This window comes from Dermacentor silvarum, unplaced genomic scaffold (assembly GCF_013339745.2).
Source record: "Dermacentor silvarum isolate Dsil-2018 unplaced genomic scaffold, BIME_Dsil_1.4 Seq14572, whole genome shotgun sequence".
NCBI lineage: Eukaryota > Metazoa > Arthropoda > Arachnida > Ixodida > Ixodidae > Dermacentor > Dermacentor silvarum.
Window position 1 is genome coordinate 1 of NW_023605749.1, and position 59,999 is coordinate 59,999.

Sequence of the window (59,999 nt, forward strand, 5' to 3'; positions counted from 1 at the left end):
CGCGGCGGAGCGGAGGCACAACAGTCGAAGAGGACTTGGCCGGCACATGCGGTGGCTGACAAATGGTACCAAGGAGAGTTGGCGGGCGACTTCCTCCCGCATGAATGCCTTCACTTCCGCAAGCAGTGCGGTCTGGTCAAAGGTGGTAGCCAGACCAGCGATGTGTTCGTCGCGTGAAGACCGACGAGTCAACGAGCGCTGCGTAGCTCCTCGTAACTTTGGCATAACGTAACGATCTCCGTGACGGAGTGCGGATTCTTAGCGAGCAGCATGTCGAAAGCGGCGTCCTCGATTCCTTTCATAACGTTTCTGATTCTGTCCGATTCCGACATCGTCGCGTCCACGCGCTTACACAAGTCCAGGATATCCTCGATGTAGCTAGTGAAGGACTCGCCGGGCTGTTGGGCTCATTCTCGCAAGCGGGCTTCTGCTCGCACCTTGCGCGCAGCAGGACGACCAAAACGGCTACTAAGAAGGTCCTGAGCGGACCATGTCGGAACTTCCGTCTCGTGGTTGTTGTACCAGAGGCTTTCCCCGCCGGCGAGGTAAAAGAGCACGTTGCTGAGTTTCGCGGCATCATCCCATTTATTGATGACGCTTACTCGCTCGTACGTGAACAGCCAGTCCTCCACGTCGGTGTCGTCGGTGCCACTGAAAACAGGAGGATCCTTGTGGCGAGGTAGACCAGAGCACACGACCGAGGGTGCAGGAGGCGTTTGCTGGGACGTCGGCTGAGATGCGTCCTGAGACATGGCAGGCGCGTAGCCAGGGGGGGGGGGGGCTGATGGGGCTTCAGCCCCCCCCCCCCCGAAATATTTTCGTGCTGGCATGCACCGCCGACCAAAACTACCACCGACGCCGACAATCATTCTGGATTTTGTCTACAATGTCCTTTTCACGCTCTAAAAGACATTTCGGCACGAACATTGCGAACTCGGGCTGGATTTCGTGACAACGCCCTTGCACCTGGAGTCACGTAACGCAAGGAGCCCCATCCGAGCACAAACTTTCAACGGCTTTTCGATAGCGAGCGCGCGCGTTGCGGCATCTCGCAGCGGCGCGGAATATACGGAGCGCATGGATTTCAATTACGAAACTTTATGGGTATAAAGTTCTCATAAACTTTTGACGCGAAAGGTGCGCTGACATTTCCAAAGGCATGCTTTAAAAGATTTTCAATTCTAGAACTTTATGGGGTTAATGTTCTTATAAACTTGGGCCAACATGCGCGCACTGGAACGCTCGTGTCCAAGCCGTTAAATAAGGAACGCGCGCTCGCAATCTCCCACGCACACGAAAATACTAAATATCACCGTGACTGTCAGCTAGCAGCTGATAATTTTCTCCAAACATTTTCAGGAAGCGTGCCCAATGTGATTGATCAGCTGGACCAGGGCAGGCAAAGTAAAATATGAGAAAACAGAAGAAAGTGAACGGCCTATTATTGAGGATTTTTTTTGGCGGGCGACAAGGTCTGGCTCTCCGTGGCCACAGGGACAGGGGCCCTATGGATTTAAGCAATGCCCCTGCTGAAAATACAGGCATTTTCAGAGTGCTTCTTCGCATGCGAGCTGATTGTGGAGATACATTTCTGAAGAACCATTTGGAAAGTTGCCCCAGTATTGCCTCGTATTTAAGCCCAGACGCACAAAACCAAATTATAGAAATTTGTGGTGACATTATCAAAGAAAGCTTAGATTCAAAAGCAGGCTGCTTCTCCATACTTCCTGACGAAACGACGGACATCGCTGGAATCGAACAGCCTACTGTTCCTGCAAGGTACCTGCCAACGACATCAAGGGAGTGTTTTAGGTTTTAACACCGGAATAGATGCCCATCTCTCACGGCGACAGCAGGTTCTATGTAAATGTGTAAATACTGCTGCAGCTTCTAGTCACCCTTCCAGTGACCACTGCCAGCACAGAGAGAATATTTTTTTAACAAGAGTTTACTAAAAAAACTACTTGCGCTCTACAATGGCTGTGGAACGCATGGTTAGGCTGGCGCTTTTATACACCCACAGAGACGTCGGTATCAACGTGACCGTTTAGCTCAACTTTCCCGCCGAGAGAAGTTTGTCCTTTAGATAGCGAAGCAGCAAAAATCAATGCAAGTAAAAAGCACTGTTCCTTCAGGTCCATAAGTTCTTAATTAACTTTTAAAACCGCAGAAATTTTCGCCGTTTATTCTAGCAGTTAGCATCATGATCACAATTATCACGCGAATACAAAAATTACGAGGATACCAATAACCAATTTTGACCGACCTTGCTCATTGAAAGCCCGGCCCACGCGGCGTACGCCAAAAACACTCGGATATTGGGTAGTTCCACTTACCGCATCATCTGTGGCCTTCGTTTGTCCTTTTCTTTCCTTTTCAGCTACCTGATTTTATTTCTTTTTTGAAACGAAGGAATACCCTCCTTTAATTTTGGGTGCAGAATATTTGTTGGCGTTGTGCACGCAGTTAAATTACACATTTTCGTACTGATTTATGCATTAATCCTCTATTATTCTACCCACATGGCACTGTCGCGACCGCTGCATGGCCCAAGTACATATCACGATTTCTGCGATCATAGTTATGTTTTTGCCAGGATCATCTGTCTTTTGTGCTCAAAGTTTACTATCTGTGACTGAGCAACATGTTTATTTGTCGTATTTGACGCATTATATACACTGACGTTTGCTTAAATACGTAGATTTATTGGAGACTCATACCTATTTTTAAATATTTTTCTGCGAGGTTTTGTGTATACAAGCAGTGAACTTTGTTTCCAGCGACTCTTTTTTTGCCCTTTAGCGAGTTGTAGCTTCGCATTTGTATATTCCATTCTATCTTCGCATTTCTAATAATACTTTGCAGAACTCCCATTTTTATTTGTACTCACTGCTGCGAGTATTATCTCGATGTAATTACAATACACGACGAATTACACCTGCTCCTGCGCAATCGATTGCAACGAGGGATAGCGTCATTGAGGTTTCTTCCTGGCCGTTGCATATGCAGAAAAATGTAAACAAGGTTCTTGAATGACAAAGATTCATCAAAATATTTGTCCTCAACTTATTCATTTCATGGCCTTTACGTTTTTCATATAAGCTGCATGCACTGCTTGGCTGGTTCTGAACTGATATTGACCCTTTTCGCGGCGATCCCGTGGGCGCTGCCATATTTGATCACATGGTGACGCGTCCATTGCTTGCCTCAACTGCCTCCGTTGCCTCCTTGTTTACAATGGAAGTGTATGACGCCGGCGCGGCTTAGAAAACCTCTGTTTTCGGAGATATCGTAGACGGTGACTAGGTGGACGACACAAAGCTTCGATCACAGCTTGAGAGAACATGCAAAAGCTCTTTCGGAGCTGATTGAGCTATGTCCAAACGGCGCAGGCAGTTTATATGGTGCTTCTTCTAAAAGCGGGGCTAAATATGCATTCCAAGCTTTGCGATTATGAATTCAGTCAGGATTAGTGTGTTTTGCTCTTTGTTATTTATTCGGCAAATATTTTGAAGCAGTGGCTTGTCAGTTTCTGACTCAGTGAAGTTCCTCGGTGCGGCCACTATCTGATTATTTTCTGCCTAATCGCTCGCGGGTGTGCTCAGTTCCGAATCCGATAGATTTGTTCTTGCTGCGCACAAGGCTTGAAACGTAGCTATTTGTACATTGTAATACCTTGTAGCAAATATATATTACAGCTAGTAACTTGCTTACTCTTGTGGACCGTCACGAAACATTCAGCTTCGACCATTGGTGCGCCATAGGTGTAGTCCGTCATTTATTGTGTGTATACAGTGCGCATATATTCAAGTGTGCGTCCATTCACTTATTCTTGATACGTCGGCGATAGAGTGGGCGTAAATTTTCCTGCCATTTGGACAGATGTGTTAGATAACGTGCGCGAAACTTACTGTGACAGGAAGCGGCGCTACTCCCTTTGTCATTGTTTAACGAGTGGTACTCACTGTTGCCGACGTTCTGGGGATGAAACCCTTTCTTTAAAGGTTAGCGATACAAGGCTGGTGGATGAGCAAATTTCTGTATCCTCGAGGAAAGCCGCACATCACGAAGTGCCGGTAACACGTTCGGATAGTTGCAGCAGCGGTCCGCGAACTTCGCCACACAGATTCATTCTATTCCTTAACATAACAGTCACTATTTTTGCAGCCAACTACTGCACGCGTCTTCAATCCACATTATTCAATCTAGCATAATTGGAGCACAGTGTGTTAGCGAAAACTCAGTTGCATTTCCTACAGCTGATCGCACAGAAGCAAGGTAGAATCGGTAATGGTTTCATATTCGTGCGCGGTCGCTGAGGAGAGGTATGGCGCGCCGCCGTGAGCGCCATCTCGTTTCTCTAAAACAAACTGCTCCGCGAACAGGGTCAATAGTTCTAAAGTTCATGAGATGTTTTCTTTACTTATTAGACAAAAAAACACGGAAGCATTGATATCAGTTATTTCTGCCACAATTTTTGGGGCAAACGAATATATTCTGTTTGAAAACATACATATTAGGGGCGAAGCTCCTTATAGCGGCACCCGTTCGTCCCCGTCGTCGTCGTCGTAGTAGTAGTGTGTAACCAGTCTGAGAAAAATGAGAAAACAAATTCCGAAGTTGTGTCCGTAGCGCGGAATCGAACCAGGGACCCCTCGCTTCCGAGCGCGCGGCGTTAGCCCACTACGCCACGAAGCGGACATGGACACACGCACCACAATGGCAATAAATACGCAACATTAACGAAAGGCCGCGTTTCTAGCGCGTTTCTAACGCGTTTGTGCTAGCGCGTTACGGCCCGTGTAAGAAGCTGGTGTAAGACGCTGTGGCCTCTCCGCCTTACCTTCAACGCGTTTCGAACGCGCTGCCCAAAGCGGTGGCAAGTCAAGTTCAAGTCGAGGAGCGTTTATGAATACGGGGGGGGGGGTATACTCTCTCTCTTAGCAGTCATGTGATGGCGTCGGCAAACGCGGTGCACGTTCCGGCATGTGTAAATGGCTGCGTAAGACGCTGTGGCCGCTCCCCCTTACTAGATTGTACTGCACGTTTCTAACGCGTTTGTGCTAGCGTCCCCTTAAGCGGGAGATCCGATGATTCCCTCCGGAACTTCGCCCACTCATCATCATTCACCCCGTGGATATGCTGTGATTTTTTTTAATGGACAGTGCATAGCGTTCAATAATTCGTTTGCAGCATCTAATATACAATGAAATTGGCAATGCAGTATTATTTATGCATTTGATCCCTCGACATATCTATAAGGAGGAGGCCGCGGTGCAACCTGAGCCCCCCCCCCCCCCGAACAAAATTTCTGGCTACGCCACTGAAGCTCCGGGATGCGTTCGAGCGTAGCACGCTCCACCACTTGTAAAGGCGTTTATTGCACAGAGGCGTTAGCGCCAACCGTTGGATCAGTTCAAGGAACCGCGAGCGCTAGCGGCGTAGTCCGAGCGACGCGCTGGAGAGACTGACCCACTAGACAGCGCTGATAAGGATGCCCCACTGCATCGTCCCTCTTCATCACTACAATTATCATTATTGACAATATTGAGCGTCCTTGGCATGTTCGTCAAAAAGCAAGAAAACCAGCATCTTGTTTTCGCCCGGCGCGATATTCAAGTAGTGCATTTGCTGCGCCAAGTCCGCCCACGATGCGCTCCGCATCACGGGCCCGATCTTCCGCCGAGGCGTTGGCGCGACGCCGACGAGATCTCCCGCTCCTGCTCATGGAGGCTCATACTCCCATATTTATTTATTCATACCCCCATATATTTATCTAGGGGCACTGTTGTAGGGAGGTTTGCTATACAAAAATACATAAATGACATCATGCAATACAATATGCAACAGTTTAACAGCATCCCATATATGGTACGAATACACAGGCAGGACAATTGCCTTTGACATCAAAAAACAGCGAGAAAAAAAAACACTATGTCAACACATGCCCTTTTAAAAGTTCAGGAAAGACAGTGAGTGGGGACGCAACAATCCGCCCCGGAAGGCTATTCCACTCATGTATTGTTCTAGCGAAAAATGCATTTCCAAAAGCGTTTGTTCGGCACATATATTCGCATACTTTCAAAGGATGGTCCCTTCGTGTTGAAATGTAGCTAGGTGACTTTATGTAATTATCTTTATTGATCCCCGTTTTGTCATGTAGTATGTTATAGAAGAGACATAATCTGAGATATTTACGCCTTGATGAAAGTAAGGGCCATCTCAATGTGTTGACAATTTTGCTTGAGCTTCTCGTGAAGTTGTAATTGCCCGTCACAAACCGGGCGGCACGTTTCTGGACACGCTCCAGTTCATCGATATTTACTTTAGTTGCTGGGTACCGGGCGGTGCAGGCGTATACCATATGGGGCGTACATTTGATACGTATAGAGTCTCTTTAAGAACTCTATACGATACGATAAGATTCCAACTTGCGCCTCCAAATTTCCAACTTCATCACACCACCTACTTTTCTGCCGTCCTCGACTGCGCTTCCCTTCTCACGGTATAATATTCTGTAACATATGATGTTATATTACTTTAATTTTACCGCACGCTTCGTGCCATATTCAGGAAATCATCATCAACATCCTTGTGGACGCATGCAACCTGCGGGTATTCCAAGCAGTGAAATGCTGCGCCAGAATTTTTGAAGGTAGTAATGAATAATTTTCTTTAATTTTAAGTGATTCAGGCAACAAGCTTGCAATGGACCGATGTATATATGAAGCGCTTAACCTGAATGCATGCTGCCATGTTAAACGTAATCTTAAACGTAAATACTTCTTTCTTTTGGCCGCGTGAGGCACGATCAGCTCGAGGCCTCGCGAGCACGACTGCCGCGAGACGAACGCGCTCATTTGCCTAGGCTGCCGATTTCTTTCTTGTTCACGGAACATTGATCTAGCTCCGCCGTTCAAGCTTGCTGACCATTGTGCCCATGGAGACGGTCAAGTGCGGTTCCGTTGTCGCTATACGGGACGACGACATGGGGCGCGCCGTCTGGGACCTGGTCCGGAAGAGGCTAGTCCAACCGTACGTGGATGACGACCCGAGGCTGTTCGATCTGTCAATCGAACATCGCAACCAGACCAACGACACTATATACCTGGAGGCTGCCCAGGCGTACAAGATGCACAACGTCGGCGTCAAGTGCGCCACCATCACGGCAGAGAAGGACGTTCTCGAGAAGTACCACTTGAAGCGCTTGTGGATGTCGCCCAACGGCGCCATTCGCAATGCCCACGGCGGTGACGTGTTCCGGAAGCCCATCGCCTGCCGCAACATCCCTCCGCTCATGAATCAGTGGCGCAGGTCCATCATCATCGCGCGCCACGCGTTCGGAGACCAGTACAACAGCCAGGACTTCGTGGTCCCCGGACCCGGCACGCTCCAGATCAAGTACTCGCCCTCCATTGGAGCTACCTACAACCGTGACGTAAGTGCCGGCAAATTTATTGCATTACAGATGCACGGGCACTTAAAGGGCCGCTCACCGTGTTTGGGCATTGCAAACAAACAAGCCCGCCACTACCTAGATCGCGCACCGACTATGTTGTATGAAAAATATCAACTGCTGCACTGCGAAACAACTGCGCAAAAAACGCTGAAATTTCAAAGGAAAGGCCGTGCGCGAGCACTTTCATTTGATGGAGCTCCCCCTTCTCCGAAGAATCGAGTTAACACGCATAATCATATGTGCTTCAATCTCAATGCGTTAAACGCGACCGATTATGGCACTTCGGTAAATCATCGAATGCAGAGCGCTTAAACCGTCCCTGGAGGAGCGTAGCGCAGCAGACAAGAAGAAAAAAAAAATAACCGACGATTACGATACTCCCCAAGGGGAATTTTGAGCGCAGCTGTTTAGGTGTTTTAAATTGGCGATATATTGGCAACGAATTTGATACTAAACGACAGCATCCTCTCGGCGGCGGCGCTAAGCCTCTGCTCGGGCAGCATTTAGCAGCTTCAACGGTTGCGTCGCTCATTGTTGAGAAAGAACTGGCTGACACTATTTAGTATTGTGATTATATTGTTAACGTGGTAGTAACAGTGCTGACACAGTGTCATCAAACTGGCCGTTACAAGTAACTCCAACTTGTGCCCGCAAAACCAGTAACCCTCCAGCAACGACATCGCGAGCAGAATTGGCGATCGTCGGAAATCTGATGTGCGGTTCATGCGCGTCGGCTTTTATGCATGACTCGCCAAATGTTCCAGTGAATCGCTGGTGCCCGCGTAGCTTCCAGAAAGTACTGCACAATTAGGGTCGCGCATACAATCAGATCAAGAAAACGTTTTGGGGACAACAGCAAACGCATAAAACTGTCCGATAACTTTCGAGAAATTTTTGATATATGCAGGCGCGTCGTGCATCGTGGGATGACATTTATTATTTGTTAGGCGGGAAAAAACTGTGGCCGAATAAATACAAAGTGAACAGACGACGCGCGGTACTCTGGCGCCATCTCGTAGCGATCGTCGCAGAACACGCCTGCGTGGCGCTACGCTTTTCTTCTCACGCTTTCACCATACTCTCCTCCTCGCGCTCTTGCTATCGCCACCTTTCATTCCCCGCTGCACTCCAAGTTGCTCTTTCGTCCTTCGCTGTTGCGCTCGTTCGCTCGGTTACGCCAACGCTCGCTGCGGGAACGGGAGCCTAGGAGCTGAGCTCGAAAGGCCGTCCCACATTCAGCGTTTTCCCGGCGTTTCGACACCCAGCGTCGCTCAGCGTCGACGCTGAGGGAGGCGCCAAGCCCAAACGTCATGCTCAAGGCAATCAATCAATCAATCAATCAAATCTTTATTTCCAACGACAGTTGGGGGTCCCTTAGGCGAAAAGCGGTAATAACACCACTTGAAAATGCCTAAGGGCCCACGGTACATGACAGCGGTGTTAAAATGCATACGTTCAAAAACAAATTTACAATAAGAGAAAAAAAGATGCAGGTAAAAAAAAATTTAAAAAGAGGTTGTGCAAATAAACAATGGAACAGTAGAACAAATGAGGATATATAAGTACACTCTAGGACGGTTGTGTTTTGGAGCTGAAATATTCGGAGTTCATGTGAACACATATAAATGACGAAAACAATAAACGCGATATAAAGAGTAATGAAGCAATCTTGATCGTGTTCGAACAGTATGATAAAAAAGTTTACACAAGAGTTAGAAAAAATTCACGCATTTGTTTTTTTGTAAACGTAGAAAAGTTGGCGTCTTTCTTTTCATATTTATTAAGTAGGGATGGCATTGTGAATCTAAGAGACTGCAAAATAGGTCGTACGCGAACGAGGAACAAGCCACCTGTCGGCGCTGCGGGTGCGTGAATCCGTGTAATGCATGCTTATGTTGGATGAATCTTTAATAAACGCTCTGAATTGTTCCTTTGCGAAGAAATAAGCATACATCAAACGAAAATCGAATATGCGTTTCACACTGATTATGTTATAGCGAGCAAACAATGTACCTGTAGAACTATTGCACGGGACGTTTGCAATATACCGAAGTGCTCTCTTCTGCAATAGGTGAATTGTTTTTATGTTACTTAGGGTTGTGGTGCCCCAGACTAACAGGCAGTATTTATATGGGAAGAAAACAGAGCATGATAAATCTGAAGTTTAGCTTTTTCTGGAAGAAAGTGCCTACATCGTGACAGAACACCAGCAGCACGCGATAATGATTTGGTCAGTGATTCAATATGACAAGTCCATGTCATATGAGCAGAAAAAGTCACACCCAGAACTTTATGTTTCTCTACTGTTTCAACGGGTATTCCCTCAAGCGTTAATGATTGGTTCACGTTTACCTCCATGCCTCGGGATCTGAAAAAAACAGCTTTTGTTTTTTTCGCATTTATTCGTAGCCCATTAGCAGTGGACCATTGCAGACCATCTGAAAGTACACTTTGGGTCCTGGCAACAATTTCAGTTGTATTTTGTCCAGAAACAAAAATACTAGTGTCATCGGCGTAGAGTAGGAATGAGGCATCATTGTTTATCTTAACAAGTCATTTATGTAGATAATGAAGAGCATTGGTCCTAATATGCTTCCTTGAGGCACGCCACAAGAAATGGTTTTAGAAGAAGAAAAACAGTTAGCAATTGAAACGCATTGCTTCCTCTCAGACAGATATGAACTAAACAATGCATTAGTTACACCACGTACCCCATAAGCGTTCAACTTCCCGAGTAAAATGTAATGGTTTAGGGTATCGAAGGCCTTGCTATAGTCAATGAAAACACCAAGCGTAAACTTTTTTCTTCGATGTTCTTAATTATCAATGCTTTTTGAGCTAACAGCGCAGTCTGTGTAGATTTACCACGTTGAAAACCATGCTGATACTCTGAAAGTATATTGTGTTTGTTAAAGAAGCTATTTACGCGGCAGAATATATTTTCTCTAATCCCTTAGAGAATACAGGTATTATTGAAATTGGTTGGTAATTATTAGCATCATTAATATCTCCACTTTTAAATATAACAGAAACTTTTGCGATTTTCATGAGATTTGGGAAACAGCCAGACTGAAAGACTAGATTAAACACGTAAGCTAGAGAAGGAGCAAGCAGGTCAAATACGTGCTTAATCGCTTCTACCTGAAATCCATCGACATCGACAGCTCTACTGTTTTTTAGGGAAAGAAATGTACGTACTATTTCTGCCTCATCTGTAGGTGCGAGAAAAAATGTATCAGCATTATGGTAAGCAATACGAGTATGAGCAATGCTTCCCAGTGGTTGCACTGCATTAGAAAAGTGCTCACTGAAGTGCTCAGCTAAAGGCACGCCGGAAAGTTTGTTCCCGCCAATGGTTATTTCCGTTAGAGTATTCTGACCCGCTTTGCGGTTCAGTGCCTGATTGATGGCTTTCCATACTTGGTTTGGGCGCCGTCGATAGATGTCAGAAAACATGTGGTTATAGTAGGAGGTCTTTGCCTTTTTCAATGCCGCAGTTAGTTTGTTTCTGTAAGTTTTAAAGGCCTCAAATTCCTTAATATCTCTTGTGCGCAAAAACTTCTTAAAAAGGCGACTTTTTTTCTTGATCATTTTGATATGCTCCCGCCCTACCCAAGGTTTTCTTCTTTTTCTGTTAGCTTTGGCGCTTACGTAAGGAAAATATTTGTTGTAATGACTAGTGAATATAGATAAGAATTCACGATAGCTCTCATTTGGGTCTAGCTTATCATCAACAGAAGACCAATCTTCCCTGAGCATACGCATACGGAATGAGGTCATATTTTTGTTAGACATACATCTATATTTAGCGATATCCCCATGGCAAGCTATTTCTTTTTCAGTAGTTTTAGGAAAAGCAATAAAGACAGGACAGTGGTCACTTACGCAGGCGCATACCGTGCCAGCTGCGGCTACATATGCGATAAACAAGTCTAGTATGGACTGGCAAGTTACGCGTGTCGGCGTATTCATGACACTATTGTAGCCACAAGCGTAAAGTTTGTTAAGGAATTCCCTGGAGGTCAAATTATCCTTCAGAAGGTTTATGTTAAAGTCGCCACCTATTACAGTGTTATAGCGATGAAATGTTGAGTATTCTAATATTTCTTCAATACATTCCAAGAATACACTCATATCACCAGACGTGGGCGGTAAAACGCCACATACATGTTGATATTGCTCTTTATGCAAAGCACTTCATAGTCAGCTGTAATGCAGCTCAATTCCGGGATTATGTCGCAGAGCATGTGTTTCTTTACGTGCATTGCCACTCCGCCACCACGGAAGCCACTTCGATTGATAAAATAGTGATTGTAGTCAATCATATTTAGCATATCGCTTGCTTCGTGATACCACGTTTCAGTTAACATGATCACGTCGAACAGGAAGTTGAACTCGTTAAAGAATGCGCCTAACTCATCTAGCTTAGGGGCGGCGGAACGTACATTAAGGTGAATAGCAGTGAACATGCCCTGCGACTGCGCCGGAAGTTTAAGTTCACATGGCAGACAAAAGATCACACCAAAGATCTCGCCGCCGGCGCCGCCACCGGAAGTGGCTCGATTGAGCGCCGAGCAATCAGCGCCTGACCGCGGCCGCGCTGCTGGCAACTTTGCAAGCGACTTCCGCAGCAACCAGCAGTTCGCGTGCACGCCGCCATGGGGCGCCACTGTCAATCTCGTCGGCAAGGCGGCGCCATCGGGGAATGCAGCGGCTCGTATGGGCGTTGCCGGTGAATATTTTGTGTGTGTGTGTGTGTCGTAGATCTATAAGTAAGGCATAATAACCTTAGTCTGGAACATTTATTATAGTAAACTTGAATTACATTGCACACTGCATCTGGTTAGATCTGTCAGGACACATTGTGCGACGCTGGGCTGGCGCTGTTTGCGTGCGTCTCATGTTGCTGGGGGCCCTCTCCTGCGCCGTTGATGCAACGACGCCGATAGATGCAATGGCAGGAGACGCCGGTAAAAACGCTGAAAGTGTGGGGGGGGGGGGGGCTTAAAGGTGCAAAAAGCTAAGCAGCCCTGAATTCCGTGCGCCCACTGTTTCACACAATCATTTGCGATGCTGTGCACTGAACGGGTAACAAATGCTGTCTTTCATGCCTTAACCTAGAGTTAGTCAAACTGCGAGACAATACCAGAATGTTAATAGCTATATATACAGGGTGTTTCAGCGAACACTTTCAAAATTTATTTAAGGTTGCCTGTGGCAGATAGCCCAATTCTAGTTCATGGGCTGGTCTACTCGAAGAGGCGGACAATACTTGCACAAGAAATTGAAATGCATAATCGAATGATTAACAAAAATTCACTAATTAGGTTCTTAACTAATTACTTGATGGCCCATATTGCAATGTACAAATTGTAGCCATGAAGCTCGCGAGGCTGATCCACTTAAAATTAATTCTCAGGATGACACCAGTTTCGAGATATTAATTCCCGAACTTTGCGGAAAAATGCATTGATGTTCCAGTTAAGTTTGTGCTTCAATGCAGAAACCGACGTTTTTAAGAAACTAACTGGAACGCCAATGCATTTTTCAGCAAAGTTCGGAAATTAATATCTCGAAACTAGTGTCATCCCGAGAATTCGTTCCAAGTGGTTGATTGGCGATAATAATAATACACGCAATCACGATAGCAAGGCGTCGCCTTGCTATCTCCACGGCTACAATTTGTAAATTGCAATATGGGCCATCAGGTAATTAGTTAAAAACTAATTTGTGAATTTTTGTTAGTCATTAGATTATGCATTTCAATTTTTTGTGCAAGTAATGTCCGCCACTTCGAGTAGACCAGCTCATGAACTAGCATAGGGCTATCTGCCACAGGCAACCTATAAGAATGTTTGAAAGTGTTCGCTGAAATACCCTATATATATATTATCATATTACAAGAAGCTAACAAACAATGACACTGAGGACAACATAGGGGAAATTGCTTGTACTTACTGATTGAGTTAAAGAAATTATACATTACTGTAAATGAAAATGGATGAAAAAACAACTTGCCGCAGCTGGGGAGCGATACCACGTCTTCGCATTACGTGTGCGATGCTCTTACCATTGAGCTACCGCGGAGCCGTTTTCCCATCCACTTTCTGGGGTATTTATTTGTTACTACTAGAACTAACACTAGAACTGTTTGCCATGGCAACCACTCACAAACCTTTGCGGTGGGTGTAGAACATCCTTTCTGCGGCAAGCGTTACGAGTACGTCATCTATTTTTGGGTGAAGGCAACTGGTCAATACCCTACCCGCTGGGGTGGCTCAGTCAGCTAAGGCGTTGCGCTGCTGAGCACGAGGTCGCGTGTTCGAATCCCGGCCCCGGCGGCCGCATTTCGATGGAGGCGCAATGCAAAAACGCCTGTGTGCTTGCGTTGTTGTGCACGTTGAAGAACCCCAGGTGGTCAAAATTAATCCGGAGCCCACCACTACGGCGTGCCTCATAATCAGAACTGGTTTTGGCACGTAAAACCCCATAAAGAAAAAGAACTGGTCAATACCGACATATGCTACCTGAAGGCGTCCATGTTGCCGGATTCGAGCCCTCATTATATAATGAACGAGAAGGAAGGGAACCGAGGTGCCCCAATTTTATTATTCATATCAGAAGAAGCCAACAAACAACGGCATCAACGACATCGTAGGGGGAATCACTTGCACTTACTTATTGAATTAAAGAAAAGAAATATAATGAAAAATGAAAATGGGTAAAAAAAAACAAATGGCCGCAGGTGGAGAACGATCCCGCGTCTTCACGTACTACGAAGACGTGGCGTGTAATAGAGCGGGCGCCGCAGTGAGCTCGCTCATTCGCCTGTATGTACCACGACGTTTGCGATTTCCAGGTGGCTTCGCTTTGTTTGCGCCTAGACGGTGGAAACACTGTTTTGTGAGCTTCGACGGCCTTTTTGCTGATGGCGTTCAACAGCTACTCTGGGGAGCTTATTGGCGGGACAGAAAGCGACGAACACTTGCCCGAAGAGGCGGCTGCCATCTTACATTTGAGGAATGCGTAAAACGTGTGATGGTCTTTCGTGTGCGAAAACTGGAAAGGGCAGACCAAAAATACAATGAAATACTAGTAGCTGACTGGTGAATGTTACGTATCGTTTCGAATCAGGTGCTGTAAAAAAAACAGAATAATATTATTTTCTACTTCGCACTTAAGAAAAAGTGAACTGCGGGAGTACTTACAGCTGCTGTGAAATAGGCACGCTGTGGTTCCATATCCTTCGCTTCATAGCCAAGAAAAGTTGTCCCCGACTATATAGCATACAGTTGCATACAATAATTACTGATTGCAACTCTATGGTGTATAGTATGTCTAAACACGTTGTTTTAGACGTCACGTAAAACAGAGCACGAGTAAGGGAACATTTGTTTTTTCTGTTTATAAACAAATGCACATCTCTTCATTTTTGCGATTATTTTCTACCAGAACATTGCTTTGCAAACGACAACCACTACCACCATCAGCAAGCAGAAGGCAGCCGCAGCGCTGACAGCGCCACTTGTCTTTGCGAACAAAATTTGCATCAATGGCCCGCGAGTCCCCGCAGTACAGCATGGTGCAGCCCGGCAACGTGACACCGCAGTGTTTGGGCAGCGGCGCCTCGCGAGTGATTCAGCGACCGCAAACTAAGCTGACCTGTTTCATATTCTGTATACGTTGCAGTTTCTTTTCTCTTTGCTCTTCACGTCGATGAAGTGCAAAAGTCAAGGGTAAACGACACACAGCAGAGGCGACGCATCTCTCGCCTGCCAATGTTTGTCAGATTTTTCACCAACACGCCCTCGTGCTCTTACTTTCACTGCTTCTGTTTTACGCTTTAAGCACTAACAAGTGTCTTGCTGCACATACATGCACCGCGTACGCCAGACTTTCCTTATGGCATGACCGCCCTAAAATTATGGCAGCGTACAACGCGTCCTCTGACATGCACTCTTCGGGCGGTCAGTAGTCGCGGGCCTTGCTGGAAAAATAAAATTTTGTTCTTAAATTGAATAATCCCAACTTTTACCCCCTCCGTTATTGCTAAGTGTCATTACAGCTATTAGCGGGCGAAGTTAAACGCTGAATCCCTAGAAGGAAAGCTCACTGGCTATGGACTCGACAAGTCCAACCGGAGTGCTCGCTCGCCTAACACGTTAGGGAATGTGTGAACTAAAACGCAAGATCGGGCGCTTAAATCCGCCGATCTCACAGCTTATTTTGCCGGAGATACTGACTGGTGCACGTTTTCTTCGATATATGTAGGCTCGGTGCCCGGTGCGCAACTTTTTGGGCGGAGTTGGCGCGCAGCTCGCCAAGCGGGAGTGCCTCGAGCTGCAAGCCATGCCGAGAATCAAGCAGGTGAGGCTTTGGGATCGAAACTTCCTTCAGGGATGGTAATGTCGAGCACCACCTAACGGTCTGGTGCAAGCCAGCATACTGGGACAATGCCACTGGCTTCTTTGACGCGCTTAGTTTTAAGTTTTCAGAAAAGTGCACCGAGAAGACGAACGCAAGTGTACGAGGTCAACTATGTCGGACCTTTGACCGTAATGTGAAAGCAACAAAATTTCCATAGCGAACAGATCGGCCTTCAATTGAGATAAAGACGTTAGAAAGAATACATCGCCTCGGCAGGAGTCAAAAAGGGAAAAGTAGACCGGTTATTAAAGCGATTCTACGACTATGAGGAAAAGGAGCACGTGATGAAAAACTGCTATAAACTCAAGGGATCCTCCTACTCCGTCAGCAATGACTATGCACCAGAAACAGTGGAAATTCGAAAGCAGTTATGGGAAAGTGCTGCTTCGGAAAGAGCTAATGGGGTGAAGGTTTCCCTGAGCCATGAAAAACTGAAAATAAAAGACAAATGTTACATTTGGGACCAAACTCGAGGAGAGCGTCGGGAGATACCACAAAGCCGGGACAAAACTGCCCCAAACTTGCACGGCTTCTCTGTAGCTACTGCGCAGGAGAGTGCTCCTAATTCTGAGCAGCACTCATAGCTACGCCTGCTTTTGTTGAATGCACGGAGTGTCGTAAATAAAATCGCAGAGCTTGAATATATATACTACTCTCTCATAGCCCACACGTACTTATTATTACAGAAACGTGTTTAAATAGTTCAGTTCCTAATGACTGTTGTTCCTCCAGGGTATAAAATGTTCAGATGGGATAGGGGCTCAAGAGGTGGGGGCGTAGCTATAGTTGTGAAATCATCAGTTAGGGCCGAAAGAATAGAGTGTGGCTTTTCAGAAGCAGTATGGTGCAAAATATCATTAAATGGCGTTGTGTTCTTAGTGGGAGGCATTTACAGGGCCCCTGCTACCACGCCTGAGTTCCTAGACGAATTAAACGCTTTTTTGTGTGCTCATTTGAAATAATAGTACGAGGCTAATAATGACTGGAGATTTTAATTTACCGCACATAAACTGGAAAACTCTCTCGCCCGGACACACAGAAGTCTCGAGTGCTGAAAAACTCCTGGAAATTATTTTTTATCACAATTTAAGGCAGATTGTTGAAGAAAATACGCGAGAGACTTCATGTTGTCAGTCATTGTTAGACCTTGTGTTCTTATCTTGCAAAGTAGCTGCAAGTAGGGTGTCAGTTGAACCAGAAATATCGGACCACAAAATGATATCCGTCGATATACCAGTCGGTACACAAAGTAGTCGAAGATCACCTGTTTTTAAACGTATAAAAGACTACGCACGGGCAGACGATACAACGATAGTAGATAACTTAAGTCTATCATTTAGTGAATTTGAACTTGTGTCGTCTAGTGAGTCAGTAGAGGAACTGTGGCAACGTTTCAAGGTAATCGTCCACCATTGCGTAGATGAATTTATTCCTACCCGCATGAAAAAAACAAAGCAGCATAGCCCATGGATAACTCGGGAAATTATACACACAAAGCGTAGAATAAAACGGTTACGCAAAAATAAACAAAACCCAACCCAAATATCCGATTTGTGTGCTCAACTAAAATTAGCATTAAAGGAATCCAAGAAAAAGTACTTTAACGAAACGCTTCCTGGGTTCCTGAAGTCTTCTCCACAAAAAGTTTGGAGGTACTTAAGCGATAAAAAGGAAGAGATAGACCAGATAAAAAAGGGTTCTGAAATGATCACCGAAAAGAATCAGATAGCAGACTGTTTCAATGTGTTCTTCCAGTCAGTATTTACGAAGACGAGAACAGAGCAAGGAAACAATGAGCGTAGTGAATTGGGAGCTTTCGCAATGGACCCACTAGAAATCACTCAAGCAGGTACATTTCAGCAATTGCTGCTTGACACCAAAAAAGCAAGCGGACCAGACGGGATCCCAAGTGAATTTTTGCAGCGATATGCTGAATGGGTTTCATTTTATCTAACAATAATCTTTAGAAAGTCGTTGGAAACCAGCTCACTGCCTCAAGATTGGCGCAGCGCTGTTGTGATTCCGGTTTTTAAATCCGGCAGTCGAAGTCAAGTTAACAACTATCGTCCAATATCGCTCACTTCGGTGAGTTGTAAGCTTATAGAACACGCAATAGCCAAGCATATCATTCTTTTCCTTGAGGCGAATAACTTCTTTTCTTCGTCACAACATGGATTCCGAAGCGGTTTATCCACTGTTTCGCAACTCATTGAGACGGTTCATGACTTTTATCTAGCTTTGGAAGCGCAAGAACAAATTGACGTCATCTGCATAGATTTTGCGAAGGCCTTCGATAAGGTACCGCATTGTAAATTGCTTTTTAAAATTCAGAATGCAGGTATTGCTCCAGACATTGTGAACTGGATTGCAGCCTATTTGAGTGGTCGTGTGCAATCCGTCCGCATTGAAAAGTGCTTGTCTCATTCACTAGAAGTCATATCCGGGGATCCACAAGAATCAGGAATGGGGCCGCTATTGTTCTTGATTTACATAAATGATATTCCCAGCGTTTTTGAATCACCTGTTAAAACAAAACTTTTTGCCGATGATTGCTTAATATATTGCACCGTGGCAGATCAAACCGATCAAAGGAAAATTAACCGATGCCTCCAAGGTTTATATGACTGGTGCATAAAAGGGAAATGGAAATAAATTACTCGAAATCGACGTTTGCTCATATAACAAGAAAGAAAACCGCGCTTTCCTTTGACTATAAAATTGGTGACAACCCTTCGCTCAATGTACGTAGCTTTAAATATTTAGGGGTGATCATTCATTATGATCTGTGCTGGCGCCCCCAGGTGGAGGAGGTCTACTCTAGGGCTTACCGAAAATTGTGCTTCTTGAGAAAAAGTTGCAGCATGCACCAAAAAGCTTAAAATTAATTGCGTACAAAACATTTGTTCGCCCGGTTTTGGAGTACGCCTCCTCCGTTTGGAGCCGTCATCAACTGTACTTGCGAGATAAACTTGAAAAAATTCAGAGAACTGCTGTGCGTTTTGTTTGTTCGCGTTATCGGAGAACCGATTCTGTAACAGACATGTTGAAATGTTGCGACTTGGAACTGCTAGAAACACGGCGAGAAAAACAACGAATGAAATTGTTTTTCCAGATAACCAGAAATCAAATAAAAATAAACAAAGAAACGTACGTTCGTCCCCCTCTAAAACAGTGCGCGTTTAAACCACACTGCCAGTATACAACCTTATAAAACACGCCTTGATGGTTTCCAACACTCGTTCTTTCCCTCATGTATTGACATATGGAATGGCCTTCCGGACTGCACTGTAACAGCTCAAGTTTTATACGCAACTAGAATTGTATTACAGGCAACGGGATACGTAAGAATTGATCATGCTTTCTGTTATTTCTTGCATATCTACAGTCCTTAGACGTGTATACCTATAGTTCATTTTCCCTGTAATTTGTGTTTTACAGTGCTTTATGTGTTGTATTGTCAGTGATGATATTTATATTTATGTTTTATTTGACAATTCCTCTCCTGTAATGGCCCTCAAATGAGGGCTACAGTATTCCCAAATAAATAAATAAATAAATAAATTACCGAATGCTGTACATGACCACCAAATACGCCTACACAATTTGACTTTTTTCGAATAGTCAGCTTGTCCAGTGGCTACATTCCCAAATGATATTGCCTGACATTTCGTTTTTAGCGCGACAGCGTTAAGGGCCCCGTGTAGCTGAAAACCCGGTGTCGGCGTCCGGCGTCTCGTGAGCGGAAATTCCCGTAGATATTTAGGTATATGTATATGCCACGCCTTGTTATATGACATGCCTATATGCCGGTTATATTGCCAGGCCCTTCTATCGCTAGAATTGCTCATACCTTGTCTTACATTCTTGGCAAAGTCATTCCTCGGAATTTAGAGAATGACAGGCCACAAACTAATGACACGAAACAAACTCCCGCAGCGCATGCGTTTTATAACAAGTCGCCTCTAATTGAAATATTAAAAGCGCGAAAGAATAAAAGAGAAACCTAAAAGCGATGTATTTTTGGGCGTGGCTGTGCACGTCCTCCGGGATCGGCCAGCGCAACAGGCCGCGTTTCTACCACAAAGCTGCCTTAGTGGATAGCGTTCGCCGCCAGCATTCCCAGTAAATATTACGCTTACATAAGCTGCAGTTGCGGGAAGCGTGAGAAGCAGTCAGGGATCTTTGAATGCTATCGCGTTCCACTCTTAAATGCGAATCTTAAGCTTCCTGCCATCTTTACGGTATGCACTTTACTATCAAATACACTGTTTGCGCTCTTTGTCGACATCGTTTATTTCATTCTTCTACGTTATAATGCCAGCAGCAAGGCCGTATTTTTTTCACTTTGGACGTGAAATTTTTTGCTTGTTTTTTTTCAACTTTTTAGCTATGGCACTCAAAAATGAGCACGCCATAGGAATCACTTGCAGCATTGTTGTTTATCTTCCTTTGATCAGCAGCATTATACCTGGCCTTATTGCTAGAGTCAAATTTTGCTTTGTCGCGATGTCGCAATAATGGCGATGATACCATCGGAGCGCCAAACATTGTTCTTTGCTGAGAACGCTTGTTTTGTGTGGTCCACCCTGCATGGACCTATGAGGTCCGCAATATGAATAAAGTAAAAGTAACGAAATCTCCAACCTTTTGAAACGAAGTTTAGCACGAAATGTCAATGTCCTGTGTTTCTCAATGCGCGAGGAGCATCTTACAGGTTTACAGCTCAGAAATTATGTCCGTAATCCTTTAACCCGTCGAGGTATACGTTTTGGGGAACTACCGACACAACGAAAGATGAGCCTCTCAGCACTTGAAGTCTGAAACATTTCCAGCCGTCGGTAGATGGGGTCTTGCCTGTAGTCCAGTTTTATTTCACGGAAAGAAGAGCCCTCGCCGTAGCTTAGTGGCTATGATGTTACACTGCAAAGTGTGAGGTTGTGGATTCGACCTCGGCTTAGGCCGTAGCATTTTGATTGGGGCAAAATGAAAATATGCTCATGTGCTCCCCGGAGCAAAAGTATACAGACCAGGGGTGCTATGCAGGATGCGCCGAGTTTCTCGTTCGCACGAGTTTTGCCCGAGTTTGCTCGATGGCAGTCAGTGAACGGAGATAGCAAGGAAAGCGCAAGAGCAACGGGCCAAAAGAAATGTCGAGATAAAGCCGCGTATGACAACATGAGCGCACCCTGCGCGGTGTTTCAAGCATAGAAGACTGCGCAACGAAACGCGCCAGCGCCGCGTATCGTTATCAACGTAGTATCGCAATTTAGCAATACCGTGACTGTCCCGCTGTCTATCTGCACACTTGTCGTGAGCCGCTTGCCACGCCTTTCTCGGGCGCGTCAAGGGCGTGTCTCCTCTTTCGGGCATTATCTTTCTATCCTCCGTCGAATGCGAACAGGACACATGCGGTGCATTCTTGCACCTACACTTTCCCTCAATCGAATACTTTACAATACAACAAATACAATAACGAACGTTTTATTTCTTAAAGTATCGGTTTTTCGTTTTGAATGCTATAAATTTTTGATGACAAACGGAGATCGAGCGAATTATTAGATTTTGCACTTTTTTGCCGTGAGTGGCGACAGTGAGGCGACAGCTTACGAGCGGATACATTCTAGAGGGTCGCAAGCACGAGGGAGTTCATACGGTGAGCAGTCGCCAGGGGCGCTGCAGTGCTATTCTCGATTAAGTCAGTCATGACAATGATCTGACCATTCCCTGTCTATTAGGGGAAGGGCAACGCGCATCGCGGCGGCATGGCTGTTTACCGCAGGCGCTTCACTGAGGCTATTAAGGCCGCTGCTTTACCAACGAAAAACGAGACTCTAGCCATAGAGAGGGGAGCAACGGCTGTCGCTGCAAAATGGCTGTACGGTACCAGTTTATTTCTGTGCGCGAAGCCTCCGTGATGCATTGTGAAAAAGAGTGCTTCCCAGCGTCACAATTAATTGCTTTTTATCGCTTGCCCAGTGAAGGTGCCTCTGTGCGCATATACACAGTATGTTGAGTGCATCTCCAAAGTGCTTGCCAATTGTTTCTGCTGCGATGGTAGATGGATATCGTAACGACACCGCAACATTCGCATTTTGGCAGCTGAGGGCTCTAGTGTGCAGTACGTTATGAAATGAGACTTCGAACGCAGGAAGGTGTTGCAACTGTTTAGTGTGCAGTGCTTGTGATGAAGAAATGTCATCGTAATGGGTCTAGAAAAGCGAGCGATGCCCGACGCTGGCCGTGTTAGAGACACTACCGCTCCGATACATAGCCGATGACAGATCCGTCATCTCAAATGACAGCTGCGATACGTTGTCGTTGGAAAACACTACGCGCTCCTCAGCATCATCGTCCACCACGGCGCATCGACACCTTGCAAGTAGCTACAGTGACGTGCCGATAATTATTTGTTGTGCGCTACGTCGTCACAATGCAGGCAATGAAACCATGTCGTGGGACCATCACAGCCGGAGAAGATATACGCGTATGTATAAGCCAACGATAGTCGGCGCTCAGTACATCGCCGAGGACAGTGCGTTGTGCGTGTTTTATCTCGGCGGTCAAGATTGTTGATGCCTCTGCTCCGCACCGCGTCGCTGTTGCCAAACAGTAAGTTGGGCGTGGCTCAACTGTGGTGGGTGCGCACACAAGAGTTACATGCCTCGCGTGGGGCGTGACCTATGGCTTTAATTGACAGGCGAACTCGTGCCAAACTCGTACATCGCAAAACCCCCGTCGAGTTGAACTCGGGAACATGGCGGCGGCAGCAGCAGCCCGTGTCATCGCGTCCAGCGACAGCAAGCGTCAATAGACCGTCTGAACCCGTTCACTTACATGACCGACGTAGAGTTTCAACGTCATTTTCGCCTTTCCAATACCTCAGTGCGCTGGCTCTGTAGCGAGTTAGGCGAAGGCTCTCCTCTGCGGTGACAGCGTGGCGGGCAAATTATGCTTTCGGAGCACAGATTGGTGTGACTAGGCTGCAGAGGAAAAGTTGGTGCGATCGCTTCGGCTCTCTCCGGCTTCAAGCGCTGTTAGTCCACCACGCCCCAGTTCCAGGGCAGGTCTGGCGTCGTCATCGGAGTACTGGGGCACCTGCGAGCACCTGGAGTTCCAACCGGACATGCCAACCTGTGGTTGGTTGGTCCCATTGTAGTGGTCACATTGTACAGGAAGACTCAGAATGGACGCCAGGCTGCGTTCCGGTGCAACAGGTGCCGAAAGCAGTTTTTGCAGTTACACGGTACCGCTGCACTTTACGGGCAGAGAGGCGAAGGAAGTTACTTCGCCAACACGGACTGCCTCGGCCGTCCGAACGATAACCTCTCCAGGCGGCAAATGATTTGGCTCACGTACTGCGTGAGGAAAAGCGTAGATATATGGCGGTTGAAGGAGATGACCGGTGACTTGTTTCCTCTATCGGAGCACACCATCGCCGACTGGAGGAACTACCATCGTAAGGTCGCGAGAGACGAGCTGCTGGCGCGACCTCCGGTCGTGGGCCCCGGGATGATAGTGCAAATTGCCGAGTGCCTCCTTCGCGGCAAGCGAAAGTAAAATCGAGGCCGCCTGATGAATGGCGACAACGTTCCGCCGAGCCGCCAAAATTGCGGCGGTGTTAAAAGATCGTGCACCATGGGTCTTCGACATGGTCTGCGCTACCGCAGGAGTGTTGCGACTTTTCAAGGTCATTATTGCAGCCAATGTTCAACCGGGGGCCATTATTTGCAGTGGCGCATGGGTCGCATAGAATTGTATTCCACATTTAGTGGATGCTAACGAGGCGAGCCTCAATCTGCACTGGGAGACAGTCAGCCACAGCGTGAAGTTGTGGGCCGCATCACGAGTGTCCAAACGCAAAAAAAAGAAATTTATTGTCAAAAAGTGAATCGCCACCTCGACAGCGGTGGTAACAGGGTAACTGCACCGCTGCTGGAGTCATTCCTGGTATAGATGTGGTGGTGATCAATTAACCGCCACGCACGCCGCAAAGACCATTTCTTGCGTTTGTTAGAAGCCACGGATCGCTCGGGCTACCCAGTACAAAGACTCTTTCCTGCCGTTGTTAGAAGCCATCGCTTGGCGCTAGCCAGTATGAAGGTGCATCACAAAGTAAAAGAAAATAAAGCGTAATTTTCTGACCCTTGTATGAGTGCTTTCCGGCATTCGTGAGTGCTTACACGGTAAGCGCGTGGCAAACCACTTCTGCGCTAGCCGACGCTCATTCGTCTCGCAGCCTTACTTTAGCGCGAGCAACGAGAGATCTGTTCAAAGCCCAATGTGAAAACCAGGCGCACGCCAATCTGTGCTCGGAAATGGGAGCGCAAGCAGGTAGCGAGCCGCACCAATTCAATCCAAAGGAAAGAGAAGGAGCAACGAGCGATCTGTTGAAAACCTAGTGCGAGAACCAGTGCACAACGATCTGTGCTCGGAAATGCTAGCGCAAGCACGTAGCGAGCCACGCCAATCCAATCCATAGGAAGAAAGAGGAGGGCGAGCGTCCCCTCGTGGTATAATGCGAAACGTAATAAACGGCAAATTAGTCTAATACACATTCAGTGGACATATTGTAAACTTTAAAATGGTTATAACCCACATTAATGTGACTAATATTATCATTATAAATACATTTATTTTATAACTTGCTTGTGCCTGTAATGCACTCGGTGGAACGACAAACAAGTGAAAGAAGGTACCACCATGCACCGACCGTATCACCACGTGAACCCCAGTTTGTCGACCACCCATATGGCAACGCCCAAGACATGATAGCCACCCAGAGTGAATCTAGATAAACCAACGAAACTGGAGGCGTGCAGACGGACAAACTTTGTCTTGTTACCATTAGTTCTTTCATCTTGGGGCGTCGCCAGAGCTCGGGAAGATCCCGAGTTTCGCCAAACTCGGCGCATCCTGCATAGCACCCCTGGGGTGCTATGCGCCCGCCACGGTTGGGCCACGCCCAACTTATTTTCCGGCAACAGCGACGTGGTGCGGAACTGAGAGGCATCAACAATCTTGACCGCCGACAGAAAATACGCACAGCACACTGTCATCGATGATGCACTGTAACTGAGAACCACTATCAAAAACAAAGCGGCGACTTTCGCTGACTCATGCTTCTATCTTAGGCTGTGATGGCCCCACAACATGGTTCATTGTCTGCATTGTAGCGACGTAGCGCACAGCAAATAATTATCGGAACGACACTGTAGCTGCTTGAAAGGCGTCGATGCGCCTTGGTGGATGACGATGCTGAGCAGTGCGTAGTGTTTTCCAACGTAAAGGTATCGCAGCTGTTGTTTGAGATGGCTGCTCTGTCATCGGTGGTGTATCGGATCTGCAGTGTTGCAAACACGGTCAGCGCCGAGAAACGCTCCCTTTTTTAAACCCAGTGCGATGGCATTTCTTCATCACAAGCACGGCACACTAAATAGTTGCAACCCTTCCTGCGTTCGAAGTTTAATTTCCTAACTGCACACAGGAGCCATCACCCGCCAAAATGCGATTGCTGCGCTGTCGTTACTATATCTATCTGCGATCGCTGTTAGGTCAGCAGCAGAGGCAATCGGCAAGCACATTTTAGAGAACAACACACTCAAACTCTGCGTACACATGCGAACGGAGGCACCTTCACTGGGCAAGCGATGACAAGCGATGAATTGTGTCACTGGGCAGCGCGCTCTTCTTTGCAATGCATCGCGGAGGCTTCCCGCTCGCAGATAAACGGGCGCATTTTCACTGTGCTGCGTCACTACGGACCCTAGAATACCGCACAGCCACTTTGCAGTGACAAACTTTGCTCCCGTCGTTTCAGTTGGTAAAGCGGCGGCCTTAATAGCCGCCTAAGTGAAGCACCTGCGGTGAACAACCATGCCGTAGCGTTGCGTTGCCATTCCCCTAATAGTCAGGAAATGGAAAGATCATTGTCATGACTGACTTTATCAAGAATTAGAGTGCCTCGATGCACGCGGGCATCAAGGCACCCTATCAAGGATAGCACTGCAGTGCCCCTGGCGACTGTTCACCGTATGAACTCCCTCGTGCGTGCGACCCTCTAAAAGGTATCCGCTTGTAAGCTTTCGCTTTACTGTCGCCACTCGCGGCAAAAAAGTGCAAAATTTAATAACTCGCTCGATCTCTGTTTGTCATCAAACATTTATGGCATTCCAAACGAAAAACAGATACTTCAAGAAATAAAGTGTTTCTTATTTTATTTGTTGTATTTGAACGTAATCGATTGAGGGAAAGTGTAGGCGCAACAATGCACGGCATGTGCCCTGTTCACATTCGACGGAGGATAGAAAGATAATGCTCGAAAGAGGAGGCACGCCCTTTACGCGCCCTTGAAAGCCGTGGCAAGTGGCTCGCGGCAAGTGTGCAGATAGACAGCGGTACAGTCACGGTATTGCTAAATGGTGATAATACGTTGATAACAATACGCGGCGCTGGCGCGTTTTGCTGCGCAGCCTTCTGTGCTTGAAGCACGGAATCACTGTGCCGCGCAGGGTGCGCTCATGTTGTCATACGCGGCTTTATCTCTGCATTTCTTTTTGCCTGCTGTTATTGCACGTTCCTTGCTATCTCCGTTCACTGACTGCCATCGAGCAAACTCTGGTGAAACTCGTGCGAACGAGAAACTCGGCGCATCCTGCATAGCACCCCAGGGCCGGTATTTTGTAGCGATGCGTTATGCTTTATTCTATACTAGTCTTATCATCCACCGCTCACGGCCAGCTGACCCCGTTGATAACGTGAGCGGGCCATCGCTCTGACCAATGACCAAGCGCGAAAAGCACGAAAAGGCATTAGCATCGGAAAGGCATCGCTACAAAATACCGGCCCAGGGGTTCCAGATAAAGCCGATTTTTCTCCACCTATGAATCCACTTTGAATTAAGAACCGAAGTTAAATATTGCCATTGTGAACTTTCCAATGCATGTATCGATTCCAGTTTGTGTGTGGTTTTGGCACGTGAAATCACAGATTATGATAAATTTTATTTATGGGAAGAGGCGAAACACAGTCATTCTAGCCTCCCTACATGTACACACCCATTGATAAATTCGGTACTTTGTGCGCATGCATCCATAGAAGTGACTTCTGAGCTGGACTGAAAAGGTAGAGCGATATTCAAGTAAACCAATATATCGGCACTCTGCTAGATATGTAATGCAGAGCTCTATCATCCATTTATTATGACACAATGTAAGGACACTGGAACGCGAGTTCACCATCAGATTGCACAGTATTTTCACCACTGCGGCCCTCACTTCTGCGGAAGAAGTTCTAGAAGTTGGCCGGTTGAGTCTAGCTATTTTGTAGCGTTAGCTACACTGGCCTAGCCAAGCCCGTTTCGCGCGGCACATCAAGAGCCGTGCTGCGCATGCGCAAGGATCAGGATGTCACACGGCTTGCGCACCGGAGCCACCGGAGCCGGCACCTCTCGCGCACTCCGCCGCCGCCGCGCGCGACTCACCGCCGCCGGTCTGCGCATTCCAGAGGAGTGACGTCGTAGCCGTGGTAGACGCACTGGCGCCGGCGCGCGCTCGCTGTGCAGTCGCCGTCTGACACTGCGCTGGAGCCGCTGCGCTTCTGACTGGCGTTTGTCAGTGTGGTATAGCCACGGAGAAGGAGAGCGCAAATGCTGCTCAACAGCGCAGAAGAACGGAGAAGCTTGACTCATCGGATCCCGAAGTAGTTGCCTGGCAATTAGCGGTTGAGCGTAGGAGACAACCAGGAAAGCTAAGAATAATCAGCTCAACCTTTGCTAACGCTACGTATATCCTGGCATAGCCGAGCTAAGCCACTGCAACTTTTTTGAATGCCTTCTCTTAACGAACTTCACCTTACTGAGGCTGGCACAGTCACATTGTGGTGTCACCACCTGTCATTGGCTTTTATATTCTTTGTGGCTTACTTAAGTCCCCCTCACGAGGATACTGCTTTTCTTGGTTCTTTTTTATTTGTAATAAAAATATGGATTTGTTTAAACTACTGCAGTCAAAAGGTCGTTGAAGAGAAATACGTGGTACCTACCACAATGGCAATGTCTCACTGGCAGTGGTGCTTAGCTACTTGGGCGTAAGGTCGCAGATTCAATTCCCGGCAGCTGGGATTCTGATGAGGAGGGAAAGTGAAAGCGGTTCTTGTGCAGAGCCTTTCATTGCATAATAAAGAACCCCAGTTCGCCAGACCTAATTAGTAGTTCTTGGCTATGACATCTCTCATCGTACCCTTGGTGAATGTTAAACCTTATAATCCTGTAACTCCCAGGTTGCCCTTCTGCAAATTTAAGTATGCAATGTTGCTGTTACTGGTAGTGTGGCAAGTGGGAAGACACAATAGCAATGCACATGTTTTGGCGTCGCGTCAAGCTTTCTGCACCAGTTGTCTTCCCCGCCTTAATTTGGGGAGCATCTGTCTGGCACAACTGCTTATCAGTAAAAGAACAACTGTACTGCATTGAAAAGTCGGCAGAATCAACCTAACGACTGCTGTGGACATTTCCTGCAGCATGAGATCGCTGAACACATTAAATTCGTCTAGGTAGAGAATTGGTAGTGGCACTCTTGTCGGGGCACTATTAAAAATGCAGTTTGAAATTTTCTATACTATAACATAGTCCCTTAATACTTTTTTGGTCACAAAACTCCGCCGTCTCTCTATGGGTGAGCTTGATATGTCGCATGAAGCCGCCGCGCTACGGCGCCACTGCAGCTGAGAGGCCACCTTTCTCCTTGTTAAACCCGGACAGACTGCAGATGCAGCCAGCGTGTACTGAAAGTTTGGTCGCGTACGTCATATTTATGATTGATTTTTAGGCAAGATCCGTATTTTGGCATTCTACAATTGAAGCGGCATGTTCGCTTGACGATGCCGTTCAGGTGTTGTGTGCCGGCGGGCCGTTCCAGCTGCAAAGGCACGGCCGAAAAGGTATCGCTATTTTGCATGCCGAGTGTTCGTGAGCACTTCGAAAATTGGAAGCGAGCCATACCACGGTAAGAAACGGACGATTTCAGCTTCGAGTCCGAGCATGTGCTTGTGTGCGCGAAGTACTTTGATCCATTATCCATCTCCGTACGGACGATTTCACGATAAACGGTGATGCTATATCGTTGCCGATGGACAAGCCGCGCATCAGGCCTACTGCCATTCCGCGTGTTTTCGTCGGCCTGTGTGTGTGTGTGTGTGTGTGTGCGCGCGCGTGCGTGCGTGCGTGCGTGCGTGTATGTGTGCGTGCGTGTGTTTGTGTGCGTGCGTGATTCTCAGTCGCCTGTTCTGTTTACAAGATTCATTTATATATTGCAAATAACATAATCGGTGCCTATTAGTACCTCCATGAGAACATAAGCACATATAAAAACTTTGTTCTAGTTTAAGCAATAAAATATTCATGACCTAGCTGTAACTATGATTGCAGTGTCTGTGTGTTGATATTTATAACGGCAAATTATTCGCATAACCACTTAGTTTAATTCTTGCCTATAGATTTCGCATGCAGATAGCAGCAGCTATTGACAATTCTAACATTTGCTTAACGTTGCTACCTCAGCGTTGCACGGCTTACAAAAGGGCAACCCACAGAAGTAATTTTGTTTGCTGAAGCAAAGTAGGCTTCCAGCCGGGATAAATAGGACATTAGGAACTTAGTGGCAACAGAAAAAACAACATATCAGTTTTCTGTGTCAATACAACTTTCAGGTGGTTTTTGAGCTCTACACTATAGCAGTGCCGAGTGAAAGCGAAAATTAAATGTCATTTCTCATAAGAATTTTCGCGAGTTAGAACGGCTACATTTGCTTCAAAGAAAGCTCTCGATTCAAAAACTATTATGCGTCGCAGTTCGCCAAGGAGTGCAACGGACCGTCAATCCTCGTCCCTCTGCTTCTGAGTTAAATATTAATAAGCGGATTGCTGAGTCAGTCGGGCATAATAATCCGTTTGGGTTTTCATAAGGTATATTGGCAACAAAAATCGCGCTTGAAAACTTTGTCGCACACTTGGAATAATACCACGAAAACTAGTAAGCTTGCGATGCATTAAAATGACAATACTTCCCTTCAAGCAAGTGTTTCATTCATGGCTACGATCTGCCGATGTACCTGTTCCAAACTAATTCTGACGTCATAGCACATTTAATGTTACGTGCGATTACAATCTGTCACCATCACCTGAACGGCTCGAGTGCAATCGGAATTCAGTAACAGCACACGACCTTGAGCTCAGGATGTCGTTTACTGGCAACGCCATGCCGCTAATGTCTTATTCTTTGTACAGCGCATGAAAGTCGCTTAAAAGTTGTTAATCGAAGCCGGTTGGACCAGCTAACGACACATTTCTCAGTAAGAAGAATTCTATGCGCGTCGTATGCTGACACATGGAGCCGCCAGCTGACTTTGAGATTGTTTACTTTTTGTACGCGCCTTGATTTCGTTTAGAAAACACTCTCAGATGTTCAAGTTTGGATACTGTAACAGCTACGACAAAATAGAATCTAAATAAAATCGAAAAGAAGCTGGGCTTTCGGCCGCAACGCGACCAGAGCAGAAAAAATACCTTCTTTTTCTGGGGTTTTACGTGCCGAAACCAGTTCTTATTATGAGGCACGCCGTAGTGGAGGGCTCCGGATTAATTTTGACCACCTGGAGTTCTTTAATGTGCACTACAACGCAAGCACACGGGCGTTTTTGCATTTCGCCTCCATCGAAATGCGGCCACCGCGGCCGGGATTCGATCCCGCGATCCCGTGCTCAGCAGCGCGACGCCTTAGCTGGCTGAGCCACCCCGGCGGATAGCAGAAAAAATGTCACAGTTTCGCCCTAAGGGTGAAGCAATGAATGCGATAGCAACACAGCAATGTCATACGAAGTAAGGTGAGCGGCTTTGGTAGCAATATGAATTGTAGTAAACATGAGCTGATTAAGTAAGCAGGTGTGCTGCGGCGTAAGAAGACCGACATGAAGAGACTCGATGACCACGAGAAGGCGTGTGTGAAACGGTGGTGTTGATGAGAAGCGCTGCCCGTGGGCAGCGCGTTCGAAGGGACTCACCTGTAGCGCTGCACTGCCGATCCGGGCAGCATTGCATGTGTAGCGCGCGTTGGAAAATGTGGCCCTACTATTACTAACTGTGGTGTGAGCGCGCACACAACAAACATGAATAGATCACACTGAATGACTGCAGACAACGACTGGCAAAACGCTGGCAGCAAGCGCATACGCCGCAGCGGGCGAAGGTACGTGCGGTCTATCGCTGCAACGGAAACTGAGCGGCGAATGCACAGCGCATAAAGGTCAGAGCCGTGTGGAGATAAGAGTCGGTGCGAGCGAGCGACGAGCGCGGTTGTTGGCACCCCCCCCCCCCCGCTCCTCCGGCGCTCGCTTCCCGCTTCCTTGCTTGCGCGTGGAAGATTGAGTGCGTTCGCTCTCCGTGACAGCGTGCGTCCCCGCACGCTTCCGCTCGGGCATACGGCGCGCGGCGCAGATTATCTATGCGGAACCTCACGACGGCGACGCGACGGCAGAAATTCGGTGGAAGTGTCCATATAATTGCTATCGCAATAAAAATACCGCCGCCGCCTCCGGTGGCCGCTCGGCTAGGTGGCCTTTCTTTACTATACCGCCCCTAGCGGCAGGCGCTGGCTCTATATCAAACTGAGGCGGGAGTTTCGTTATCAGAAAAAGCTATTAACTGACTATGACTATAGTAATCAACCTTTGAGTGAATGCATGTGCAGTTTTGAAACGGTCTTGTAGCCTAACATGAACATGTTTCTCGTCACAGACGCGGGGATATCTTTAATAGACTACTTCTCTACGCCAGTGCGTAAAGCTGGATTCACAGAACGGAGAAAATTTCGCAGGCAGAAGATTCCGTGACTTAGCCGGCACGAATGGCTCTGCCAGCAGCTTATCTGCTTTGTCCTTGTGTCCGCAGTGATTGGGCAGCACTGAGACACGCAACGCTCGACCGCAGAATTGATCCACCACGTGAATCCAGCTTTTGTTTGGGCTAGAAGCGACAACGTAGAGCGAAAATTAGGATGCGTGTTATACTGGGCTCTTATTTCGATCGTCAGTGCTGTCTTGAGCTTTACTGTCGTTTTCAGCGCGAGTCTTTTTGCCACACTGATTTTTCCACACTAAAGTTAAGGATAACACATTAAACCGTCGTTTGACAGTAGTTTCATCAGTGTTTGATAGCACCGCCCTTTCGCAAGGCAGTCGCGCTAAGCCCGAAGGAAATGTTGCGAGCTGCCCCACTTCATACTGCATGGCTTGGTATCTGCAGCTCGCAGTAAGTGTTGCCTGCAACCTCCGAGATGTCAGAGGCCACGGGCTGCCGAGCTGCCACTCGCGAGCCTCACGCCTATAGTGTTTCTCGCGAGAAAAAGACAAAGCAGATCTACAAGTTGTTGCGAACTGTACCAAGACTGGACATTGCTAATTAAAAAGAGCATGCGCGTTTATTTTATCTGCGAAAACATTATTAGTAAGCTTGGACTTATTATAGGGTGCCATCAGCCTCTGTACTGCCACATTGGTAACCGTCCTTCGTAAACGCTGTCGCATGCTTCACCCTTGTCATCAGCGTGCGACAGCGGCGCAACAATGAAAAAGATGGCTCCGTTGAAGTGTGTTACTGATGAAGTATGGCCACAGGTCAAAAGAAGTTCCAGGTGAGAGAGTGATTGCCTTGCGCTGCTGTCTAGTTTTCTACCACAGGTATTCAGAGGTGGTATGCAGTGGCATGGTTCAAGCACTTACGGGATGTACTGCGTGCAGCAAGATAAGGATGGTGACAAAAAGAGCAGTGATAGAAGTGCTGCTCCAATTCCTCCAAACTGCTCCAAATGAGAAACGCTGCTACATGCTGCTCCAAACTGCCATTTTTAGTAACTGATCCGAAGCTCTCCGAAACAGCGCAGCGAAATTTGATTCGTACTGATTACCAACTGCTGCTGTGGCAACTGTGATATATGGTACTGATTGCTTTTACAATGTGATGCTCAGCTTTATCGGCTTTATTCTCATTTCTGCCACAAGAACGGTCATTTTAAATATATAGCTAATTTAATTGTATTTTTGAACTTGACATGCAGACTATTTGCTGAAATGTGAAAGTGACTGAGACTACTTGGACCTCATACCGATTATCAACTGCTGCTTTGGCAACGGTTATACAGTTTGAACCCGCATATATCGAATCTGAAGGGAAAAGCAAGAAAGTTCTAGATGCAATTATGTCGGTGTATATAATAAAAAAATCAGAGCCCGAAGCTGTGTTGGTTACACTGTGTTTCATGTGCATGGGTTGCACGTGATGCAATTGCGTAAACACAAGTAAATACAGATCTACAACGGGAACTTATATTGAAACGTTGCGAGGCGAGAAAAGGCAGCGACTGCTGACGATACTCGATGAGTGTCCAGTTCTCTGGTCGAAGCCTACCGAGCCGCTACCAGAGGCATCGGCTGCAGTGACGGACAACGTGCTCGTTCGGGGCAAGCGTGCGGAAACGCGGACGGCGTCGGCAGCAACTCTGCGCATTGCCTCATTCTTGCTGCTACACATACGTATTTGCGGTCCTATCGTGTGTTTTTTTCCCGTGAGGTTTCACTGTTTTGGCGTCCTTCTTTTCGCGTGCAAGTTGTTCCGCCACTTTTTTGGGCGCCAGTAAGGAGAGCAAGCGACGAACCCGTTCACGAGCCAACTCTTGCTGACGCTCACGTTAGACAGCCTCTTCCTCTGGAGTACGCACTACTCCTGTTCTTCCCATAGTCGCATGCGTTCGTTATCCAAAAGGGCGCGCCGCACAGAAACACCTTCTCGTGCCCAGCGCGGCCTCTCATTGGTCGCCTCCTCCTCTAGCACGCCTCTTCTCTGCTGGTCACGCGACCTGCCCTCTCCCGGCGCGGCTCTCATCCTCGTGATCACGTGACTTGCGTGACACCGGACGAAGGCGAAGCATGGAGGAAGGAAAAAAACTAAGGAGGGGCTCTGACGTAACTCTTTGTGAAGCCAAGTGACGCCGGAAGTTGGTGTTATTCCGCCATCTTGTCGTGGCAGATTCTCCTCTCTTGTTTACATTTCTCGCAAAACCACGCCGCGCAACGTAGCTGCTCGGGCGCACGTGTTCTGCAGCAATCCTAAACCGAGAGTTGTAATGAAAGATGTTTGAGTGCTACTGTAAACGTCAACGTGCACATCTAGGTCATGAAACACTACAGGTGGGCAGCGAAATGATGCATATTTCGGTGTAAAACTCCACCGGTACACCTGTGCAGTTGTGTATGACCCTCGAAAGCGCTCTCATCAAACGAGCGCGTGCTGTCGTGAGTACTGCGAGAGACAAGCAACAGTTGAGCAACTTGTGTTTTAATATGTACAATAACAAGTTGTTACCGAACACAAAGTTATAAAGCAAGGATTATCCATTCTTGCATAACGTTTTACCTTATCATCGTTACTTAATATCACCCGCTGTCAAAAGCAGGAATACTGCACGACTGTCCCTGACATGCAAGGCGTTCATTGTACAGATTCTGAAACACAGTGGTTTCGGTCTACAATGGCACGTTGGTATGACTTCGCCGAAGAGGGCAAAATTTCCCGCAAACATTCTTTATTCCATGGCCATTGCCGTGGCGCGGTAAATTGCGTAAAGCGTTGCATGCATATTCATCTCAAGCATTTGAGTTCCTTCAGTCCCACCTGCCTCAGCATCAACCGGGTGAGCACGGTCCAGATAAAACAGCAGAACAAAACACAGAGACAAACGCAACCTGCCCACACGGTGCCTTTGCCACGGTACGAAACCTACGGCGCAACACGTATGAGCGCACACACCTTAACAAAGTTGCCATTATGCCACGACAACATGGACGCTACAGCGCAAAAATCTCGAAACAATAAGGAAAGATACCATGACTACGTCACGATGACTGCGTCACTTCCTCGACACTTTTCTCCTAGCGCGCGGAGGGGGTTTCAACAACTCTTAGTTTTTTTCCTTCCTCTATCCGGCGAAAGCTCGACTAAGAACAGCTGCGGCGTTAAAATTGAATGCAAAATTTTCAAGGGTATTTTACTGCTCTTCGTTATAAGCATAATTCGTTATATGTGCGTTCGATATATCCGGTTCACTGTATGCGATTGTGGTTACATTTATAATGTGGTGCTCAGCTTTCCTGGTTTGATCTCATTTTTGCACACGTACTGGTATTTCGAATAAATATAGCTCATTTTCCTGCGTGTTCAATAACCATCCATCTTCTTAACAGTTTTTTTGTTCTTACAATTTGCGTTGATTATTGTATGTGGCATATTTTGCCATCTACTCCAAAAACACTAATAGCTGCTCCAAACTAGCATTTTTACTGCTCCAAAGTTGCACTTTTCAACTCCGAAATTTGGGCCGGTATAACGTAATACTATTCCAATCTGTTTTTAACAGCGGAGCTGTTGAAGCCGAGCATTAGTCCGTAACGTGCGAACAGAAATTGTGGGCCGATCCTGGCGGTTGTGCAGAAAGGGTCCAGGCGCAATGGCAGATACGCCACTAGCGAAGCTGAGCTGGCTAAGTCTAGATAAGCATGATTGGGACTACTTAAGCTTAATCAGTCATCGATAGCCAATCGATCGCCAGTCAATAGCAAATCAACGTTCCATGAATAATCAATAAATTCCAGAAAATGCTGTAGATGACTTGGTCGTGCTTAGCCTAGCCCAAATAGGTGGCCAACACATTGTTATAGCCAATCAAAAGCTAATCAATAAATTATCAGTCATCAATAAATTCCGGAAAGTGCTGGGAATGACTTGGTAGTACTTAGCGTAGCCCAAATACGTGGCCAATAGCTTGCGATAGCCAATAGATAGCCAATCAATAGCCAGTCGATATTCAACAATAATATTCCTGGAAATGCTGGGGATGGCTTGGTAGTGCCATCCCATCATCATCAACCTATATTATATCCACTGCAGGACGAAGGCCTCTCCCTGCGATCTCCAATTACGCCTCTCTTGCGCTTCCTGATTTCAACCTGCGCCTGCAAATTTTCCAACTTCATCACCCCACCTAGTTTGCTGCCGTCCTCGACTGCGCTTCCCTTCTCATGGTATCCATTCTGTAAATCTAATGGCCCACCGGTTACCTATCCTACGCATTACATGGCCTGCACAGCTCCATTTTTTTCCGCTTAATGTCAACTAGAATAGAATATCGACAATCCCCGTTTGCTCTCTGATCCACACCGCTTGCTTCCTGTGTCTTAACGTTAGGCACATGATTTTTCGTTCCATCTCTGTTTGTGCGGTCCTGTAATTGTTCTCGAGATGCTTTGTTAAACTGCAAGTTGCTGCCCCATATTTTTGCACCTGTAGAATGCAATGATTTTACACTTCTTTTCAATGACAGTGGTTAGCTCCCAGTAAGGATTTGGTAATGTATGCTGCATGCACTCCAACCCAAACTTATTATTCTGTAAATTTCTCCCCTATGGGCAACTGACAATAATCAACGTGCTCCTTTACAGACTCTGGAGGCTGACTGGCGATCCTGAATTCTTGTTCCCTTGCTAGGCTATTGAAAATTATCTTATGCATACTCATTTTCCACCCCACTCTTACACTTTCTCGGTTAAGGTCCTCAATCATTTGTTCTTTCATCTCCATTGTTGCTCAATAGGACATTGTCATCTGCAAACCGAAGGTTACCTAGATATTCGCCGTTGACCCTCACTCCTAAGCCTTCCCAGTCTAAGAGCTTGAATACCACTAAGCATGCAGTACATAGGATTGGAGAGATTGTGCCTCCTTGCCTGACCCCTTTCTTGATAGATAACTTTCTACTTTTCTTGTGAAGAACCAAGGTAGCTGTGGAATCCTTGTAGATATTTGCCAATATATATATTTTTTTTTCGACAACAGTTAAGTTTATTTCAATATCAATAATCAATCAATCAGTTACAGTGTACTGTACATTGATCATACATGTCAGATAAGGAGCAGGGTTAGCAAAAAGGCAATTTAATGCCTGACAAAGTGCTGTAACCTGTCCCAGTCCAATAAAGTGCACAAGGACAGTGGATGTATACATGTTAAAAATTTAGAAACGAACAAGCAGCCACAGTTTCACAATTTTTGATGACAGTACATAAACATCGTTTCGAGGCCTGTTTGCAAGACTCAGTTGATAACAATAGCGTATTATAACATTTTTTTTATAGAGACAAAGCAAGGAATATGTGTAAATATCCAGACTTGTTGAATACAGGACCATGCTATTACTATTCACTAAATGAAAATGTGACAGATTCACGTCAATTTTAACAACTTGAGAGATGCCACCTAGTAAAAAAGGTCACTTTTGAAGCATTAGTAGATACGTGTGTATTTTCTTTTTAAACGCAATTACTGAGCGGCTTTCTTGCACGATGGTGGTAATTGTGGGATGTACATTCAGTAGTTTAGGGATCATATGCGTCAGCTTTTGTGTACCGTAGTTTGTCCGCATTCTTTCACTGCAGTATGTGATACGTCTAAAGCTGTATGTATGATGCCTTTGAGAATATGCATCGTGAAATGCTACCGCGTTAGACTTCAATTTATCATATATAACTGCCGCTATTTTTTTGTATATGATGTTCTCAAACGTTAATATGTTGTGCTTGTGAAGAGCGGAGTAGAATGCGTTCTAGGGCGAACACCTTCGATTATCCGTACTATTCTCTTCTGTAATTTATGGATGCTTTCTTTGTTTGTTTTAGTAGTCGTTCCCCATATTAATAAACAGTAATGAATACGCGAGTATACTAGGGAATAATACAGTTGCTTTGTTACCCAAATTGGCAAAAACATCTGATTTTCCCGATTACTCCAATTGAGCGTGAAAGATCGGTGCGAACTTTGTTTATGTGATATGTCCAGTCGAGTGTTTCATGAAAGATAATACCAAGAAACTTTTGGCATGTGACCCGTTCAATCAAACCTTCCCGAAATTTTACTTGAATGTCACGGGGTACCCTTTTATTTTTTGGTCGAAAATAACATATTTTTTTTTTTGGTGTTTAGTTCAAGCTTATTTGCTATTAACCATATTGATAAGTGTTGAAGCCATCTGTTTGCTTGCTTTTCTAAGCTATCATATCTTTGCCGGAGAAAAAACGTTTGTATCATCGGCGTATAAAACCATGTCTGGAGTTAGCCGTATATTATAATATCGTTTATATATAGGAGGAATAGCAGCGGACCTAATATAGATCCCTGAGGGACGCCGTACTTAATTTTATCCATTTTTATATTGCATGCTGCGTGACGCAGTACTGAAATCGATTTGTTAGATAACTGCTTATTAACTTGAGGAAACACCTCGTATGCCATATTGATTTAATTTCACCAGGAATTTCATGTTTGATCGAATCGAAAGCCTTTTTGAAATCAAGGAATATTCCAAGCGTGTAGTATCTCTGCTCGAAATTATTTATTATTTTGTCCTTGATAGACAGTAAAGCCTGTACTGTACTTTTTTTCTTCTGAAAACCGTATTGCTGTTTCGTTATTATATTTTCTTGGCTACAAAAGTTTGTGATTCGAAAGTATAAGACTCGTTCTATATCTTTTGAAAATATTGGCGAGACAGATATAGGTCTATAATTATTTAAATCATTTTCATTACCTCCTTTGTGAATGATTGAGACCCTAGCTATCTTTAATTTATCAGGAAATACTCCGGTGCTTAAAATCAAATTACAAATGTGTGAGAGCGGCAGACTAATATACTGTGAGACTGCTTTTAATGGCTCTGCTTTTATACCATCAACACCTGCCGCAGAATTGTTAGGTAAATTCATGATGAAAGAATGTACTTCGGACTCATCAGTGGGAGCCAGAAAAATCGATTTTGTTACATTTTTGGTAATGTATGGTTCGCAGCCTGTGTCGGTACTAGCGGAATTTTCACAAGCTCGTGACTTCAAAAAATGGTTGTTGAACATATCTGCAAGTAATGTACCAGAGCAAGACTTTCCTTCTATCGTAAGCTCGGTGATGGTCTTTTTATTTGATGAAAATAAAAGATCGTTCATGGTATTCCAAACTGCCTTCTGGTCATTTATAATAGCTGCAAACCGATGTTCATAGTATTGTATCCGTGCCCGCTTTATGTCAGAGCCTAATTTATTTCTGAATTGCTTAAAATGCCGCAGGTAGTCGATTTGCTTTGTTTTAATAAATTGCTAAATAGGATATCCCTTTCTTTTATTCTCTTTAGAAGTGACGCGTCTATCCATGGCTTTCTAGCTTTTTTGGTCGTTTTGAAGAGTACAAGGGAAGGCCTGGTCATAGAGCTGTGTTATTTTCAACATAAATGCTTCGTAAGCATGTACAGGTTCGGTTATATGTAACATTTCACTCCAATCTGCCGCAATGACTAACCCTTGAAAAGTTTGAATTTTCTTAGTAGTAATCTTTCTGTAATAAGTAGGGTTGATTTTCTTCCACTTTGTTTTATGTGACCTAATGGATGCGAAAATTGGAAAATGGTCACTAACACCAGGTATAACAACTCCGGCACATATTTCACTTTTACAGTTTGTAAAACACAAGTCAAGACGGGTTTCAGACGTTTCTGTCACCCGAGTAGGCACATGAATTTGGTTCTCATAGCCGAAACACAGCATAGTGTCAAGAAGGTTTTGTTTGGTGGCAGAGGTAGACAACATATCTATGTTGAAATCGCCCGTTACAATCACGCGTGCATCTTGCAGTTCACAAAATTCCAATAATTCGCGAACAAAGTCTAGGAAGGATGATGCAGTTCCAGAAGGAGGCCTATATATTACCACTAGGAACAACTTTTCCGACCTCACCATGACTGACTCAAAATCAGAAGCCATAACTGTATATTCACTTATAACATCAAATTTCAGACTGTCGTGGATATAAATTGCCACACCGCCACCTAGTTTATTCTCTCTACAGACTGTGACGCGATTGTAGCCTGTAAAGGGCACAGCGTCTTCACAGCTCGTGAACCAAGTCTCAGTAAAAGCTAAGAAATCGAAATTGTGCTTTAAGGTGTCGAGCAGTATGTCAACCGCCTCTTTTTTTATTTCGTAAGCTTTGCGAATTTAGATGAAGTAATGATAACTGTTTTTTATCACGGGAAAGGTTTAGTCGCTGAAAGGAATATGCATCGTAGTAACAATATTTTCTGTCATGCGCCATAGTGACGTGCGGATCCGGTACTGGCTGTCTTCTTTAAGTTTAGCGAATTTTTTCTAGGTCTTGCTCTGTCACGATTCTGATTACTCGATCACGTGGGTGCGGCGCACAAAAAGCTTTCCATTTCTGTGCCATGTGAACTGATATTCTTTTTCAGTAGCCCTCGATTTCATTTTCCAGAAAAGTGCTTTGTTGTAGGCTGTGAGGTTTTCATTGAAGAAAATGTTTGACTTTGCTTTCCTTAATTCGCTTTTCTTCTCAAACCACCTTTCTTTCGTAAGGCGAGACGAGAACCTGACTATCACAATGTCAGGTTTGTCATTTTTCTTTTCATTTTTGGATGGTATGCGGTGAGCGGCCTCGACGTCACACTCGGAAAGTGGTGGAAGCTGAAGATCAGATGCTAATTTGTTCAGCTTTTCTAGAAGGTTTTCATTTGTGTGTTGGGATAAGCCGTGCACTTCTAGATTAAGGCGTCGACTGTACTGGTCTAGTTCGTTGATCTCGTGTTTGAGCTTATCCACTTCTTTTTCTTTAGCCACAGCCTCAAGTTTCACGACCCGTTTTTTTAGGTCCGAAATGTCATCTGACTGGTGCTTCAGTTTCGCCATAGCTTCATCATATTTATTTGACATAACCTTCACCGACTCTTCAATGTTCTCAACAGTTGTCTTAATTTTTTGCAAAGCATCGACCTTCGATTTGATGGTTAGCAGTTCGTTTACCTTCCGGTGAATTTCTGCTAACTCAGAAGCAAAGCTTGTTTCTGAACCGGTAACTTGACACTCTGAACGACCGGCAGCATGAGCCGCCGACTTGCAGGTTGCGCATGCCCACGACTTTTTAGCCGCCGCCGATTTTTTTTGTAGGCATTTTCTGTCACCCCAGAACATGTACCAATGTGGTAATAATATCTACATTCAGAGCACAAAAGCCATAAATCACTGTCGTTTATCTTGTCGTTGCAATTGCGACATGTGTCACCCATACTGTCAGTCAAGCGAAAGCACTTTGGGCACTCAGCAGCAGAAGAAACCAAAAAATAAGAGATTCATTAAAAGTGCTAGGAAGAGCAAGAGCAAACCAACCTGCAATGTACAAGGCACGCTTTTAGAAGCCGCTGCGATGCCTCGATGGTGTCTCTACTGCTGCCGAGTGCACAAATGCCGTAGAACCGTGCAGGAGACGTCCTTTTATGGAAGCGAAGGTACTTGTCCGCCAGGGGACTATCTTTGAGCCTCCGCTTGACCAATGGCTTGTTTCCTTTCTTCGGCGCGTGCTCCAGCAGGCGCTGACAGTGATGCCGCAGTTTCTGCAATGTACAAGGCACGCTTTTAGAAGCCGCTGCGATGCCTCGATGGTGTCTCTACTGCTGCCGAGTGCACAAATGCCGTAGAACCGTGCAGGAGACGTCCTTTTATGGAAGCGAAGGTACTTGTCCGCCAGGGGACTATCTTTGAGCCTCCGCTTGACCAATGGCTTGTTTCCTTTCTTCGGCGCGTGCTCCAGCAGGCGCTGACAGTGATGCCGCAGTTTCTGCAATGTACAAGGCACGCTTTTAGAAGCCGCTGCGATGCCTCGATGGTGTCTCTACTGCTGCCGAGTGCACAAAAAAATATATATATATATATATATATTCAGGTATGCCTCATGCACTCCTTGATTACGCAATGCCTCTATGACTGCTTGTATCTCTAATGGATCAAAATGCCTTTTCATACTATATGAAAGCCATATAGAGAGGTTGATTGTACACCGCAGATTTCGCGATTACCGGATTGATGACATCGATATGATCGACCGTAGAATATCCCTTCCTGAAGCCAGCCTGTTCTTTTGGTTGACGGAAGTCAAGTGTTGGCCTGATTCTATTGAAAATATTGCAAATTGGTAGTGCTTAGCCAGCCCAAATACGTGGTCAATACCTTGCAATACCCAATCGATAGCCAATCAAAAGCTAATCGATAATCGATCAGTAATTAAAATTCCGGAAAATGCTGGGGATGACTTGGTAGTGCCCAAAAGCCAGGACTAGTTGGGTGCCCATCATCCGCGCCTCCAGTGCAATCTACGCTCATTTCTATTCCAAATCGGCCATTAGCCCTGCGTGATAGGTCAGAACGGCTCCAGCTGTGCTTATATGGGCAGGGCAGCCGCCCATAATGGCAGAGCTGGAGCCATTTTGACCTATCACGGAGGGATAATGGCCGATTTGGAATAAATACAGATTGGAATAGTTTGACGTTTTACCTGGCCTGCTCCAAAAAGTGAAATGTCGCTTCCATCACCGATGACATTTTCACATCGCCGGTACAATGCTGTACGAGGTTGACATGCGTATACTTTTCTAACGTGGCCATGGCTGCGGGCTCTCAGTGTGCAGCCCGGGTGCCCTGTTTTTGAGGTAATCTGCCACGTGTGCAAAGACTGAGCAAGCTTAGATAGCAGGGCATCGTGCGCTGCCTTCCTGCACGTTTAGCGCTGGTAGTTCATGTTATCTCAAGCTTTGGAGACTCGCCGAAGCGAGAGGGAGCCGAAGCATACGCTCCTTGCACTGCAGGCGACACTATCAGCCACAGGGGCGGAGTGGACGGAAAGCGTGGCTATAGTTTTGATTCGTACCGCCGATGTGAAGATATCGTTGACATGGCATGAAACCATATATTTCGACGCCCTCTCAAATTGAACAAAGTGTTTTTTTTTCTCATTCAAATTTACTTTTACAGAGTTCACGATATTTCGGAAAATTTTGCGGCTCCTTCCGTTTTCAAATATCGAATTTCAATATAATGAAATTTTGATATTAAGCAAGGTTCTGATTTTACTTACTCGTTCTTATACAGGTTTACCTGTATTGAGGTTGAAAATATATGGCGTTCTAGGCAAATGTTATAAAAAAGTAAATACATTGTTATATCGAGAATTTCAGTATATTGAAGTTTGTGATGTCAACTGCATTTTATTGTCAGAGCCACCGAAACTCCATCTCATGTTATATATTCAATATCGCGTTATGTTCATGCAAACACAAGAGACTAACTATTTTTAAATGTTGTATTCGTGCTTTCAAGCTCTTAAGATACCATCCAGAATTGCAAATAGCCTGCAAAGCTCGTGGCCCTCATTGCGCACTGAAGCATGAGCTAGCAAATGAAGCCTTGCTTTATCAGTTTCAATTATTTCACAGCATTTTTTGTCTGTTTTTTTTTTACACAGGCATCCAAAAGTGATCTTGAGCTTGAGGCAGCTGCTCTCAGGAAAGAACGTGATGACCTCGCTGCCATCCTCTCAAGCCAGCGAAACACTAAAAGGTTAGATGCGGCACGTTTGCGTCAGCAGTTAGTGCTTGTGGAATTGATATGCTCTGTCTTATTCTTTCAGCTCTAAAGCAATATATTCAGCATTGTAGTAGCGCAAGCACACTACTCTGAAATCCCATTATGGCATTTGAACCCATGAAAGCAATTTTTTGTTACCTAACATCTTTCTGCCAAAGGGACATTATTTCAATGAAGGCTTCACAGGCCATGTAACATCTCACCATATTCAATTAATAATATGGTAAACTTCATAGGAAAAAGGTTTCTCATTGGTATTAATAAGGCCCGTTCAGCAAAAGCCTCCCTTCAATATACCTAGCACCGGATACCCTGCAGACAGGCTTATTTGCACTAGTGCCTATGAAGAAATGTGCCGTGGCCATGCAATAAGCCACAGTGACTCCTCTAATTTGACTCCTGCGCTGATATCTGTAACGCTTGCCCATAAAACCACCACCCCATATGTGGACTCTGTGGCTCCCACGAGTTTTTTTCTAGCCATAGTCCTACACCACTAGCTAGGGCTACAACACTTAGACTACAATAGATTGGCAGCTGTCAGGGTTATGCCTGCTTTAGTTTCTTTATACGTATATCGTATATCACAATGTCAGTGTGACTTACAAGAGGTGTTTTTGTACACCGGAAATGAGGATGATGGTATCAAGAGTTAATTGTAGAGACTCGATTAGCGTATTTACCTTGATTATAATGGGCCCTTGAATCTAATGAGCTCCCATTTCTCAAAGGTACCGAGAAAATAAAGGTTCAACTGAGTGTAACGTGCCCTCGATTTATAAAACAAAAATATAGCATACCCACACATTAGCAATCAGAAAGAACGAGACGTGCGGAATTTACCTTCAGGGAAGCGAATTAAAAAAAAATGAGGTCTCATGATGAAAGTAGCTGTTGCCGTCGCCATTTGTGCTTCATTGGCCACAGATACTAAGCACACAGGGGTAGTATTCTCGAGCAATTAACTTCAATCATCTTCGCTAGATTTTGCGTGAATCTGCACCGGAGCTGTTGAAGCATGCGGCTGACAGCGTTCCTGGCTCTGTGTGCAGATAGTCAGCTTGGCAGTGCCAGAAACGCTGGCAACCGTATACGCCGATGCATCTGATGCCTAGTGGTGCTGATTACTCTGATTGCCCAAGAATGCCGCTATAGGTCATAGTTGAGTACAAAATGAATACACAGCAACGTTCACGAAAACGTGCCCTATCGCCATCTTGTGACGGATGTGACAGCACCGCTGTTGGCAGTGCCGCAAACGTGGTTTGGTTTCCTATCCTATTGTTATGCGCAGGTGACTTACACACTTAATTTCCCGAACAAAAATGTGCGCGTTAGATTTGGCTAAATACGATATAAAGATTAACATCGATTTTGTTTCTTGTTTTTCTAAACTAATTTAATACAGCCACACCACTTCACTGCGCAAAAATAGCTGTGCCTGCGTGAGCTTGTTGGACTCCTCAGTCTACCATAAGAGTTCCCATTCTCGTCATGGACAAGATTTGCCAGCAGTGTGTTTCCGCCAAACATTAGCTGATAGTGATGACGGCATTTTGTGATTGGTTCTTGGTCTTTGTCACCCATTTATAGTGCGGCCGTGAACAAGGTGGCGCAGCAGCAGCGTAAGTGCATTCAAGAGCCGGAAGATAGCGGTAACCAACTGCACAAAACGGTCAACCCGCAGCCCCGCATGATCAGGCTCAAGGAGGATGCGGAACGCAGTGCCAAGAAGCTCCAGCAGGAGATCTCGGTGAGTCCCACGTCACAGTTGCAGCGCTGCCCTAGTTTTGAAGTGATGGTTTCTTTGTGAATCCGGGAACATTTTAATACGAGGTACGGTGGCTGGACTAGGTTATCGCTGCGATTACTTCACTGCATTTTTTGGGGTTGCCACGGAGGCTACTTTTAATGGCTACTAAATGAAAACACCCTCTCAGTTTGTTGATCGAGTATTCTTTCAGAGCTTATAAATTTTTTGGTTAGGGGGTTGCTTATTACAAAAGGAAATGAAGGGTAAACTTCAGTTCGCTTGTAGCTTTGCCTGGACAGCGTGACATAACATGAAAAAAGAAAGACAAAATAAATGGACAGGGTATGCCTCATCCTTATTATTTTCTTTTCTTTCAGCGCTCTGTCACACTGGTCAGACAAATCTGTGAATACTCATCAATTTGCTCTCCTTTCTGTCATTTTGCTTTGCTTCAGTTATGTGAATTCTGCGCCAAACTTCCGCACCGGTGCATCAGTGTGATGTCAGCGATTTGAAAGTACTTTCTCGTATCCCGGCTGTTGTAGCGTAGAAATGCTCTCAACTTGCCAAGTTCAGTCTATGGTTGCCTTAGAATACAACGTAGTCCTTCTCTACCAATAAAAAAATGACTAGGCTCGTGCAGACGTTGTCAAAATTTGTCGCAGCGACGTCACAAGGTCGCAGCGAACTGGGGCGGAAATTTCAATGTGGCTCTGTTGATGAATACACTGTGCTCACTTGCGAAGTTTCTAGAAGTGATCTTATTTTGCTCCTCTTCAGAACATGAAGCAGGCGTGGGTTTAACTCAAGAAGCCTACGAAGGAGGAGTCTGAACGACAGCTTCGGCAACAGACTGAGCGCATCCGCGAGGTTCCTGCCCTGCGAATTCGCGAGCAGCAGCAGCAGCAGTTGACACAGATGGCAGGCATGGAGCGCCAAAACACGCTGCGCACCAATGTCTCGCAAAGGCGTGTGGAGGATGCCCTGGCGGCCAAGAACCGACTCGAGGCCGCTCAGCATCGCCGCCTGGAGAATCGTGCCTATGACAGCCGCTTTGACAGCATGACTTCACGTGTGAAGGCAAGGACAATTCCTCGCTCGTTTCCCCTCTTTAACCTTCAAATGCATATTCTAGGGAATTTTCGTGTGACCAGAGGAGATTGCTGACGAGCTTGTTGATGAGCTCATTACATTGGAATTGACAAAAGAGCACCTTAGCTGTGGAAAAATCCAACCCCAGATGTTAAGGGTTGCCTTGTTAGTCAACTTTACTTTCCTGGAGATCTGGTGACCGCCGCGTTCTTTCGGCGAATCTGTATGCAGTGCCCGAGTGATGACGAGACAAAGCAATTTGGCACTGGGAAAACAACTGTGGGTGAAAACACTCTGAGCAAGCACATGCGCATAGTTGCAAGGCAACACAGTTGCAACTTTTGACTGCATCAAGACAACTTCCAAGACTGAAAACTGAGATACGTTCTAACAACTACATGAAGTAACGTGGTTTAGTGGACCCAAAAATCGAAACACTCTCGGTGCCTCATCATCGCTAACGACGCCATATTGCACGTAGCTCTCCTGCATCGTGACGTCATGAAAATGATCAAACATAATTGGCTGCCGCATCTACAAAAGTTGGACAGCGGTGGATTTGCTCTGTAATTGCAAGGTCATCACGAACAATAGCCACTTTTACGCTCCGTTTAGCGTTGGTTCTGGCTATGTCTGTTCAGCGCCTAGGCTCTCTTCTCTTTCGCTATAGAGCTGGGTGCAGAGAAAGCTTCTTGTTGTGTGCAAGAGCAAGAAGTTGAGGAGCGCAATAATATTATAATAAATTATGAAGTTTTACGCGCCCAAACCATGATCTGATTATGAGGCACGCCATAATTGGGAACTCCGGAGTAATTTGGACCACCTGGGGTTCTTTAACGTGCACCTAAATATAAGTACACGGGTGTTTTCGCATTTCGCCTCCACCGAAATGCGGCGCCGGGGCCGGGGTTTGATCCCGCGACCTCGTGCTTAGCATCCCAACACCATAACCACTAAGCAACCACGGCAGATCGAGGAGCGCAAGACCATTGCCGTCGAAATCCACACGGTCGAGAGCAGCAGCTCAGGGACCCTGACATGGTAGGGCGATGTCGATGGTCGTATGTTTGTGCAATTCACCAGCCAACATGCAAGCCATTCTGGGCATCAGTGGAAGCTGTATCTTTAGTGCTCAATCTGCTGTTTAAATATCAAAATATGTTGAGCTGTACAGTAAAATCTCATCAATTCGAACCCCAAGGAGACGGGAAATTTATCAGAATAAACGCAGTTCGAACTAAGGAGAGGTTTAAATATATTGCCCAATCTTGTGCCGTACAGTGCGCCAAACCAAAACCGTCACTGGGCTGGCATCCAAAAAGTTTTCTTTCATCAATCAGCATGCAGCTTGTGCCAAAGGAAGCCTAGGTTCCGCATATAGTCGAAGTGTGATAAGATCGCGCATCGTGCACTGTGTTCTGTGGGTTTGAAATATTTATGCTAAGTTTAATTAGGTACAATGCCTCCACTGACTAGTGCAAGAAAACAGCTATCAATGACAAATGATCAGTTTTAAACACAAGGTCACTAATTCACAGGTCAAATGCATGAACAGACTCTCAACAACATTAGATCTAGGTTGCAAACAAACTCCAAGAAAGAATTGCTGCTGTATGACTGGTTTTACAAAAGTGCTGGAAAAATGGTTACCATTAAGAAAAGTTGCGCAAAAAATAAAAAACAATTACTGAAGGACTTGTGTGCCGTAGATACACATAAAAGAACCGGTTGCACTGATGAAATAACTGGTTGTAGCGTAAGAGATGAAACGGCTACATAGCTAGATTGTCAAAAACACTAAATGGTAGACTGCAAGCAAAATTCACCGGTTGTGATGTAGAATTCCGCCTCAAGATCTAAAAGAAAACTGCATTACTCATTTTGTTTCTGTATTGCTTCGAAAACTTTTGCCGTCACACTTATAATCAGTGACACAGTTGAATTACGTTCCCTCTGGTTATTTAAATATTTTTAAATAATGCGATCCTGACCGAAGGTTCCAGCTGGCACCCATGCATTTCTATGGTCCCAAACTTTCGTTATTTTGTTCCTAAATTTGGCCTTCGCCGGATAATTTCAACTTAACCCGTCAGCACGTATGCGCCTGCCCCATATATTGACCCAAATATCGTCCTCTTTAGTGGCAGAGTTTGTCTTGCGGAGTTTAGGGACAGTGAATGCGTTGAACACAAATCTCCCGTCGAAAACGCTATTTTCGACGCAAGCAGTAACTGTAGGTCACAATGTCTGATTGCGGTATTTACCCGACTCTAATGCGCGCTTTCCCTTCTTTTTTTCAAGAAAATGGGCTGAAAACAGCCTGTGCGTTTTAATCGGTTAAGAAAGGAAAACCGCCTTCACGGAGTTTGTATGCTTTACCGCATAGCATAAATGTTCGGCGGAAAAGCTTATTTTAGGAAACCGGTTGAGATTGTGAAACACCAATTTTTATTGCTAAAAACTTCGGTTAGATTTCTGCTGCGCTTGGAGCTTTAATGTCATTTGTGTTAGTTCGCTACTTTGGACACATAGAAAGTGGGCGCCCGTTTGATTCAGGGACGTGTTAGAATCGGGCGAATACTTGCAAATGAATCTGCGGCGTGTTTTGAAGTTTTTCTGTGTCTCACATAATTTGACCAACCGGAGAATTCAATCAATTTTGTCGGTTCCGTCTAGGTAAAATACACGGAAGTCGACTATTTTGCTTAGCCGATGGAGAAAAGAAAGCAGGTTTAACAGTGAACAATGCTGTATGTTGCGCTGATAAGCACGAGGTCGCAGGATCAAATCTTGGCCGTGGCGGCCGCATTTCGATGGGGCGAAATGCAAAAACGCCTGTGCCCCGCACATTGGGGGCACGTTAAAGAACCCTAGGCGGTCAAAATGAATCCTTAGTCCCCCACTATGGCGTGCCTCATAATCAAATCGTGGTTTTTGTCCGTAAAACTCCAGAATTCAGTTAGCTTTATTGAAATAGGAAATCAGAAAAAAGAAATTGAAAGTGGACAAAAAGATGACTGGAGGGAGTGCTAAGGCGACTACGTCGCCATAGCATAAATGGTAGGGCAACGCATCTGTCATGCTGAGGCTGTGAGTTTTCTCCCACTGGCGACAAATAACGGTTGCGCCAGATCAGATCGTGTTTTGACACGTATAGCCCTATTATTTGATTAATTTAACCATACTATACCGTAGACAATGGTTAATGTGTTACCCTTTCATACCATCTCCCGGCTCCAACGTTTGCGATGGCCATAGGTGCCTGGCACTGTGGCTTTCCTGCATTAAGCTGTTTCACATGGTGCGATTTTGCACTGCGATTTTCGAAGCTGCGATTTTCGGAGATGCGAAATTCGCAATGGGCGTTTCACATGGTGCGATGTCAACAATGCGATTATGCGACGCCCAGGGTTGCTTGCTGCCAGATTTTTTCGCACACTTCGCATAAATTCGTTTAATGTATTGAAAAAGCCGTGCGCGTTATAATATAATTTACCTCTCTTTATTAGGAACAAATAATACGTGCCTTTTGTAATTTAAAAACGCTTCAAAGTTTAATTTGTTTTGTAGTGCGCAACAGCAGTTTGTGAAGTTCAATACGAGGAGAAATGGCGGACGTAAACAGCTGTTCGCAGGTGGTCGTTCGGCGTTGTGTGTTGTCTCGTGTGTGTTTTATGCCCGCGTCGTTCTTCCTGCGATAAACAAATTACAAGAGCACCTATCAACAAGCCCCTATAGCTGTTGTCATCGCATATGCAGTATTCGGAATTCGGCTGCAGCGAAGTCGTCATGTCAACGCAGAGACCCTCGCGCTATCCGTGATAACGTCAGCTTCTGAAAAACGGATGTGTGTGTATTGCTCGTGATTGCGCATTAGCGGTTCCTGCTCCTAGCAATATTCTTGCACCAAACTTAGCAGCAAGCATCAACCCAAAAGCTCACGTCTGCCCCTGAACAAAGCCGCAAATGATCTGTGTGCAATTACTGAACGTGCAATGGCATTTGTGTTGTGAACGTTTATCTTAGCGCCAGCCTGGCTCGTCCGTCTCGGCGCCTGTGCTGTAATTATTCATACAAGTGCTCTCTGAATGTTTCTAAAGGCGTAAAAGCCGACACCACATTGTTTTAGGAGCTGCAGTCACTTGTGTACGTAGTATCGTATTATACTGGCAGACATGGGCGTCGTCTATTTTCTCGTCCTGTTTCTTTCGCTGTTAGTGTGCTGTGAATCTGTATCAAGAAGCTTAAGTTAATATGCTGCAGTACATATCGCAGCCGCGTAGCCACACGGCTAACATTAAAATACTTTGTTAGGAGTACGTTTGTTTGTTTAATAACAAAATCGAACGCTAAAATTTTGTATTCATGGTGGCAAGTGTAAGGTAAGAAGCTATCGAAACTATCCGCTAATGGCATGCGTGTGCTTCTACCTGCTTCAGCACGTTATTCTTAAAGTGAGGCTGAATACCTCTGATAACCAAAAACATGCAACTGGAGCAGGTGCTATGATTCCTTTCCTGGAAATGAAAGCCAGCATCCCAGTATTTTAAGCTAGTCATGTACTTAACCTATATTAGACCAACGTCAGAGCATGCTAACTGGAGCCATTTCAAACTAGGTTATTTCACTAAAATAAGAAAGAGCAAGGAAAGTGTCAAGGTACAGTCTAATCTGGTATTCCCGAACCGATTGTATTAGCAAAACTTTATGCCTCCCTGAATTGCCTGCATTAACCCAATGCTGAAAACAGGGGAAGCTGATTCCCTTTCTTGCTGTTGAAAAGCTGCTAGAATCTCAATAACAGACTACTTATGTTCTGAGAGAAAGTGAGGGGACACTGACAATATCTCTAATCTTTTGTATGAGCCTTCACCTTGAACGAAAATGGAATAAAAATATTTACCTTTGCAAGCCTCAGAATCCAAACATTCTCAAAATTTTGAGGAGCCACATTAAATTTTTGAGATACAGACAATAAGAAGGGTGCCTAAGTACAAGTGCACACACTTGAGTGGTTGAGTGATCAGCTGCGAATGCAAAAACGTCCATAGCTGCTACCTCGAGGTAACTGCTAGGTTCCACTTGTGTTTCTCCTATAACCCATGTACCTAGCAAGGGGAATGGTTATACGTAGTCCCATTGCAGCATTGGCCTGCGCTTTCTTCTTTTTTCAATAGGTGGTGGCTAGCTGATTCCGTCTGTTTATGTATTCATCATTTGTGTGCATCTTATGTGCATGTGTTTGTATCATGTTCTGATTGTTATACGTGCAGTGATGCAAGCATATTTTTTTTAATATATTGCGCCACAATCATTTATTCAAGTTTCTGTTGAAATGTACAAAATGTGGCCATCCAGTAATGGCTAGGACAGCCAGCAGGATTGGCAAAAAATATGATGCAGATCCAATGCACTTGCTTGCATCGACATGAGGCGAAGCTTTCACGCAACGGTCAGTTAAACTCTAGAAAACTAACTGCAGTGTTTACAGTTGTCCTTATTTCAGCCGATGAAACACGTACTCATAGACAATGTTTGCTTATTCACCGCACAGGTCACATAATGTAATGTATACATAGCACGGTGAACTCATTCAAAGGTCGGCTCACTAAGACTTCGAACTAACCGTGAGTCTGAGTTCGTTTGAGCCTGACTGAGTAGAATTTTAGTGAATACGAGTAACAGCAAGCTCAGTTCAGTAAACGTTTAGTGAATATTGTCATGTGGTAGTCAGGGAAAGCTGATCCAAGTATAATTTTAGTGAATATGAGTCAAAGCAAGCTCGGCAAGTAGATTTTTGGTGAATAACTCAGTGCAAGCTCACCTGAGTAGAATTTTGATGAATATAAGTCAGAGCAAGCTTGGCTAAGTAGATATTTGGTGAATATGACTTGGTGCAAGCTGGCCTGAGTAGAATCTTTGTGAATATGAGTCAGATCAAGCTCGGCCGAGTATAATTTTTTTGAATATGAGTCAGAACAAGCTCGGATAAGTGGAATTTTGGTGAATATGACGAGCAAGCTCGATTGAGTAATGTTGGGATATGGTTACGACGAGTTTATGCAGTAATACATGTAAGTGCAGACTAATTAGCAACATTGCCTCCATCTTGATAGGCAATACCTACGCCTCGTGATGAGTCTGCACACTTTATGAGCTGTACACATGCAACACCCACACACACTTGAAAAGATACTATCATTCACACGAAGGAATGCAACTGGCTGACTTCACTGCACAATTTTGATCTGCTTTTGTTTAATGTGTTATCTACTACTTATAAAACCAGATGTCTGCCTGCTTTTCGCATTATTGCATCTGTTTTACAGGAAGTAGAGACAGAGAAGCAAGAAAAGGCAAGGATGTTTATGGCTAAGTAGTTTCTTAGAGTACTGCGATATGTTACAACCAGCAAAAACACAAGTAATTCGATGCACTGAAGTAAGCGAAATGTGCAATTACCTTTTAATGTCACGGTTAATACAGATGCAGTAAGGATACAAAGTCTGCAACACACTGAAGGTTTATTGGTTTTTTATTCAGGAGAAAAATGATGCATCAGAAAAATGAGAAAAAAAACTTTAAATATTGCTTCGAAAACAAATTGGCAATACTGCTTATTCCCAGTCAAAGTGTGAAATATGCTATTGTAGAACATTCATTACGATATCCAGTTTGCACGTTCGCTTTGCGTCTCGCAGTGGAAGTAACAGAACCTTGAAATGAGATAATTCATTGGGGAAAAATGCGCATGAAAGCCCTAACCAACCGACTGCAACTAAATGGTCGCGCGTATAGCGTGACCTATTGACCACAGCATTTGTCCGTAGTTGCATATTCTTTAAATTGTTCCGTACGTAAAAGCATACTGCGATAAAACTGTGGCGTTTTCGTATATCGCGAGTTGTCTCCAGAACCAGAAAATTGGGACGACATCCGAAGGCCATGCCTTCCCGTGAGGGACACCTCGTAGTATTTACCAACTCGCAGCGCGTGTGAATAACGGAAAATCGCGCAAAATTATATCAGCACCCGAAGCCAACCTAAAAAACAGCGTCGCCAGATTAGCAACGTAGCGTGTCAACAAACTCATAGAAATCACAGAACCGAATCTCACCTACGAGTTTTTATCTGCACAGTTCGCGTGTCGGTGCTTATGTTACGTACCGATTGCGCAATCCAAGGCTCCACTCAATTAGTTGCACTGTTCGAGGCTTCTTGATCCAATATTTATAGACAAAAAGTATCTATAAACGTTGCGTTGAGCGACCGCCGCCATTTTCCAAAACAGACCGCGAAATACCTCTCGGCGCAATTTCGACGGAAAAATCGCAGCGATTGCTGCGACGTTGCGACGCTGCGACCAACCGGTTGGTCGCAGCCGAAAATCGCAGAACCGGCCCTGCGACTGCGATTTTCGTCGCATGCGACGGAAATCGCACTTCCGGTGCGATAATCGCAGTGCAAAATCGCACCATGTGAAACGGCCTTTACCCGCCCGTGTCACATGAAAATACCAGCACGCGCTCAGTTCCCTCTTCCGCCACCAGCAAATATCCTTACGGGATATTTATACACATTGAATTCACAGCTATCACCGCCAAATCCATTGCGATAAGCGTCTTCACTTATCTGTTTTATAGCACTTGTGGTGTAGTGCCGCTGGAAGCACACCGCATTGCCATGAACGCTTTTATTAGGCGCTAACCTAAACACGCCGTTCACTGCCACAGGTGGCGCGAAGTCAGTGTCATGTTTCTCTTTGGCGGCATCGTATTTCAGCGTCGTCCGCGAGCTCTGTTTCCTGTCGCTGTCTTAAAACGCTACGCAGAAAACAACAAGGCGCGCCTCGAGCCGATCGAGCCCCACCATCTAGACGCGTGTCAGTCACATCGAGCCACAATGATTCTTGCGGAGTAGGCACGTTAAATCTTTCTGCCAAAGTGGCCCCGTGTGAAGAAGCTGTTGACTCAGGCTGAATTCGAGGAGCGTAAGCTCGCTGAAGCCGCAAGAATGAAAATGCATGTCTCATGCAGCTCAGATCCCACTATCTGGGCGTGGATTAGCAAGTCATGCTGCAACAATTTGTGCAACACTTTGCATTACGTAGGTGTTCACTAAATTTACGTCTTCCTAATTCTTTAGTGACCTTAGGTCGTACACTTTCCTGGTTAGTAAGATTTCTTTTTTCCAATACTTGTGAATATGGCTCTATTGTAAACAGTCAGGCACATCTCAGACCACATACGCTTCTTCAAAGGCAGAACGTTTCTACACCTAGCTTTAACTATCATTTTCAATTGCTCAGGTTTCGTTGGAGAATCATTTGGCAGTGGCCTTCACAAACATCGAGAGCGTGCGCACTTTTTAGGGGGGGGGGGGGAGTGTATAACAGCACGTGTAATTTTAAATTGTCTGTTCCTGCAACATTGGTCACCTAACATACAAGCGACTGCGGCCATTTACAAGTGCATTATTGCTTTTTTCTTGTAGGACTTCAGCACAAAACCAGCTCCTGCAGGAACAACTCCATTCCGTTTAAAACGCATCAGAGAAGACTACGAAGCGGTCATCAGGAAAAATATCTCGCTGCAGGCTGAGGCAAGTAAAGTAGTGTTTCTAAGCATATTTCTGTATTACCCTGTTCCACATGAGGTTTGTTTTTGAAAAGATGTTGGGGCTATATGTGAATTTCGCCTTGAGGTGCAGCTTTACAGCAGCAAAAATTTTAACTAGAAGTGTAGCTTCAAAACTGCAAGTTTCACACTGCAGTGAAGCCATACTTTTAAAATGCGCCGCTTAAAGCAGCGCTGCGCAAAAGTCCTTCATTCAAAGCGCTTCCTTTATTTCAAACCCAATTTTTAAAATAAATTTTAGGAGCGCCTTAAAGTTCTAATTATCAAGATTCGACTGTAGAACTACAACCTTTAAATGTGAGGTTACAGCAAATCGCTCATTATTTGTTCACTTTTGTGCTTCCAGTATGTTGCACACTGTTTTGGTTATGACCGCAAGTGATGCGCTGTGGCCATTAGTCACAGATACGTGTCGCACCGCTCATTTGGTCCGAAGTAGGTTCACATCTGCTATGCCTTCCACGAAACAATTGTCATATTTTGCGCCTTAAAGGTGTACGACCTAACCGTGGAATTACATGACGCACCTTTCTTTCACCTGTGACACACTTTGTTGGTCCTAAATGGGATCTGTGAGATGTTTTCGTAGCGCTGCCTGCTATGTATGAAATGGAGTATAGTTTCCTTATCTGTTTGCTCAGAGTGAGAAAGCTAGTTTTTTCCTTACTAATAAGTTCTCGCTACGTGACTGGTGCCGCAGTGTGAGGTGTCCAAGCTTCAAGAGGAGTGCAACAACCTCAAGGAAGACCTCTCCAAAGCCCTGGCCGAGAAATCTGACTTCCGCGCCAGGCTTGACTCTGTGGAATGCGAGGTCGGGGAACTACGCTTCGAGCTTGGCATGAAGACGCATGAGTTGGACGCTTTGGTTAGCTTCTACTCGAACAGAGAGAAGCCACTCCTGAGGAGCTCGCAGGCCCCGCCGGTTTGTGTTAGCTGCTACACGGAGCCGCACATGGTTGAGCTGCAGGAGACCAACGCCAAGTTGCAGCAAGAATCTTGTCGGCTGCAGGCGAGTTCCCTTTGCTTCTATCTTAACCTTCTCCTATCTAGCTTGCTCAGGCTATTGTGCTGCCTTGCTGAGAGTGAACTGAGCTTATCCACAGCTACTCGTGGACTGATGCTCTGTTATCGTTTCTATGCACACGCAATCACAGAACAGCATTGTTTGCCTTAATTACATAGGGGTTATTTTTGCCACTGAAAATATTGTATTTCAGTAAAGCCAACTTCTGGTTTTTGCATGAAGTTATTGTGGTGCAGTGTTTGGAAATTGACTCTGCGGCTTTATTTACCTGTTATTTATTGTTGGATACTAGTTTACTTGTCTAACCGAATCTATGTATCATCTTTTGGAGAAGCATTCAGTAAGGAGCAAAAGGCTGACATTGCACTGTGTGAGCCACGAGTACATCACTGCTCTGGTGTGCTTTTAGAAAGAGCAACTACTGTGGCTTGAGCGCATACTTTTGCGTGCTGGGTCATGGTGCCTGGTAGTCATGTGCCACGGCACATGCATGGGTGTTATCAACTCTTGCTTCACACGAGTGGCTCATGTTTGGGCTCGGAAAGTGGCAAAAAAGTATTGGAAAACCGCCAGAGAAATTGGTTGTCACTGAGCATGTGCTGGATCCGTGGGGGATTTTGGTGACCATTGCAGATGAAAGTGGGTGACAAAAGATCTGATAAGTGCAATGGCCAATGGAGAGCAGTGGGCCATTGAAGTGCATAGATAAAGTGGACATCGCTGCAGAATTTCACTGGTGAACTCCTGAACTTCAGTGGCAAAGGCACATAATGCAAGAAGAGCTAGCTTTTAATGACAATAGTTGGTAACTCATAGTGTGAGGTCGAAGCAACTCCAGATATAGATACGATTGAGCTAACAGGAAGAGGACAGTTCCTGTGGCAGTCTAGTTTGATGAAAAACTGCTAGTTTAAGTTGTCGTGTAGCCTGATCATGTGCAATGTTTCTTGCCTTCCTGAGACCCATTATGTATACCTGATGTAGGCTGTATCCGCAACATTCGAAAACTGCCCTGAAATTTCGCACTATTTTGTTACGTAACACACTATGAATAATTCAGTGTCTTATGCAAGCAACATTTGTTCAATCAGGGATAGCAACAATGGCTGATGTGCAGTGGTTGCCGAAGGGATGCGTGCCTCATACTATCAGTGCAAAAACGCCAAGAAATGCTGCTTAGTATGCGAAGACAAATACACAACTATTACCTGTGCTGTGTCGCTTGGTTATGATAAATCAGATATAACTAGCTCAGCTCTCCGTCCTTTTCAAGCGTGGCTGCTAATTTTTATAATCCTCAGTTCCACGTGACCTCCATTTCATTTATGCACAATTGTTTTTGATTACAGAGTGAACTGGAAGAGACCACAGCCAGGTCAACCAGTGATCGGGGCAAGATGGCATCACATGTGAAGGAGCTGGAAGATGGGCATGCCCGTCTAAGCATGACAACCAAGCTCTGGAAGATCGCATAGGTAAGGTTGATAGTTTTCAGTTTGTGTTTTAAATGCGCGACACTTTTCAGAAAGGCATAGAACCTGTGAAATATTAAGGGAACGCTAATTCAGTTTAGACTCGTAGTGTTCTTTCAAAATACTATTCTCGGTAGCTTGGTGGTAAGAGACTTGTTACTAGAAGAAACCGAACGTCAAACTTCCATTTTTGGAATCACAATGCTGGATCGCCAGTGTGATGTCGCGTATTTGAAAGTAGGTATTTCCCATATGTGGCCCATTTTGAAGCTGTGAACATTCACAAGAATTTCTAAATTCAGGTATTGGTTCTTGTAAAGTGCAATGTAGTCCATCTTTACCGATAGAACTAGGCCCCAGAAGACACCAATAAAATTCATGTCATGGCGAACTGGTGCGTGAACTCCAAGGTGGTATCACGACCCGTCTTTCGATCTTGCATCTTTTCCGACTGATGAAGTCTCCTTTCATGGTATGAGTGGCTTTCTCGGTATTGTAGAAGGGTGATTTAGTAACACAGCTATACTTATTTTATTTTAGTGTGCCTTTAGAGACAATTGTTCCACAAAGCCTTTGAAGCCAAAGGTTTGTTTTCAAACAAAAAGTGGCAACCAAAGGGAAAGCTAAATGCCAGTGGCACCCACCGACGCTGTTATCACCTTTCTGTCCTTGTTACCACGGAGCTTACAGCTGTGCCACTGCAGAGCAATATCTGCAACCCACTTTCCATCTTGTTTGTCTCATGCCATTCTGAATAAAGCGCACAATTAATGCTAAAGGCTGTGGTCAATACACTACACTCCCATTGTTTGCGTGCACGTCGCAGGCAAAAAGGAACGCAAGAGACGCAGGCCAGTGAAGTACGTGTAAACATCATTACGATAACAAGGAACACCCAGCATTGTGAACGACGACACTTTGGGCTGTACAAAGGCGATATCATAATGCTTGCATAAAATTCAGATGACAGAGGCACTGGAATATACACAGATACAAGATGTAGAAAAAGGACACATTTTAAAGATAGACAGCATTCTCTACTCTGGAGGAGACAACAAAATACGATCACCCAAGACCAGCAATCCCAAACTAAAATTCTTGATTGCAGAAAATTCGTTTGTAGGATTGAGTGAGAACACTGCTGTAAAATGTTTCTCTTGGTCACATGCACTGGTCAGTTGCAAACGGTCCATAGTCAGTGCTCATAGGGGCATAATAATAAATCTTAAGTCTTCTGAGCAAATTCATATGACTGTGATATGCAGAATATTGGTTTAGGTGAGACATTGTCTACCGACAAAGCAAGTTGATTTACCATGTGTAAAAAGTGGCGACGTCTGTTTTGTTGCCCAGGAACATGAATGATGTGAAACCTATTGGTTCTTATTTAGATGACCGTTCACACAAGATTACATTTTATTTTGTATTTATCTTGGTACATCTGGCATGCTTGTTGTGATTCTGATTAACCCCTGTGGTGGAGTAGTGGCGTTCCTCTGCTAAGCCAGAGGCCCCGGAATCAAATCCCCGCAGCGGCATGGCCACATGTCGAAGGGGACGGAATGCAAAAAGGACCATGTACCATGCGTTGGGTGGCACTAAAGGACCACAGGTGATCAAAATAATCGTAGGTCCCCCACTGTGACGTGTCTCAACATCATATCATGGCTATGGCATGTAAAACCCCAGAATTTGTCTGGCCCTGATTGATGTGTGGCAGTATTGTGTAGAAACAGTGTAAGAACAGTAGCGTTGATACAATGACTTATAGCTGTGCACACACAGGCATCGCGTTTCACTGATCGTGCAAGACAACATAATCGAGAGGCTGGTGATAAACTCTGCATAGGTAGCAAAGGCTTTACTAGAGGAAAAGGCTGTTTTTATTCTGATTAAGATCATTATGATCATTTTGTGGAAACATCAGCATATGTATTTGCACTTTATCCAATGATGCAGATTCACACATAAAATTACACTGCTTTGCTTCCCTTCGGTGAATTTCACAACTGTGCAAAGTCCTGAGCGCAATGTCCAGCACGTTCTTCCGTGCCATCTTGTCTTTTTAACTTTAGTAAATCGGGTGTCTGTTCTCCTTGGTTTGAGGTGCTAGTTATAAATGCAAAGCGATATTAGCAATGTGTGCTACTCTCCCAGAACCACAAAAAGAGACAATAGATATGAGAATACAAAAACGCCTGTGTCCCGTGCATTGGAGGCGTTAAATATCTCCTGGTGGTCAAAATTAATCCGGAGTCCCACACTACGGCGTGCCTCGTAATGAAATTGTGGTTCTGGTACGTAAAACCCCAGAATTCTATTAGTGCAAGACCGCAAGAGGGGTACCTGCTTGAAGCGAGCTTGAGACAAGTTCCTGAAACAGGCGAAACCTGGAAAAGCCAAGTCCCTGGAAAAGCGGTCTCAAAGAAATGTGTTGCTTGTCAGTCTGTGCTGTTACAAGCTTGCTGCTGCTTTTGCTTATGAACAAAAAACGTATGCATCCTTAGAAAAAAAGGGTGATCGAAGCAAGCTTTAATAATTTGTGCTATCTCCGTGTTTTTTTATAGCTT

At 45.3% G+C, this 59,999-nt stretch overlaps 1 protein-coding gene across 1 annotated transcript; it reads left to right on the forward strand.

Annotated features, from left to right (window-relative positions):
* The first annotated feature begins 6,940 nt into the window (after positions 1–6,940).
* On the forward strand, positions 6,941–46,124 carry LOC119434645 (isocitrate dehydrogenase [NADP] cytoplasmic). Its single transcript, XM_037701744.2, has 5 exons — positions 6,941–7,438; positions 15,731–15,826; positions 43,331–43,425; positions 45,046–45,205; positions 45,986–46,124. Exons 1-5 carry the CDS (start codon positions 6,941–6,943, stop codon positions 46,007–46,009), a joined length of 873 nt encoding a protein of 290 aa, XP_037557672.2. The 3' UTR covers positions 46,010–46,124.
* Positions 46,125–59,999: the final 13,875 nt, after the last annotated feature.

Coding starts and splice junctions, on each gene's coding strand:
- LOC119434645 (XM_037701744.2), top strand. CDS start 6,941: ATGGAGACGGTCAAGTGCGGTTCCGTTGTCGCTATACGGGACGACGAC. Junction 7,439..15,730: donor GAGCTACCTACAACCGTGAC/GTAAGTGCCGGC, acceptor CGATATATGTAG/GCTCGGTGCCCGGTGCGCAA. Junction 43,426..45,045: donor AGCCAGCGAAACACTAAAAG/GTTAGATGCGGC, acceptor ACCCATTTATAG/TGCGGCCGTGAACAAGGTGG.